This window comes from Nyctibius grandis, chromosome 4 (assembly GCF_013368605.1).
Source record: "Nyctibius grandis isolate bNycGra1 chromosome 4, bNycGra1.pri, whole genome shotgun sequence".
NCBI lineage: Eukaryota > Metazoa > Chordata > Aves > Nyctibiiformes > Nyctibiidae > Nyctibius > Nyctibius grandis.
Window position 1 is genome coordinate 57506339 of NC_090661.1, and position 72089 is coordinate 57578427.

Genomic DNA, 72089 nt, shown 5'->3' on the forward strand with positions numbered 1-72089 from the left:
CCGTGCCGGGAGCCGCCGGAGCTGGAACTGGTTCCGCTGCCGGTCCCGCTGCCGCGGCCGCGCCCGCCGCTGCTGCTGGGGGAGGTGGCGCCCGCGCCGCGCCCCCGCGCCCCGCCCGCCCCCGGCAGCAGCAGCAGCGGCAGCGGCAGCCTCAGCACCTCCGCCAGCTCCGCCGGCAGCTCCAGCGGCAGCACCATGGACCTCTCCTTCATGGCCGCGCAGGTGGGGCACGGCACGGGACGGGTCGGGTCGGGTTTGGTCGGGTCGCCCCGGGGCGGCGGCGAGGCGCGCATCCCCCCTTCTCGTTTTCCCCTCGTTTTCTCCCCTCTCCAAAGTTGCGGCAGCGCGGCTTGGGGAGGGGGGGGAAGAGAAAAAGGAAAAAATAAGGGAAAAAAGGAGGAAAAAAGAGCAGCAAGGACTGGGGGCGCTGCGTGAGGAGCAGCCGCCGGGCGCCGGTCGGGGCGCGGCACCTGTTAGCGGCGGGGCCCCGGCGCGGCCGCTGCCGCTCTGCCCGCTCTGTCCGGCTGTCCGGCGCTCTGGTGCGGTTACACCGCCCTCGGGCTGGGCAGGGGGGAGGCAGCACCTCTCCTGCCTTCGAAGGCAGGCTCTGAATAGAACCTGAGATCTGATTTTTCGGTTCTTTTCCACCCTTCCGTACTACATGTGTATGTGCATCTGTGTTTTTGTAAGTTGTTTTCTTTGCACACAGAATCTAGCTTGGCGTATCTAGAAATATTCTTCTATTTGCATGAACAAATTGTTTAAATTGCAGCTAAGTTCTGGATTTCAGCTCGAGATCATGGGTACTGGTGTTCAATGTATTGATGCTTATATACCAAGTAGTATGTAATGGCTATAAGCCACCTAAAGCCAAAAATCGTCTTGGCGAACACGGTGAATTAGGTTTTTAAACAAACAGTGCTATGCTTCAGAAAAGGTCATACACATTGAACAACCATTTCATATTTTTCCAGGATGATTTCTTGTACTCGTGCGGATTCCCAACTGTATGTACGTAATTGAGTTTTTTCAGAAGTGATTTGTATCCAAGTTTGAGCTTTTGCCAAAAAACGTCACCTACTATTAGAGGCCAGGGAGGCCTTTCCACACTGTTGCTATCTGCGCACTGACTTCAGCTGGAGGTGGCTGGTGGAAACCAAATCCAATCCTTGCTGCATTGTTCTGTTTCATTAATGCGATGGCTATTTTGTCTTGTTCCCTTCCTAAAGTGTACTTCTGAGAGGGTGTCAGGCTCTGCCTTTCTGAAGATAGCAGTGGGCTTTCCAGGAATCTCTTCCATTTGGAGGTATTTCTAAGAATAATATTTTTTTAAGGAAAACCACAATGAGGAGGAGGAAAGCATCATTTCTACCTCTTTGAGTTCTTCCTGGGAACAGGAGTATTCAAAGGAAATTTTGTATGTGTCAAATCATTTTCCTGTGGTCCTTCTCAGCACAATCAGTGAGCATCCTGTGTCTGTCTTTTGTTCCCTAAGCACTGAGTCGGAGTGGGATGCTCCTGCTGCACAGCAGCAGAGGCACAGCACGGCAGCAGGTTTTACCAGTAATCAGAGTGATCTGTGCCAAAGCTGGGACTAGCGCCGCTCTTTCCTTTTCTACGCTCTCCCTTATTCTTGCTCTCCCATATTCCATGTATCTTCTACCCTAATTCTGTGCATTCGAGGAGTCACGAAGCTGTGTGCTTTAGTCCTCTCAGAAAAGTTCCCTGTATAAATATGTCTTATACTTACTAAGGTAACTGATGCAACAATATGCAGTGAATTATGTGTGTTTCTTCCTGATCTTCTGGAGTAGGTATATTATCTTCCTTTGTCACAAGAAGTGACAAAGAGTAATTTTTTTTCGTTGTTACTTTGGTGAATTTGGGGAATCTGCCTTTCCTTTTTAATGAAGAAAAATATGTTAAACCCCCGCAGCAGGGAAGGCTATCTGTGAAGCAAGGTTCACCCTCCCTGACATGGGTACAGACCTTCTGTCCCTGAGGCAGAAGAGGTAGAAGCCTTTGTCGTGTTTCCCCCATCCTTCTCGGACACCATCCAGCAGCACGGGGATGGGGACGAGCTGCAAGAAGACTGAGGTGCGGTTACATACAACCATTCCTGGGGCCCAATATACCTCAGGAAGAAAGAATGGAATACCTTGGAGCTGTCTCTGCCACAAAGCCCTTTGGGTGGTGAGGGGAAGGGGGGAGGCAGTCAGGGCTCCCGTGTGTCTCTCCCAGCGGGGGCATGGGGCTCACCGGGTCTGCACAGCACCTGTTTCACTGGGCATGTGGGGGAGTCCTCCAAGGGGTATTTGTGTAATTAACCTTTTATGAGCAGCAGAAGAGGATTTCTTGGGCTCCTCTTCTGCTGAAGGAAATGAATCCAGTTGTTAGGTCACTGTGTACAGTGGATGCTACACTCACCTCTGTTATGCTCCTGTCACAGGCCTCTTGTAACTTTCTTTCTGAACTGGGTGACTCTTTCATTCCTGTCACCACAGTGGCATTTAACCCCTAGAGTGTCACTCCTCTAATTTTAGATATTGTTTTTCTTCATCTTTCTTTTCCCTGCTGTATCTTTTCATCTTTTTTTGAATCATCTCTGTGGCATCTCTGGTGATGTGATCCATTGAGATGACCTTATGGGATATGTGAGAACTGAAAAGGATTATTGACCTGCACTCCCTGCTCCTAACCGCTTTTAAGGGTGCTCTGCGGTCACTCTTATTAACATCCCTGTGACATACTTTAGGGCTTGCATTTTACCTGATGAATGCCAGATGCATGAATACTTTATACCAAAATAGGTAATGCCTAAAATGAGATGCTTAATGGCATAAAAGCAATGGTTACCTCTCAATTTATTTTAAAGTCTACAGGATATTATAGACTACTTATGTTCCTGTAAGTGGCTTTTGTATATTATTCTTATCGCACCTTTGCACTGCTCATCGTGGGCCCAGGTAGGTGCTGCTAGATGTCCTGTGAGACACCATAAATGATCTGGACCTTAGAGCCCTTCTGATGTACGTACAGAGACAGAAGATATGTGGAAGTTAGGTTAACACTTTCAGCCTCAGTGATACTATAGTGTGTTCTAGAAGCTTAAAAGTCTGGCCTTCTCTAAAGTGCGGAGGGTGAAAGTGTAAGGCCAGGTAATGCAATAGTTAACAGTGTCTTTCAGGTGAAGATTTGGTGCATTTGTTAAAAAGTTTGGTGGTTCAGAGTCTGCAAATCTGGATAACTCTACTGGTATGTTTACCTCTTCAGACACCCGAATACAAGGAAACCTGTTTTCTAGAAACTCTGGTTATACAGAGCTATATGAATAACGCACAGCTTTCATCTTCAGCACCTCCCCTCCCTTTTTAAGATGCCTGTGAGACAGTTTGTGCCTTGGAGGCCCTGAAACTATTTCATGTGCCAGCAGAAAGATAAATGAAATGCCCCCCCGCCCTGAATGATATATTTGGTGCTATAGAAAGGATACGTTTTGCTGATAAAAATTATTGTTGTGGAACAGGAGATTGTCAGGTAGTAATGCTAACAAATCTGTGCAGTGGAGATACAGCGCGAGGGTTTGGCTGCCCAGCTTAAGCAACCACATCTTAATATCTCAGCTGTAGTACATTTATTAGCTATGTCATGAAGAACAGCTTTTGACTGTAACAATTAAATCGATTGTTAAAATAAGCCTTTTTTCATTGGTTGTGCAGGCTTGGCTGTCCTCTGTTCTGTGGGTGCTCTAATTGATTTCGGTTAAGGTCAGTTGTGCTAATAAGCATGACTCACACCTGGTCAAAACCTATTAGCTAGCAGTTTTTTCATTTTAAATGCAGATTTTAATTAAAGTAATCCTGTACACCTCAAGATTCTATGGCCAAGGTGTTCAGCCACTGCTGAGCTGTATGACTGACTCATTTCTGTGTGTTGTTCAGTGATTTCAGATTGCCCTTGTAGTCTAGGTAACCTCAGAAATTGCCTCTTCTTATAGGTAGAGACTTTTGCTTCCAGCATAAAAGCCTGGTTTTGGGGGGTGCTGATGACTGGGTCCAGGCTAAGAGCACTCGGTGCTTTTCAGCAGGGGTCAGGGGTTTGCTGTCTGATGCCCAGTGAGGAGCTGTACCCCTCCCCACTTCTGACACGCTAAAATTTATATCTATTTAACAACCAGCTAAAGCATTTCTGATGGAAAAAACTATAACAATGAAAATTGCATCTGGGTTAATTGGAACAGGGTTGAAACATGTATTCAACTTGAAAAAATAGAGGTGCATACTGGGGAAAAACTGGGAAACTAGAGAATTAAAAAATGATGTCATGGTCTTCAGTATAATACAAATTGATATGTTCTGAACAGCACCTGCAGTCATAAGGCCAGTTCAAGATTTATGTTTGCAATTTAACTTTTCCTTAAGTGACTTCTGTAATTTTTGTTTCATGTTGAACAGAGCTGCTGCATTTCCAGAAATCCTAGGCACAGTATCCTTTAATTCTTTTTAATGAGATTTCTGGATGCTAGAGGATGCACAATTAGCATCCACTGTACTCTGCGTCTGTTTTCCTACTTTTTCTTTATGTATTCTCATCTCAGGGGTCAAGAGGGATTCAAAGCCTTTATTAGCTGTGCGCTCTTTCTACAGCAAAGTAATCTGAAGGCATTAAAAACAAGAGGGTTTAGATGTGCGATTTTGGTAGTTTATTCCCACCAGCTCAAAACAGAATGCAGGCTACTTGCTCAGCATGAGCTTGACTGTGTGCACCATATATGTGCTGAGAAAGCTGAATTCATTGACTACCTTGAGAGAGACAGACCTCTCGGTCATGTTTGTACTGGGAGTATCTATGCGTGACAGTGCTGAATGGGGTGGTCATTTGGAAGCTTTGACATTGCTGGTGTAAGCTTAGGACTGATTTATTCTACTTTTTTCTTTAAAAAGTGATTGCCAAAAGATAAGCTCTAAGCCAAACCTCATGGAGAATCAGGATTTAAAGATGCATGAACCTCTCCTTGTCAAAAGCTGCCTTGATTTTAATCTGGGACCTAAGACAAAACGTCTTTGATCCATAGCATCAAACATTAATAATGTTAGCTAGAAGGATGTAGACATTCTCTTACATGACCAGTTCAGTGCTCACTTATGTACAGCATAATAGGGCACTGACCATTACTCTCTCAGCTCTGCTTTCTTCCAAAGGTTAAAGTAATTTACTCTGGCATCCTTTGATTCCTTCAGAATGTCTTGACCTATAATAAATAGAATCAAAGCATCAGGAAGCTGAAAGAGCAGATCTGAGTTTAACTAAGGATGTCCCAGATGCTCAAAGTTCAAGCTTGAGTCCTGATGCTTTGCTGTGGTAGGGCACAGCCACAGGGATCAGCTGTGTAATCCAGATGTTGCAGAAATCCTGTTCTGTGTGCCGAAATCAGTGGTGTCCTCATCCAGGATGTTGCCAGCAGTTGGGGTGAGAATCATTTTCTGGAGAAGTCTTTCTGCTAGCTGCTTGGCTCAACTGCATTAGATTTTTATTAGTGAGGGGAACACGAGGAATCTTTGCACTGTTCCTGTAACTGCAGTAGCACAGAAGACTGCATTTCCAGCTCTTGTATAGCAGATATTTCTGTGCCAATAAAGCTTTTGAAAATTCTGCGGAGATTTGGGTGTATTGGTTTTAAAAAATGTTGATACTGCACTTTGTAGAAGGCTGTTGTTCCAGGATTGTGCTTGTAATTGCTGTCAAAGATGCTAAAAGGAGTGATTCCAGTCCAGCAAAACACTTGAGTGCTTTCTGCACTTGAAGCATGTGTATATTGTTCCAGTAACATCAGCAGAACTGTCCACTTGCTTAAAATGAAATATCTCAAAGCCTGGCACAGATAGTGTGAGAATGCTTTGCAATTCATAGGAAAACCTCTTAGAAGAGCAAGAGGAAACCTACTGTTGGTCATATTATTAATCCAGGGAAGGCTGAGAATATGTGTTTTGGAGTGGTTGAATTTCCATCAATTAATAGCAGGACAAACTTCTCATAGGAGCTGCTAAATCTTAGAAGAGGAGGATGTGGTAGGAGGGGGTTGGCAGGGAAGGGAGATAATGCACATGTTTGTACAGTCTAGTTATGTGCACCCTTGCACAGGGAGGGTTAGAAGATGCTGGAAATAATTTCTATGTGTTTCATGTGCTGATTAACTGTGAGACTAATTCTGTGAAGTGCTTTTTTTTTTAAATCAATTACATGATTTTCAGCAGATATACGCTAAAGAGTTCACAAAGGGGGCAGATCTCATGTATTTCCATCTTTGTAGAATGTGGAAAAAAGGTTTGTAAGATGACTGCAAATGGACACATTCACATGCATTAGAATGATAAAGCTGGAACCTTTCACAACACAGTTGATGGCAGCAACAGCTGGGGTCCTGTTGTACGCAGAAAACAGCTACAGATGGCAGGTAAGAGGAATGAAAACTGAAGCAGCACTACATTCACGCCAAACATCTTGCTTGTTTACGTGCCTGGTATTTCTTTAGCAGTAAGAGCCCAACCCTATTGTATACTGAGCAGTAATGCTCTCTGCAGACTTGATGAGAACTGAGTTTCTGGGTAGCCCAATGGTATTGGGTCCTCAGAATCCATAGGACAGAAAATGTAGACTGGTTATAGCTATTTTTTTTTGTAAGCTTTTTTTTTTTGGCTAATCTAGGCTGTATTTCTCAATTCATTGATGAGCTGCAAACATTGAGGGGGGGACTGTTTTAAATTTTGTTGGGAATGGGATGGATGCTGGCCATTAGGAAGCCAGTTTCACCATTTAACTGTTCCTAACCTTATTCCCATACCAGCCAAAAGCCAAAAAACTCCAAATGATTGGAGTTGCATGGGATTTAGTAAAGCAGCGTGATGCTTTGGTGACCATTGGTACACTATAAGATTAAATCATTGATCAAAGAAAACATTAGAGCATTCAAATGAAGTGCAGTGATGTGGAAAGCAGAGTTAGAACAGCTACTCAAGTAAATTCAGCGTTGACCAGCTCTGTTAGCTTGCTAGGTCTGTCTACTAGGACTCACTTTCCTTGAAGATATTTTCTGTCATGAATTGCATTGTCTGTCTAAGCCAGTAAAGTCCTCTGTCTGTTGTTTTGGCAGGCTTCTTGGTTTGATAAGTGTAGTGTCCTAAACAGGATTAGTGTTAACCCCTTTCACTGTTCACAGGGGTGATGATTTTTAAAGGTGTCTTTTAAAATAGTGATGGCTCTCTGTTGTTTTAAGCACTTTTTTTCAGTGGATACATGCTCAAGTGTGAAAGGAAAGTCCTTGATAATTGGTTGTAAGCTAATGATAGTCATGTCACGCATCGGTGGCTTGATCTACTTCTTGAGCTGGTGGATACATCAGGAGTTGCTCCATTTCCATGGAGTAGCAGCAGGATAAATGCAGTGGAAGCCTTTGGCAAACATGATCCTGACATTGCATATGCAAGGTGTTAGCACTTGGGTAAAAATGGGTCAGAATGCAGTGTGTGAACTCCTTGCTGTCTATTTTGAAGGTGCTGAGTGTCCAGGGTGTGCTCTCCTGTCCCCTCTGGTGCTGCCGTGAGCAATACCTGTCCCTACGTTGAGCACTGAATAGGAGAAAACCCCCCAGCCAGCTGTGACGCCAAGGCCAGGAGCACTGAACACTTACTGAATGTCCGTTCTGCAGCTTTGGAAGGATTACAAGGAGCAGAGGCAACACAGAGTGGAAGATCTCCCCCTTTAAATAGGACCACGCAGCGTGTACAAGGCAGCCAGAACTGATGCTGTTAGCGGTTGTCGCTGCCCACCCTTTCTCTCACTGGCTCGCACACCCACACGATGCTTTCAGATCTGTCTCACAGCACTGGCTGTTTGAAATGACACATACTCTTAGGCTGAATCTTTAGTCTTTCTATTCTGAAAGCTGAATTCCATACTCCTCGTAGCTGCCAGAACCAAAACCTGCCAAGTAGCAGCTAATTAGAAAACCAATGTTACAGTCGCTTCAGAAAAGCTCGATGCCTCTTTGCAGTAGGCTGTGGGATACAGGGTCAATCCTTTGTGTTTTGCAAAGAGATTATCTCCAGTTTGGAAATGTTTTTAAAAAATTTTTTTTTAAAAAAAAGCTTTTCACCTCAGCTGGTTCTGTTTGTTGTAATTTTGCTTGTAAGCCTTTCAAATGTTAGGAAAGGGAGAACAGTCTAGGAATGAGACATGCATGGCTAAAACAAAACCAGACTTCCATCAACTTCCACTGTGGCTTTTTTTTTCTGCCAAAACAACTGCATGAGCATTTGAAAAATGTGGGAAGATGTGCTGAGCCTTGAGATGTGCTGGCTTCTGGGACTGACAAAAGCTGCCAGCCCCACAGAGTTGCTGCATGGAAGTAGAAAGGACAGCCATGTCTCTTTGGCTGATGTATAGTGGTGTCGAGGTGTATATTCAGAGAGAAAAAGTAACAGCCCAACTGATGAGGAAGTAAACATGTTAAAATGTAAAGTTTTAAAGAATTTCTGAGAGTGCAGCTGAACCCAAGGACTTGGAGCAGCTGATCACACTTAAATTCTTTCAGCCCCCAATTAAGTGTAAGCTTAAAGTGTGTGAGTAATCCTCTGAACTACACCCATGTTTAAATGAAGTATAAAAATAAGTGCCTTGATAATCTTCAGTAAGTGGCAAATAATTTTGAGGTATTGTAATAGCTTTTCTTTAAAAAGTGAGCTCCACTTGAAATAAATTAGGTTGCTCCTTTCCTCTCTCTGTCTTCCCCTCCTTGTGAGTTTTTCTGGACTCTTCTCAGGGATTTTCTCCCACCTTTGTCTTGGAAGAAGAACATTTTATACATGCATGCAACTCAGGTCTGCTGTCTTTTTTGGATATCTTCTTTCTGTGTCTCTCATATCCTTCATCTTTACCTTTTGTAAGTTATTTCAGACGCTACAGCTGCACCAGCTCAAGTCCAAACCCCAGAAAGATTTAAGCTTAGATCTGGAAGATGGGAGACAAAGAGTAAATATTTCTTCTGCTCAGGAACAGGAGATGAAAGTGGAACAGAGCAGCAGACTAAAGGGCTACAGTCACTGAAGGTGTAAGTGTAGTAAGAAGAGTGAGTAGTGATAGATGCAGAATCTAAACCCCCAGGAATAGAAATATCACCCCTTCTGCACTGTTTCATGTTTTGGTCACTCTCCAGCTGGAGCAGAGCAGCTTACAACCTCAACTTGGAAAGTTCTGAATTATCTTCTCTAGAGACTGAGCCTGGCAGTCACTTGGGAAGAAGATATTGAAAATGCATTCACAAATACTCCTCTCTTTGTCTGTCCTGTGATACCTTTCCCTCCACAGATCTGGAGGAAAATATGGTTATTAACATTAAGGCATGGCAAATGGTTGTTCTGTAATAGGGTCCGGGCTGTGAAATGGTTCATTCTCCATTGGCCTCTGAGCCATCTGATTGAGCATGCTGTGAAACTGTGCAGATGGGCAAGGCAGTGAAATCCTGCACTGATTTGTTGTCAGGGTGGCAGATGTTTTATTCTCCTGGTGCATTCTCTGGCATTTCTCACAGACATGAAACAGAAGCAGAAGAAATTGAATTGCTGTGCTCTCTCTCCCTTATTCTCTGAGGTAGTTTTGCAACTCATTTCTCCTGTAATCTTATGAAGTGTGAGAAGAGGTTTGCACCTCCTGACTTCTCTTACAACTGTGCTTTACACATTCACAGGTAACCTTCTTTACCTAGCCAGAGGTAATTTTCAGCAGAGGTGGTTTCCATGGTTCATCTCTTGCTTATCGCTTTAGTGTACTTAATACCCTTAATAGTGCTTTAAAGATGAATATTTGGATGACTAAATAAACAGTCCTTCCTCTGAAACATTTGTTTCCCGACCTCTGGTCTGCACAGTACATGGCCAGCAGAAGACGAGAGCATGGAGAAGGCAGAAGACAACATGCTGATGTAAGCTGCTGTCTAGGCTGCCATGATAGCAAGACTCGCCGTTTCTCAAAGCCTTTGGTACCAGCATATGCCACAGGGAATGCTGAAGAAATGAAGGGAAATGGGAGACAGCTCGCAAAGGTGGTTTTGGCCAAACTCTCATGTCTTCCTTGAGCACGCAGCATGGTATGATTTGAACTGGCGTAGAGAATGCTGGCCAGCTCCCGGGAGCCAGCTCATTATTTCTAAAACTGTTGGCTTCGGAAATGGCAAAGCCAACAGTTGCTAAAAATCTTAAATTCAGTTCTAGATGAGAATAAATGGAATTAGGAGAGTCTCTTCTAAAATGAAAGTTGGTCTTGTCTTGCCACCTGATCTTTGCCATTAGAAAACTAATCAGTTTTACACTGTAAGTTTAGCTTTGCCTAAGCAAGAGTATAATTTCATTGGTACAAACAGGCTCAATAATTTTTTAGTGTTAGCTTTTTTATTTAAAAAAGAAATTATTCCAAACCTTGTGTAGCACATAGGCTAAGAAGGTAATTCAGCTGGACTCCACCACATCCATATCTTTTTTTTACAGAAATATATAACATTTAGGGTATGAGTGCATTTTCATACTTACTCTAGAGATCTCTGGAACCCTACAATATATAAGTAGTGGTCGGGCATATACTGTCCATTTTAGTGAGACATGACTGAGACCTTGCATTCAAACATTTTGATCATCTGGTTCCTGCAGGACCATGGCATGACCAGGGAGGACAAGGACTGTAAGTGCAAGCTGCTGCGCATCCGGGCTGAGCCAGCATGGGCATGCACGCTTGGGGTGGCAACCAAAGACAGCACGGCTGTGTCTGTCGCCTATGAGTGGCTCCAGGCTACTGCTGTATTTTAGGGTTGTTGTCCAACGGCTACATACATCAGTGACTTACCGCTTACTTGGTTCAACTTCTAATGTCATCTTCATTCTCATAAACTTAAAAATTTCTTCTGAAGAACGTAAAATTTCACCTGCAAATAAAGGATACAGGGAAGTAGGCAGGACTTCCCTGTGATGCCACAGAGGAGGTAAGGGTCTTAGGGAGAACTGATTCCCAATTTGGTGATTCCTCAGTGGCGAAGCTTAAACTGGCTGTGGGTGGCAGAGACAAAGCAGCAAATCCTTCCTATGTCACGTGTGTGCAGTCAGGTGGCCCAGCAGGTTATGCTCAGAGCATCCCTCGAGTTCCTCTGGATATTGATGAAGTAACAGCTTTAAGCTTACAGCCTTGCCTCTTGGTACTGGATTCATGACTAGCAAGCTCTGAGTTTTGTTTTTTTTTTTTTTAACTACGGTGTCATTTCTTTCAAAATTAATCTAGGAGGTGATCTTACTGAAGTTTGGGAAATTGGGACTGTCAGACTCTGCACCATTTTGGTAAAGCTTGACCAGCTGGCAGGACAGGGTGTGCTCTTCCCCCAAAATAAGCACCGTCTCTCCGAGTGCTGATTTTGACAGAAATGCCAGCATCAGTTTAAGAGTAATACAGCTCATGTATAACTCTTTACCTGAGGATCATTACTATGCTCCTGTCAGTCGTAGTAGCCATCCTGTTCACCACCTGTCTGGCAGGAGGAGCAGAGCGGTGACAACAGAGGAGATCCTGCATCCGTCACACCTGTTTACATCTTCTCAGCCACTGATGTGAGAATAAACGAACATGGTATTCATGCTGTTGCATGGTTAGCAATCTATTTTTAAAACCAGTCACTAGAAAAATGCCAAGTAAAATAGCTCTGTCAGCATTTTCTGTGTGGTTTGCAACCTGTTGCTTGACCTGAGGGTTTCCCTCTGCTTCTGTTAATTTAATATAGGAGTTAAGGTAAAGGCCACACCCTTACCCAGTGAAAGCCCATGTTTCTCTTCTGAGTGAAGTTGTACCAAGATGGGATGTGGCTCTCCAAATGCAGAAACGTACTGTTTGTTGTCCACTGCTGCCATTTTATTCCCTGATTTTTATTGCTCCCTCTGCAGCGATGAGTAACTATCTCACATGTAGGCCAGTGATATTTACTGTAAGAAAGGCTGAGTGAATTCATAGTTGAGTGAGTATTTAAAGAAACAACAATTAGAGATTGCTTTTCTGTTTTGTTTGAAAACACTGAGGGTGAAAAAAAATGAAAATACAAACATTTTCCCTTTGATAGCCGAGAAACAAATGCTCGAGCTCATATCTTCCAGCATTGCATCCCCAGAAATGTGGGCATGAAAATGGTTGTATTTAGTCCCTAAATCTTTATTAAAGTCAAACAGCGGCTGACAGTAGACCATTTGTAAACAAAGCAATAAGTTGGGAAAGTTGACAGAATTAAAATTTGTGGTCTGTTTTGGGGGCTGAAGGGGGACAATCCTAGATAAACAGAAGGAGGGCGAGCCCCTGATAACCCACGCGGACACGGTATTTGGGGACATGGATGTTGTGCTCTGGCTTTCCTTCTGTCTCTGCTTTCCTCCTCAGAGCTGCAGAGGGGACCACACAGAACAAGCATCTCGTGGCAGGAGCTGTATTTTTGGCTTGAGATGAGAGCAATCACCCCTTGAGCACAGCAGATTGGTTACACGGTCTGATCATTGGTAATCGCCCCTTAGCAGCTGGCTCTTGGAGATGTACTCCAGTACGGTGGCTGCTACAAAGGGGTTTTGTTACCAGGCTGACCTGCAGTCAGTGTTCCTAACCAGCACCTACTGGTTAGGATCTCAGCTATCGGTATGTTTCAAAGTACGCAGAAAACAGCATGTGTGTGCTTATAAACTCAGCCCATGGTGAGTGCTAGTACATGGATGGTGTTTTCAGGGATCTGACCTTAGAGCTGCGGTGAAACACCTTACAGTTCTTTGTTTCCTCTCATTTCGGGAGGCTTCATCCCTGCTGCTGCTGCTTTTCCTTAACACGCTGATGCAGCCTTGCACCTCATTTCTGAGTGTTAGCAGCAAGTGGCATTGCTCGAGTGTCTCTGCCACCATTTGGCCCCTCCTTTGCCATGGCTCTGCGTGATAGTACTGTTCCTTTCCTGCCCACCTCCTCAGCTAGTACCAAATAAGTTGGCGCTTGTCTCTTAGAACTGCTAAGGGATGTATTTATTCAGTAATTTAAAAGTATCATCCTACATAGGATCCTGTACGTGGATGTAGTACCTCCTGATGTCGTTCCCACTGGTTCATCAGTATCAGAGCTCTGCATTTCCCTGGAAGAACCAAACTGTAGTTTCCAAAATGTATCAGTCTGCATGTTTGGGCTTTTTTTTTCTCCCACTTACATTTTTCCTCTTGTTTTTCTAAATAATCATAAAGCAGACTCGCTTTTGTGAGTTCAGGGATTGCTGGAATCAGTGCTTCAAGCAGCACAACTCCTATTCATCTTTCAAATGTGCTACCATTTTTGCTATAGGAGCATTTATTTCATACGCAATCTGGGCTACATTTATTTTTGTATGTCCAAATTCATCTGTGGACTGTGGACTGTGCTGCCCAAACCCAGCACTGGATATATGTTGTGGGAACCATCAGCAAATCCCTGACTCCTCCAGAACTGAGTTTTTGGGGGTTTTGGGTTTTTTTTTTAATCTATTTCACAGAAGCAACTAGATAGAAGTTCTAGAATCTGTTCTTGGTAAATGTTACAAATTTGCAAAGAGACAGTTTGATGGGAACAATTGCTGTTAAAAGGCAGGAGGCAAAACAGCGGTAAGGGCATATGCGTATTCACATCATGTAAACCTGATGCCTACCAGTGGGAGCCCACACACGCTTTCCTCCCTGCCCGGGAAAGCCCCACAATGACAGGATGCCACCTGCCCTTATTGCTGCTAAAGGATAGGGTTAGCCCTGGCTGTCTCACCAGTGTGCAGGAGCAGACTCCCCTGGTTCATGTGTTCCTGGTAGAGTGGTGGCCCCTGAGCGCTGAGGAGCATGTGGGGAAGGAGGCATGGGTGGAGGGTAGCACTGCTCTTCTGCTCTCCATCTGCCACTGTCCACCAGGACGGCTGCCCTCGTCTGCCAGAGCGGAAGAAGGACCTTTATCTGAAGAGCAAAAGGGGAGCACAGGAGAAAGGGTGTTTGCAATACAGTCGCTCCCACTTCTTGTTCAAGGGACTCCTCAGGTCCACATCTCTGTGCGTGCGTACTGAGCGCTCGGTGCTGCGGGCAGCTGTAAAGCATCAACGGGAACAAACACCCGCCTTGCCTGCGTGGTGTGCGTACGTCCAAGGGAGAACAATGCACGTCTTAAAACTGGCACGTGCTGAAGACATATAGTAGAGTTGAAAAAGAATACACAGGGATCACGCGCAGATGTAAATCCTCTTGCTATTGCTGTCTGCCAGGCGGTGTCGGGGATACTTTGTGGATAGCTGCTTCTGCTGCGGAGTAGGCAGTGTGGATGCAGTGCCCACAAACTGCTCAGCAGCAGTGGAGTCTGTAAGTAAAAGGCAAATTAGCCTGGTACAGACCTGTGGAAGGAAAGATACAAGCTGGGGAAATAACAAGTGACTGATGAGCGCTCTGCTCTTCAACTGGATGCAGAGCAAACTGGGAGTGTTATGAAGATTTGGAAACTTGAAATAATTAACCAAAGAAACAAGCTATTGTCTTTTTCTTAGACTCTGGCCTTTCCCTTATCTGTCTCAATTAGTTTCCTGCTTTCAAATGAGGACCATTTATATCATAAATAAACCCTCGTGCCAGCCATCTCATTCATCATTCTGTATTTCCTTTCAAAATCTCATCTCCTAATTCCAGCTGGCCTACAATGACCTCTTCCATTATCCACCTTTTAGATTTCAGGGATGCCTTTTCCCATATATCGCCTCAGCCTTGTATGTAGTTTCTCAGATACAGTAAAGCCACTTTATTGTTTTTTCCCAGAATACATTCTGAAAACCATCCTTTTTTTTAAAGTCGGCAAAATGCTGGGCAGTGGCTGGACTGCTGTTGCCTGTAGCCTTGTAGTTGTTGTATCTCATTGCCGTCTTTGCCCGTCTCCCATTCCTTTACTCTTAGGTTTCGATCAAGACCTTTTTATTTATTTTCATAGTTTCTGTGGTATCCTTATATTTAATTAGAATTATTAGTCTCTAGAGTCAGAGTAATAAAATGAAACATTTTCACATCACAGGTATTGGAATATTCAGCCCACTGAACACCACTTTGAAGGAATTTTATCTTTTTCTCCACATTTGAGGAGAAAACTAGTGTAACTATATTCCCATACATGCATCCATATAAGTTTGAAAGCTGTTGGCCTGCCAGTGATCCTCCCAAAATGTGTTCCGTAGTCATTGGCTGTTTATTGTCCTGCTACTGCGTGTCAGGTAGCTGTACCCTTTTCTTCTAAACAATGACTTGGGTTACACAGGAGCCTAGTACCATCCTGGGTGCATCTTATCTTAGCCAGCCCTCTTCAATGTCCTTCAAATTAGAGGTAAAGCCAAATAAATAAAGAACAATCTATAAAAAAAAGGAGATTAATTAGTTTAAATAACTATGTGGGATACCCAGAGAACAACTCTGAAAGCTTCTAACAGCAGTGGTAAATCCTGTTAGTCCTTCAGTTCTAACGTTCTCACCTCAGCAGCAATGCGAAGGAGCTCTCCAGTCAGTGAAGCTGACAGAAAAGAGTAATTGCTTTGGGGATATCCCTCTTTGTGCAAACTTTCTTTCACTGAAGCAGTCTTGAGTTCAAATGCTTCTTCGTTCAATTGTCAGGCAGCTCTCATGAGCACCCAAGTCAGCCCCACTGAGTAGGGAAGGGTGGTGTGTTTTGCATCTGTTCTCAACTGTCTGCCAGTATCTACCTTCTCTTCTGCCAGTGCGGCACTTTTTGTAACTGAGAAAAAAAACAATCTCGTGCTATTGGCATGTGCATCTGTTTTCAGATTGGGATTTCAGAAGTGTGCATTTAGGGACAGGTTTTATGCATCGGTTTGTTACAAAGACTCCTTTCATGTTTTTAGTTGTTGTTTAGATTTTTCACAGTGTCACTGAAATGACAGTTGTCTTCATACATGTATGTCAAGGTGGCATAAAGATTTTTTTTCCCCTTTTCATGCCATCTCTAAACAAACGATAATTGTTTGTAGCTTTTCTGCACCTCCTCACTCCACTCCATCTTTTAAATCAAGCCCTGTGAGCAGCAGGTTCAAGTTAACCAGTGGGAGTTTGCAGTTGGCTAGGTGAAAGCTGAGGCTGTCTGGCATGTTTTCAACAAATGTACCGGTTCTGAGGACAGGAATTGCATGTCTGTGCTAGCTCCGTGTCTTTGGAGAGGGTAGAAAAACCTCATGTGTGGGATATGAACGAGGGTGTCTAAAAAGAGGTAGCTATTGCCTTGAACTGAAGTCAGCACTTCTGTGTTACATGTCAGATATGCTTGGAGTGGTTTGGGTCCGGTTAGCGTTGGTCTGGTTTAGATCAATTTCTTTTCACTTTCAGTATCTTTATGGCAAAAAGAGGCAGACGTAATTAATCTGAAATCATGATATAAAATAGCAGTTAATTTTTTATTAAAAATACATTTAATCTTGCTGGTAGCTTCTTTTCCTTCATACCTTTTTTTCACTTGACAGAACAAGATGGCCAGCAGATGTAAAGGATATCACCTGGAAGAAACTTTCTTAAATGTGCCTCTCATGCTTATTCATTTCTGAGCTGTGAAGATTAGTGCATCAGTGTTGCATAATTCAAGCATTTACATTTATACTATGATACAATGCAGCATCATTAAGGTCATAGACCTCCTGCTTTGACATGACAAGTATCCTTTCCTTATCTTATTCAGCACTTTGTGTAAAAATGTTTGATTTTTCACTGGGAAATGTTGTTAATAACAACTGAAGCATTTATCTTAGCAACATCACGTCTCTAAATCAACAAAAGATAACAGTAACCTTTGAGAAAGTAGAGTACATCAATATCCCTATAATTCACTCCACCAATGTAAAAATTTTTGTGTGCAAAATATCTTGTTTGCATTTCTGCAAAGGAAAGGAACATGTCGTAATCTAAATTATGGGCTTTAATGAAGGCCTAAAATGAAAATAATACGGATCAGATAATATTTTAAGGCTGTCAACTTATGTGATATTAGGTATGTCTGCTGGTCTTCACCGCTTGATCATAAGGCTGTTTGCTCTGGCACAAGTCTTTTGGGGAACGGCCGTTTTCTTCTTCCTTTAGCTTAAGCCCAAGAGAAGACAATGGTGCAAAGAACTGACATGAGGCAACCTTTTGCAATAAGGACCTTTCTCCTGCCGTAGCCCATACATGGTGTTTTCTGAAGAGAAGAATGAGCACACCCTTGTATTTTAGCTTCTTGGTGAAAAGTGTTCAATACCAGCTTTTGGCTGATCTGCAAGAAAAAAATCTATAGGATTTATTCTTCTAATGGAAGTAGGAGAACAGCTTGCTGGGTTTTGAGTTTGTTCAGTGTTTTGAAGCCACTGTTTCATTAGGACTGGTGAAACAAGCTATAGACAAGAATGATTAAAAATTAACATCAGAATATCACTAGTCCATTATGGATCAAGACAGCTTTGGAGCTAGAGGTGAGCTGAACACTGGTAATCCTTCAGAGATTCATCAGCTGATCATGTGGTGGGCACTGAACAAGTGCAGAAAACCCTGAAGAGCTTACAGTCAAAGCAGACAAAATACAGCAAGAAGGAACTTAACATATGACTCAGAGGGAAGGATTAAGGTCCATAAAGAAAATTAGTTCCACTTTTCCTTTTTTTCCTGCTTCATTGTGCAAATAATCAGATTTGTAACACAGATCTTGTTGTGACACAAATCCTGAATGGCTGGTTTTGCTGCTGTTCTCTGCATGTGAGCAGATTCTTGCTCAAAGCCCGTCTTGTTTGGAGCCTTCATAGGCCAAGATCAATTGGCAGCTGGGGCTTGGTTCCAAGTAATAGATAAAGATTTTCTTGACACAAGATGTACTGTACTTTTCATTGAAAGGTGCCAGTTCATTCTGAAGGCAGACGTGACCCAATGATATTTCCTCAGTAATGAGTGCTGTACTCTAATACTTTCTAGAAACTTTTCTTCTCCCTTTTTTTCTTTTTCTCCGTCAGGTCAGCAAGACTTGGATGAATTGTTAATGTTCCTTCTGTTTTTTTTTTCTTATGGTACAACTGTAAGGAGCTTGAAACAGAAAGGATGGGTATTGATCAGATTTACAGGTAGGGGTATCTATGGTCAAGGGGTGCTGGTGGTATTTTTGAAGCAGAACCTCAGCTTTTCTGTAGCTCCTCAAACGGCGAGCACTTTCCCTTTGTGGAAACGCAAGTGGTGCCTGCACAGTGGGACTGTGGAGGGAAATGGGTCCTAATGGAAGGAGAGAAGTGGAAGCTAACTCTTCTGCTATGGCTTGGGCAAGCTAGTGAACAGTCCTGTCTCTGAGGCTAGCATGCAAACATCAGGCTCTACTTTCACCTTGGAGATGGTGGCACTGGTTTTGTCCTATCAGTGCTGGGGGTAATTTAGTGCCTTGTGGGAAGGAAAATGCTGCTGTGGGCACAGCTGGGATACACAGCCTGGGATCTCTACTTGGAATTTGAAGAACATGTAACATCAGTGGCGACCCTTATGTGTATGTATTAGTCCCTTTTTTCACATTGAGGCTCTGTCTGCCCCCAGAAGTGAGGGTGAGGGGCAGAAGGTTTTATTTCTGTTTCCTCTTCCTTCCCTCCTTAAGCTGTAAGAACAAGAAGCTGCTCTTCATAAAACTGGATGAAACAAGGTCCATGACAGCAGTGCTGCATAATGCCAGACTCGAGCTCCATTTTGATGTGTTCTGATCTGAGCTGGGAAGACCCAAGCTTGAGAAACATGACCTTGGACTAAGGAATGAGTATTCATTTCCCATCTCATTCTTTCTAGACCTTGCAGCACAAAGTTAAAGCTAACCAAGGCCCATTGTAAAATCGTATGGGGCTCATATCTGAAGTAATGAGAAAGACTCTCTTAAATTTCTTGGGAGGAGGTTTACTCTGGGCCAGTGTGCAGTACATGGGGCATATATGACTTCCCAACAGATTGCCTTCCTCTGCACATATTTGTGATGTACCTCTTCCTTCTGTCCCCCTGCCTATCTGTGTCTGTCTTCTCATACTGCTACCTCCTGTTATCCTTTCAGCGGTATGAGATGATCCAGAAACCCAGACCAGATAGTGAAGAGGAGGAGCACACTGTGGCTTCCCAAGCCACAGTCAGGAGCACTGTTTCTTTTACATGCAGAAGCTGTAACATGCACCAGCATGGTCTGAAGATTGTTCCTCATCCTGAAACTGTGTGGCATAGTCTGGTTCTCTGATGTCCATTACAGTATCTGAATATCCCTGTTGGACGAAGCAGGGTGTTGGATTTTGTGAATATTCTTTAGCTGTGTCTTGTCAGTTTTGCCTGCAAGCATATAAACCCTGCAGCCCTCTGAAATCAGTGACATGACTGTGTATGACAGTCATTAGTGGGTGAAACAGAAACCTGTCTGTGAACATCTGTTTTGAGGGAGCCAAATATAATTAGCGTTTAACCATGCTGCATTTGCTCTTTTATTTACTGGGACCCATTCCTCCTTCTTAGGGATCGCAGTCACATTTCTTGCGGTCCTTCTGAGTTTGACTTACTGCTTTTTGTCATTGTGTGTGTGTGTTTCTGGTAAGTGCATTTTGTATCACAAGCTGGGTCAAACAGGTTTGTTCAGAGGTTCACAGGATAATGAAACTCTACCTTCTTAAATGTCTTCAAGATTTCCCCAAGAGGCATCCTTTCTGGTTTCAGGTTGTTCTGAATGGGCAGACTCTACACTGCTGTGTTTTCTAACATAAATGAGGTGAAAACATGACAGGTGTGATTTTCCGTTTATACATGCCCCAATCTGATATTATATTATTGCAGTAAATGTAAGTATAAAATAACGCGAAGAGGAGAGCTGGGTTCACTGAATCCACTGGTTTGGTTTTCTCATGCATGTAGCAGGCATGGATATGCCATGCATAGGTAAAGGGTATCTGAGAGCGGTTGGTTGCTTACACTGTATTAGCTCTTGGTATAAAGAACCATTGGTGATTGCAATTACTAGTTACAGTCATAAATTAAATACACTGTAGTCAAAGTGCCCAGGCAAGACTGGGACCTCACTGTGGCAGGCTCTGTGTAAACTAAAAACTAAGCAAAACCACAGTGGAGCTCAACCATTCTGCCAAAAACCCCTGAATTTTTATGAAGAAGTGAGAACAACAACAACAACAAAAAAAAGACATAAAAGAAGCACAGAGGAATGTAAGTTTCTGAAGGTACTGACTCGGGCAATAGCAAGGATGCAAATAAGAGTTTCTTGATGAGCGCCAGCCTTCTTGCCCATAACGCCCAGTATGTCTCAAACTATTCTTTTCCAGTTGGGTGGCTGTCTATGGTCTTTAGTATTTGTGCTTTGAAGCCAGTAGAGATTTTCCACTGGCTTCTACAAGCCCTCTAGATTGCACTGTAATGGAACGTGGTTTGGAATTGGCCTGAAACCATGTCGTACTCATCTCTTAAATCTGGTTTGTTTGTTTCACTGACTTAACTTGAATTCATACCAGCAATCTGGAAATAAAAGGTTCAAGGGAGATTTGAAAGTTTCCCACAGAAGCCAAGCCTGGAAGATTTTTTAAATATTTTGTAATTTCCCACTTCTCTAGGTCACTTGTTCCCAAACTGAGCTGGAGCTTATTCTTATGAGGCTGATGGTGAATCTCTAAGCTGGGCATCACTGTACTGCATCAATGTCCTCTTGCATCAATGTACTACATTTTATCAGTTATATTTCCATGATTCTGTTTGGGCAACAGGATGGATTAAATGTGTGTTTATTCTGTAATCGATTCTATGTACTTGACAATAAATAATGTCTTTCCTTAGCTTAGAGGAACTTAGAGTAATGGTAAACCACAGATGAAAGGAATTATGTTCTCCCTTAAGGATGTAATGCAGAGATCGATTTTGTACAGTCTCTCTAGTCAGGGAGTGCATTGTGATAATATGGCATGGTTTCCAATTTGTTTTCAAGGGAGAACTGGGTCAGGTATTGAATGTTCTAGGAGGAAAGCACTCAGAGCAGCGTCCGTGCTTTTACAGAGTGCAAAGATCTTAGGCCTTGGAGAAACTTTGCATAAAAGGTTGTCTTGAGTTCAGGCCTACCAATAGATATATAGAAAACATTGTTTTATTTGGGAATGTTTTAAACTTTCTAACTTGACCTCATTTTAACTTGGGTGAACACGGTCATCTGTTTATTATGGTCATTTATTTGTTATCTGATGTTGCTTTTATCCCTTGGACTATGCTTTCAGCATACAATCACGCATATTACAAAAGGACTCATGATTTGCTGGGCACTTTCAAAATGACAAAATGCAGAATTGCTTTAAAGAAATGAGAATTTATTTTGAAAAATCCTTCCCTTTTTCTTTGCCATTCCTTGTGGTATTAATTTATTGATTCAGTTATCTGTAAGATGGGTCTGTACAGATAATTTTAGATGTATGTGTGTCTGCTACTTTTTTACTGTAACTCTAAAGCCTTTAATGTAATAATGAGAGTAGGAAATAAGTTCTTATCAGCACCTAACAAGGTAAAAGTTTCTTGTATAAACGTGCAAATGAGCCGTGTGTGCACTCCCTCAAGATTAAGTACTTACATTGCATACTTAGATATTGCCAAAGGAGAACGATAGGCGTCTTCCCAAGGGAGATCTTGATGTCTAGTTTAAATACTAAATTTGCCTCCTTTTGACTGGGTAGTGAGTTTGAGAACGTTTTTAAGGAGACTGCTTCTGAGAGTGCAAACCAGATGGAGTGAACCTCTCTTTGTGTTTTTTTGCTGATGGCTTTAATTTTTTTCTTGGGGCAACTGTTGCAATCATTTTTCTTTGTGACTATTTTCCTGAGCTCTCAGTACTTTGTTGTGTTATCGATTTATTCATGCAAGACATAGAATGGTGGTGTAGGATGCATGTCTCTTGGAGATATTTTTGCAATGGAGATCTTCAATCCAGCATTTCAAAATATAGGAGATTAAAGATGAGAGGGATGCTTGCATTGTTAAAAGTACTAGATATTTGCTCTGCTGTTACTGAAAGACTCCCATGCTGCTTATTAATAATGCTGTGTTGGATTTTTGACAAGTGATGCTCAGCTTGAAAAAGGCTTAAGCTGCAATTCTGAAGACTTCAGCGTGGCTGGGGTAAGTCCCTCTGTGGGTGGATGGATAGCTGTCAGGCTGCTGGGGTGAGAGAGAACCCTCTTTCTCCCCAGGAAGCAACAACGTCCAGAATGTTTTAGGGTTAGCTCCGATCAAATTTTCTTTGCCTGTTACCTTCCTTTAAGAGGTCTTCCTTATTAGGCCATCCATCACAGTTCAAAGGCTGTACTAAATGGTGCAAGGATATCCCAAACCTCCATTTTTAACTGAGCTGCACCTGTATCAGAACCAGTGGCTCCTCGGTGAGAATCTTTGTGATCTCTCCAATTTTTACATCCTTCATAATTTAGATCAGTGAGTTCATTATCTGAGTATATAAGCCTTGGACTGAAGAACCCAGACAGCTCTTCAGTTGTGTTGGGAACTGCACTGCCATGCATGTGCTAAGGTCTCCCGTAGCTGAGAGTGTTACGCTTCTCCCAGGCATTGTTTTGCAACTCTTTTTGTAGGACTTGTACTAAGGGCTTAAAAACCCACAGTTTTGGATTTTGATGCAGTCCTCTTACCTAATATTTTAGCTTACTTTTGCGTTCCAGTAGTTGAAGTTTATTCTCAATCTTAGATTGCTTTTTATCAGGTGGATTGTTTTAAAATTGCATCTGTAGGTGCAAGATACCACCACAAAATTGTGCATGTGGTCATGTATGTGCATGTGCAAGTGAGCATCACTCTAAGGTTATGTGGGTCTACTTGTCTTCCTTCAGTCTGAACCTTGTCTCTTAAACAGCCAAGGTCTCCCTTAGCTGTTTTGTTGCTTTGACCATCTGAAGTTCAGAGGGCTCTGAACTTCGGGTTTGCAGAAGAGTCTGTGTATTTACTTTGGCTGGCACGCTGTGGTGAAACCCTGCTTGACCTGGAGCCCAGCCCATTTTCTGATTACTTTTCAACACCCTTTACATGAAAGACTTCAACTGGTATGCTGTTCTGGTGGTGGTGATTTCTTCTGTACCTGAACTGTGTCAGACTCAGGGACAGCTGTCAAGCTCAGGGATAGTAACATTTCTCTCCTGTTTATGTACTTTCAAAACATCACTGCAAACACCCTAAGATCCTAAGACACCAGGGGAGTGCGAACTTGCATCTTCTATAAGGCATGGGAGGCCACCAAATTGTTCCTTCCCTCTGAACTGTTCCAGCTCTCCAGGCCAGTAGTGATTCCATAGTTCAGATTCCACTAAATAAAATGGGGGGAAAATGCAAATACAATACATTTTGACTTTATTTTCTTTGTTCCCTGCTCAGCCTTCTGTAACACAAGAATAACTGAACAAGCTTTTACAGAAATCACTTCTGGGTAGGAAAAAATTCATTCCTGAGGAAAACTGTTACATATTCATGTCTTTAATTATCCTATGCTGCCTCACCAACTGCAAGAGTTCAAAACACAAATACCAAATTGCAAATAGAAGTGTAATAAATTATACATTGATTTGTGCCTGTCCTGCGCATATGTCAGCCACTGAGGAGTGCTATTTTGCCTGCAAATATATAGACACGCTTATCCAGAAAGAAAGAATCAATATATAATTTATTATAGTTTTCTGTAATGTGCTTGGAACTGTTTGAACAATCTTAAACATAAGCACACAAACACAGATGGCTTGACTGCTCTGTTTTTGTTTGGCATGATAAAGATGTCATCAGCTGCTGTCTAGTTCAGCTGCGCTTAATCATCCCTTGATGGTCTTAGGACATGAGCAACATCTAGGTTGTGAGAATCTGGGTTTGTCAGAACTTATGGAATATTTGGCTCTGATGATGGCTGTTCTCACACTTTGATGAAGGTTGCTACCCCCACAAAAGAGCCAGTGAAATGTCCCATATGGGTGCTCCTCTTTTACTTCAAAGCAAAGTGATCCAGACTTATTATAAGCCATTTGTGAAATGTGTTCATGCTATGCCTGCTGACTTTGCACCAAAGTGGATGAGAAACACATTACTCCTCTTCCTCTGGCTCTGCTGTGGGATTAGTAAATCCTGGAAGACGGTTGAAATAGTTGCCTGATGGCACTGTGTTTTTAAGCACTCAAGATTTACACGTCATCGAGCTTTTAGTCCCTTCATGATATTCAACAAATAGTTATGTTGGAAGAAACTTTTCTCAGCACAGTGAATACTACTTTTCAAATACTAGAAATTAGGAAATACTCAACATTTTTTCACCTTCTAATTTTTATTCTCTTGTGTATTGTGTGGTTAGCTCACTCATGAGACAAAAATGCAGGAGAATAGGATTAATTTTTCAGCAAATTCTGTGTTTTCTTCTTCAGTTATAAACCACTGCTGAAGCATTACAGAATAAGTTGAGGGGAATGTGCAGTCTATAGGTTGTTCAAGTCATAAGTTGAGCCTGATATGCCTGATGGGATCAAGACGTATGGCAATCTGCCAGATGTTGGTGTTCTATCAAGTGAAGTGTATGCAGTGAGGATAACATTTGGCAGTCTTCCTTTCTTCCTAGAAGCTGCTCTGTATGCTCTACTTGACCTTCATGCTGGCCGCTACACTTAGTCTCCAGACATGAAGAGGGCTAACACTGTGTCAGCTTTTTCTCCTTTTTTTTTTGTCCAGCTCAACTGAAACACATTGTTTTTGTTGACTCTCAGGCTTGTTGTGTGTCTTGGACTAGGTTTCAAGTAAGCAAGCAAAAATGTTTTTCAAAGTAGCCTTAACTAAGATGTGAAAGATATGTCTCAAATATTCTGTCAGCATACCTCAGCCATCCCCGCTTTTTTGTTTTTGAAAATGTAATGCAACATGAGAATGAAAGGGAAAGAAAAAAATAAATAGGAAAAAAAAGTTGGACGAAAATGATGTATAGCCAAAATAAAATTGCATATGTCATTACCAGTTTTCTCTCTTCTCTGTTTTTTCAGGGAGTCTGATACCATATGTAAACTTAAGGAAAATAATCATTATGGAATAAGTTGAGACTATTAAATTGTTTTAATTTTCCTTCTGAGTCTTTCTATTGGATGCCTGCAAGTATTTTCCCTGGGAGAATTAATCTCTGGAAGTCATCATAGAATATTTTTTTCCCAGTGGGTTTGTATTATGATGGGGGGACTGACCTAACTCTTATGTTACCATATTTGAAGATAGGTTCCAGGTGGCTATCTCAAAGGTGCTGAAAATGAGACATTTATATCATATCATTAGGTACAGCAGAGCTGCAATGGTAGCAATTACTTATCCCAATAGGCAAATGTATCCCAATTTGTCTTTGTAGTACAACCATCACTGTGTAAAATACATCAGATGTATAGTTTGAAAGCTTTTGAGTCTGCATAGAATACTAAGTAATTTCTCTGATGAAATAGAACTAAGCTATATTATGCCTGTTAGTGTGGTTTAGTTAAACCTCAGCCAATTAATTTTTCATGGGCTGTGTAGCAGCGATTGGAGCTAGCATGCAAGGTTTTTTTATTTCTACTGGGTTTTGCTTTGAACAGTGGTCAGCATATGCAACATAGAGGAATTTGTATGTAATTATTTTTTCTCTAGAAGAATAAGATGATGTCCAAAATGTTGCATCCTTCTAGGTCTAGCCCCTAACACCTGCTCCTTGAAATTATTTCAGTGTTTGTGAGAAGCATCTCGGTTACTGAATACTGAAGGATACAGTGATTTACAAAGTCACTGCTTTTGCCCATGCCTGAAGTCTAGTGATTTAAAGAATTTTTCATCTGGAACTAGTTCTAGTTTTGAAATTGTGTCATTGCTTCCGTTACTGTGAATGGCTGCCAATTCCCATCCTTTCTCCCCCGCAACAGCCTAAGCATCTTGTTAGACGAAGGGAGAGGGAGCAGAAGGAAAAACAAAAGAATATGGAGGTCAGCCCCTTTCTCTGATACCAAGATAGCTTAGCCACAACAGTAAATTAATAATGAGCCATCAACATTTTGTCAGAGATGAACATGGCTGCAGAGATCACGGTGGAGGGAGGGCTTGTGCAGCCCTTTTTCACTTTGAGAAATGGGATTAGGCTTTGTTCATTTTTTTCCTATAAACCCACTCTTGAGCTCTGCTCTGTGGTTTTCCACTTACACCTCAGCATTTGACTTTTCTGTTTATGGTGGGAATGCCTTTTCCTCTTGCAGGTACGAAGTGTCATTACAACCAGGTTGTGTTACTCTTCTTTTCCTCTTTATCCTCTGGCGCATGGAGAGCCACTTACTCTGTGTGTGAGAAAGACTGAAACTTCTACTGGTACCATGTACCTGTGTGCTTGCTTCCAGTGATGTCACCTTGTGTCTTTAGAGCAAAGCTGTCCCTTGAGACATTAAAACATTATGCCCTAGGCAGTGTTCCTTTCTTTTCCCCCACATTGTTCTTTTTTTTTTTTTTTTTTTTTTTTTGTAATAGAGGAACTTGACACCAGAAAGGAATTTCCAGCCAGGTAAATCCAGTAGTTTGGCTTTGAAGTTACCAGTGCCAAAAATATCAGAATGTTGTGCAAGAAACCCTCCAATAGGTGGGATGATCAGCACCACTTTCTTCTCACATATGATTAAAGAGTTTAAACTCAGAAGCTTAGCATTTGAAGCCCTTCCAGAATCATGTTCAATATTAAACTGATACAGCTCTGCAGGTTGCTCTTATCTCTAAAGGTATTCCTGTTCTCTCTGAGTTTCCCAGTATGACTACACATGGTGTGAAAAGGTCCTATGTTTTGCAGTTTGGAAACTGTAAACAGATTTTAATAGCTCTTACTTGTCATAACACCAGTGGTTAGTTTTATAGCCTCGTACTGATTTTTTCCATATTGATAAATACTCACCTTTCTGGTTGTATTTTTTCTTATATGTGCATGTCCTCCTGGAAGCATGAAAGTTATAACTGTGTGTAAATGGATCCAGGCATCTTCTGCTTCCCCAGCATGGTGTCCACAATAGGATGCTAGCCTCAGTTGTGTTAGTTATGTGGAAGGTCAGCTAGTGCTGCTGCTTGAATGGTTGTTCCTGGCACATCCAGATAGTTTAAAGCACGTCTGCTTGATTGCCCTGTGTGCTTTTATGGTGTTCACCACCCCCTCCAATTTAGAGTATACAGATTCACAATTTAAATGATATGTGACTTAGATTTACATCTTCTTCGTACAGGTTGTTTGCATTTCTGCTCAACACTGACAAAGCCTGCTCTTTTCCTTGACACAGCATTGCTGGCGTTGGCTGGAAAGAGACGAGGAATTCTTGGGAGCAGGAATAGGAAGAGAAAATCCTCCTCTGCTTCCATTTGAGAGTTGTCAGCAATAAAAAGGCTTTTGTTTGTTCTAAGTCTTCCACACTTGGAAGATGAAATCCCACAGCAGTTGATTGAGAATAATAGTTTAAAAGCAGTAGGGTTCTTTGAAATAATAAAAGCTATTTCAAGGAAGCACTAGGCAGATGTTAATTGTGGTAATGGAATCACAGCATGTGTATCATTAGGGTATCTTGGATGCTACCTATGCAGAATATGAAAGTGAAAAAATCAGGGTGAAAACACTTAAGCCTTCATGCCAGTTATTTACACTGTTTCTTGCAGCTGATTCAGCAGAATAGCTTTCCACATAGAGGTGCTCCAGCCTGCACAAGGCATGGGCTCATATAAGGCACTTGAGAGGTAGCTGTGCTTAGGGACAAAGATCTAGCTGAGCTTGGTTCCCTATGGGAATACCTTAGTTAAGGGAAAACAGTTTCTACAGCCAAGAGCAAACTCAGAATTGAAGTGTCTACTGCAGCATCTTGGAACATCTTGGAACATCTTTGGATGTTCCTTCCTGAATATCTAGACACCTATTGGTCAAGGCTCTTAGTGTCGTTCGACAGCAAGGATGAAACTCACACCTCTGGCATTTGAGATACTGATGATAAGGGACGACTCTGAACAGTGATCTCATCCAAAAGGACAAAGACATTATATCTAGCCTAGCGCAAATTGGGAAGGCAGTGGAGGAAGTAATGCACAGGTCCTAGGAATATCACGAATTGGAAGAAAAGCAGAGATTGATAGAATTGAGAGGTTTTAACAAGATTAAAAATAACAGGTGAAATCCTGATGCTTCCAAATTAGAGTGAAAATTTTCCTTTGCCACTGCTAGGGTGAGCATTTTGACAACCGTATTTTGAAAATAAGCAGCTGTTTTTCCTAAGCTTGTCAGCCTGACACTGTGATTTCAGGGTGAAGCAGGGATCTGTATTAATTAAAATGAGAATTTGAAGTTAACTGCATAAAGCATTTGCATGGATCCTCCCCCTTCAGAATTAGACCTGTTTAATTAAATTAAAGAGGATTGCCTTAGGTGCCCTTTAATTTTGGTTGTGTGAAGGTTTAATGCATTTAAACTAATCCACTTGCACTGAACCTGGAATAAGTGTCCTGATTGTCACTGTGTACCCAGTCTTCGCATTGTAAGTAGTAGGGTGATATTCTGGCAAATGGCGGACAGAATAGCTTGGTTCTCTGGATATTACTGGTAAATAGTAACCAGGATGTCTTCATTTAACTAATAGTGCATGCTTTAGTTGAGGACAATATATATATGCATGTTTCTGTGAGACACAAGAGAATTAGTGTAAGCAGAATATTGGTCATGTGGGGTGTCTCTTCAGTGCAAAATGCTTATTTAAAAAGAGCTTAAGAATGAAAATGTGGTTATGATGCTTTTGCGAACCTGTTTATTGCTGCCATCTCTAGCAACTGCGTTAGATTGATTTGTGATTGAAGCTAGAAGGTTTTCAGACAAAAATATGCACTGCAGTGATCACACGCTGCCAGGGCAGAAGGAAATAATTTCACTTCATGTATTCAGAATATGCCATCATGTGAAAATATGCTATCTAAAATTTAACCAAAAAGAAACACTGAAAAATTACATATTCTGAAGTAACAACAAGGATTTTACAGAACACCACCTGAGCTGGGGTGACATTTCACCTCTCAGTGTGCCATTCCCAGAGCGGTGTGGTGAGGCCAGGGCCAAGATACAGCACATCTGTTAAAGCCGCTGCTGAGGTTTCCTAATTTCTGGAAAATGGCTACTAGAAGATTCAGCTATACTTTCAAATCTCTATGCCATGCCTGGGTTCCCAATAAGGTAGCAGGAACTAAGTGTGACACTTCTCTAGCTGACTATGAAAAAATGACAGACACCTGATTCTCCAAGAAACAAAGCAATGTTATTGCTAAGTGATGGATTTTATGTGATGCTACTTAAGAAAGCTATCATTTTTAGACTGTCAGTGACTGGTACCTGACGTGTTGTTTTTCCTTCATGTGAATCATTTTGGTTATAAAATAGGATTTTTCTGCTAACTGGAAAGTGTATCACTTAACTGTTCAAGCGCCTTGTTCTCCTCCTCATGACCCTAAAGCATCCTTTTGGATGTCAATAGGAGGCATTCAGCACAGTGGGTGTTCTCATTACCACTTGAAATTTTGCTCTTTGGTTTTCCACCTGTTGCTATTTAATGATTTGAATTCTTTCCTCGCTAGTCCCAGAAGCCATTGAGCAAGCAACGTACTATTAGCGCTACTTAATATCGACATAGTCACTAGGAAAAGAGTTTAATTTCCAAACAGTGCCACAGCACTCCCCCCTCGCCATCTGCTCCTGCTGTGTCCCTCACTGTCGCGTTCCCCAGTTAACCCTTTGCTCTGGCCTCCTTGCCCAGTGGTCTTGAGGAGGGTGGCACAGGCTCTGCACAGTTTTGCCTGAACTATAAAAACCCTCTGAGGCTAAAACAGACTGCAGGTCACTGTAATGGCAGTGACATGGATGAAGTTTTTGACTGATATAATTTGGTACATATTTGCTTTGTAGAGGCATGGACAGACAAACAGAGCAAGCACAGAAAGCACTACAGGCTTTCTATCCTTAGCTTACCGTTTTTCACAGGCACTTCACAACTCCCATTAGTGTCGGATCTGATATCTCACACCCTTTAATGTAATATCTCAAATAAGACTACAGAGGGAAGATACTGTAGCTTTTGGGAGAACAAAGACATCAAGACTGAGGATGAGATTCATCTCACTGAAGTTAATCTACCAAAAAGATGGATTGCCAGTTGATACTAATAAACCATGCTTCCCTCTCTCCAGTGGAGAGGCGGACATGTCTCCCAAGGATGATTTACGTGACTCTAATCACTGGGCAACCCTTACTGTTAAGTGGCAGTAAGAGGCCAGACTAAGAAAGATGCTCAGCTTTAGATGAGCTCAGGTGGAGGCTGGCCAAATTCATGGCAGCAAAATTCTTTGCGAGTTATTAAATCCATAGCAATAGCATCTGACTTACTGAAAACAGTTGGAGGCTTTGAGTTGTTAAGGGGTAGTATCAGACATGCTCGTCCTGTTGTGCTCTTACTCTTTCCTAAGCATCTATTTATGGCCACTGCTGGAGCTAACACACAAGGGAGATAGACTTTCTGTCTGACACCGTATGGCCATTCCTGTGCTCTTATCTGAGGCCATTTTAGCAGTGAGAAGAAAGGGGACATGCATTTAGTAAGAGATGATTTCTGCAAATGGGAAATTGGCAGTAAGGTTTATTTCCAGATCTGCAGTGAAGTGCTACTGACCTACAAACAGAAAAACTGGAAGTCAATTTTACAGAAAGAGCCTGTGCCAGGTGCTGAATGTCAGTGCTTTATATCAGGTCACCGCAAGCCTTTTGGAGGTTCAGATGAGCTGTTTCACCATGTGTTCCCCTCAGATGGTGCAGACAGCTTGTATGAGCCTTAGACGGTACGAGGAGATTCAGATCTGACATCATGTGCAGTGTGGTGTGTAGCAGTGCTGCTACATGAATGCTCCCTGCCGCTGTGACAGCACCAGGTGGACTAAAGGGTGGAAGCTTGTCTCTTCAAATAACTCACTGAGGGCACAGAACGTATGGCCCAAAAACCAGGTATCACGCACCAAAACAGGGATCGTGACCTCCCACCGTCTTGGGCACACACATATGTGTACCTCTGTATTTTGGATGGTTGTCCCAGTTCAAAGATTTTGCAGAACTGGCCATCCTAAACGCTGATAGCCTTAAAATGGTTTGCTAAGGAGGCAAGCACCTCAGACTGAGCATTTTGCTGCCAGTATGATAAAAGTATGCCCATCATTTACTGTGAAGATCTTTAACGAGTGTCTCTATAGCTGTTAAATGGCAGCATCCCTGCATAAATACACTTATGTTTGAAGTCAGAATTGCCTTTTATGGCAATCTACATAACAAGACATCCCAATTAAATTGAGCAATGTTTTCCTTATCGAATCCCAAGACAAAAAAGGCTAGTGGAATTGGATTCAAAATATCAAGCTGGACTTGTTGTGAAATGGAAGCTTTTGCTCTCTTTAAAACACACTCTGCATTGAAACTAGCAGCAAAGATCTTTGATGCAGGGAGAATGTATCAACTTGACTTTTGCAATTTCACTGTTTGGTGTTCTTGCAAACTGCTTTTGTCTAATCATATTTGATCTCAAAGATAATTTTATTTAATGTGGATTAGGTAGTATGACATATCCATTGTGGTCCGTCATCATTCTCTGTTTCATTTTGAATGTGACATGATATTTTCTAGTACAGATGAAATCTGTTCAGCAGTCAGCTTTGAAAGAGAGTCCATCTTTTCTAGCTCTGTAAAATGTTATGGATAGCAAGCAAAAAAAAGTTGCTTTATTCTCAAACTTCTCAAATTCTTCACTCTAGTTTGTAGATTACTGTGGAGAGGAGAGGTGGTTTATCCTCAAATCCTGTCCTGTTTAGCAGCCTCCATAGCAGAGCTGCACACAGCCAGGAGGGTTGCAGTTTGGTACCAAAGGGAGAGGTTACTCAGAGAGTCAAAATGTGATGTGGGAGCTGAAGAACAGGGTTTTAAAAGAGATTGATTTTTCAGTCCAGTGAGTATTGGGCTCGGTAATTTAGAGCTGATGGTATAGCAGCCTTCTGTGATGTGGCTGAACAAAGACAAGGCTGGTTGCTCTGTTATTCATAGGCTGTGGTGACTTCAACAGTACTGTTGAAGTTATAATAGTACTACTACTAGTGTAACAGCAGGAAGGATTTTTATTTTCTTGTTACAGAGCCAGAGGGTTTCAGCTGTAGAAGAAAGCCCTGTTGAGAAAGGTGAAGAATAATAATGCCAAAATCCCAAAAGCACTTACAAGTAGGGTGTAAAACAGGAGATTTTAATTGCTTCTAAAGGTTGGAAGGTGACAGCAGCAGCATGGAAACCACTGTGGGAGAGGAAAGGTTGGTTGGTGTTGCAGAAAGGGTGTTTCTTAAGGAGAACGTTCCCAGACATTTTTCAGCTTTCCTTAAAGCAATGGAGTTGTACCAGATCTGAAAGGAGAGTGTAGGTAGGATGCACTGATGTCTAGGTTTTACTCATTGCTCAAGATCCAACCACTCATCAGCACAAGGATACAATTTTCCCCTTCTGATCAGGCTGGCAGAGACATTTGGTCATATGGCTCTGCGTTTTTTTTCCCCAGTAAAGCCATGGGTTTTGTTTACCTACCTACTACAATCCTCCAGGAGTTTTAGTTACTGAGTACTGCAGAGGCTTGGGGCCTTACGATACCCACACTGTTCATGCTCTTCCTGCAGTACGTGACAGTTGCAGTTCCTGAGGCTGCTGAGCAGATCTTGGGCTTTTTACAGGATATTCAGAAGTGTGTGTCCTGAGCACATAGGTATATGAAGTAGATGTTCTGCAGCTTTTTCTGAAACAGGGTCCTCTGCTCGCATGAGACTGTGGAGCCTGCATTTGTTGAGCCAGGGGACACACTTCCAGATCTGTGTTCCCAAACATACAAGGGATAAGGATGGAAGAAAAACGCTTTTGCGTGAACTTTTTTTAGTAGTAGATGGTCTAAGTACAATTGGAATCTGTATAGGACAAGGTTAAATGATTCCTTTTTTCTTTAACTTTTCCATATACTTGTATTGAATAACTACTGTCTTACTGAGAACTTATCCTGGTACTGCTGGGAAATCCACTAAGAGCACCAAAGAAAGTTTGTCTTTCCCAGTAGGAAAAGTCTGGGGTGAGAGAAGTGTTGGAAATCTGCCACTTCATTAGTATGGAGCCTTTCAAAATCTAATTTGAAGTTTTCCATTGTATAGATTTATAAATCCTGAATCATTACAATGGTGTGTTTTGCAAGTAAGTCAGTGCACTGAGTACATTCCACCTGGTTTACAATAAACTTTTGCAATTCATATGTTTTTGCATGATCTCTATGTAAAGCAAGGGTTCACTTCCAAGTGATACATAAAAGGAGAACAAATTCTCTGCATCACATCCTCACTGTGCCTGCTTGATGCCTTATGGTGGTATGATACCATTGCTGGTAGTCACAAAACAATCATGTTCCTGTAAACTTACATTTTAATATGTGAGTGATTTGTGGATAGCTGTATCTCTTCTTTCTGAACGCATATAATTACTTGGGTTGACTTGAAGCCTACATGCTAGCTCTTCTGTATATTCCATGTAATACACATAGGTTTTCTGCAACAATATTGATTCTAACAGAAATGGAAGAAATAGAGTAAAGTATGTGTCTGTGGTATTCCTGGCAGGTTAACACCACGTAGGTGAAACCTCAGTAATTTTGCAGGTTTGCTAGTGGTTACTCTTTTGTGGTGACTTTGAGACAAAGCAAATACAGATACTGACCTTCAATCTGATTTTGCCATTATCTTTCTTCACAGCTTCCTGTTATGGGAGGAGCCTTTATGGACTCACCCAACGAGGACTTTAGTACAGAGTACTCCTTGTTTAACTCATCAGCCAATGTCCATGCAGCTTCTTCCATGCAGAATCCACCAGAAGAGTCATCCCGTTCTTCAAATGATGCCATATTGTTATGGATTGCAATAATAGCAACAATTGGAAATATAGTGGTTGTGGGAGTGGTGTATGCCTTCACCTTCTAGGACGACTGTCACTCCAAACACTGGAAGAGAGGATAACTGCAACAGTATTTGTCATGTGTGTGTATGTATGTATGTGTGTGTATATATATACATGTATATCTATATAAATACATACAGGTAGGGACTTTGTTGATTAAGTGCAAGGTAATCATCTTGAATCTTGATGGCAGAAGGTTTGGATGCAATTGCAAATTGTGTGAAGGTGAGAGCTTTAATTGAGAACAGAGCCAATACCAGGTTTGTATAGAAATGTAATAAAAGAGAGACCAACACGGGTATAGTAAATACAAAGACAAAGTGAGATTTATAGAGAAAGTGCTTATTTTCTCCTGTTTGGATTTTTCTAGCAGCTCTTCTGCATTTTGTCAGCTTTTTTGTGAATTTTTTTACTGTGGTATAAAGTTGTATGAAATTGTTCTACATCGTGTTTGCTGGGCATCTTAGTTTTCCGGATGGACTAAATGGTCAGCACTGGCTCAGTTCCGACGAAGTACAAGTTCATTGTGTGTGAATCTTGAGCACGTGCATACACCAGGCTGTGTTCTAAATCACGAGTCTTAAAGCTATGATGGGCAGATGCGTGCTCTCTAACACTTGTCTTCCAGTATCAATTACTGGAGCTGATAATCTGTGAATTGATGCTAAACCTGTTTGCAGGAGGAGGCACAGCTATTGCAAGGTGTGGCTGGTCTGCAGACCCTCTGTGCTCCAGAGGAGGAAGTGTTAAACAGAGCAGCAGCACAAGCTCCCATTTCTGTCTAGAGGTACTGGATTGCAGTGACGACAGTGGTTTGTAGCTGTGTCCTTTCCAGGAAACAAAGGCCAAATACCATGCTTTTCAGCTCATTTCACTGTAATCCAGATTTCCCACAGCAGCCATGTACTTTCATAAGCTTACTGGTGTATCAAAAGAATGTGAGGAAACTGTGATGCCTAATTAACAGTGAATGATGTCTATGGGAAGAGTAGAATTGAAAGAAAGATTGGACACTTCTGTGCTCGTGAAGGAGGGAGTGCAAGAGTCAGGTATGTCCTGGGGTAGAAACAGCACAAAAAATGGTAGTAAGTGACAGGTATGCAAGTGTTTATACTTCAGTATTAATATGTCTCTGGGTTCTGATGAGGCTCCTGGAAGTTATTTTTGTATAGCCTGCTGTAGGTAACAGCTCCGATTGTCATTTGGATTTGTTCTGTTGAGGGGCAACATTTTCACTGCATTGTTCCCATGAGCAGTTCCTTTTCAAGAGCTGTATCTTTTCAAAACAAGCTGTAGCCTTCCTTGTTTCCAAGATTATAAAATCTTGAGGGAAGAAAAAAAAAATCATCTCTGTTGGAGATCTCCCTCTCCCCCCTTAAAAAATAAACACAAATATATAAAATGTGTGCACTTTGAAAGTAACAGACAAATTCTCTGTGTTTTTTTATGTTTGCATGTACTGTATAGGTTTCCTGTTTCATACAGCTACTACCCGAATTCCAGAAAGCCTTGTCTTCAGGCATAGAGACTATTTTTGACACTTGCCTGCCACTGAGCTAGAGGCTGGACTAAAAGCTGCTGAATGTACACAGAGGTTTGGATTTTCTTCTTTGCTCTTTAAACCCATTTTCCTGCAGGGCAGCTGCACAGTTACTTGAATCAAAGCAGCATGCCCCATATCAGTATTTATAACCACTCAGTAGTCACTGTGTGTATTATTTTTCCCTCTCTATGAACTGGCCTTTACAGTTGGGAAAGATGCAAACAGAGCTAGCAGGTGGGAGAAAAGAAACTAAGTTATTTTTGAGGATGAGAAAAACAATGACAACTCACCTGAGGAACTGAGCTTCTGTGTGTGTAGTTATTTCCCTGTTTGGAGGCAGGATTTTGTGAAGATGGTTGAGGTCAGATGAGTTCTGCGCTGGGAAAAAGTTTGAGAAGCCCAGTTCTCAAAGATCAGCAGGACAGAAAGCAAATTCTGTCTAATAAAATAGCTGTAGTCTTAAGAATGATACCATAAATGATGATTTTCAGTAGCTATTTGTTCCTTCATAGGCAGAGGATAATCATAAACATGGGAGGTGCATAAATTGTGTACCTTTCCTGTTCTTACACTCCTCCTTACTCTCACGGAGCAGAAAGCAAGCTGTTAAGAGAAGTTGGAAGGCTGCAGAGAAGTCTCCAATGCAGAATTGAGCAGGACAAGGTCTGGTGTACGAACATGTAGGACCCATGGAAATATTGCTTTGTGTAATGTACTGTTCCCAACCATTTTCTGATATTCTGCTGCCTTTGTAATTGTATCAATTACTCATGGACTTTTCTTCAGTGTTTCTGTAGGCTCTCTAATTATGCTAGATCTTGCAACCACTGCTTTGCATGAAGACCAAAACATTTCCACCATGATTAAAACCAGTTTGACGCCATGATACTTGCCCAATGGGATTATTCTACTGCTTAATGAATTTGCCAGCGGAGTGCTTTGTTAAAATTTCCTAGAATATTAATCTAAGTGCAATTAGCAATGTTTGTGTTTCTACTGGACTAAATTCTTCACACATGAAGAGCTTTAGAGTGGGAACAGCAAAGAACTACCACTCTGCTAATGAAACCGAGTAACACTTTTGTATTGCTTTTCCCAAAGAAAGTGCCCTACTTTCATGTGAAATTGATAGTAATAGCAGGAGTGTTGGAAAACAATGAGTTCTGCTTCCCTCATCCAGATCATCATCATCATACATATTTTCATCGTTAGAGGCTGAGTTGTCAAGAAAGCCCAGACAGAATTTTAATTAAAGTAATTGGTTTGACAGGGTGACATGGCAAACGGGTGCAGGCAGCAAGTGCAGACATTTCCTGTCTCATAGTCACACTAACTGTGCAGCTTTTCTGTTGGAAAAAAAATAGTTTTAGGGTGAAGGTACAAGGATACTGCATGCTAGAGGCTGTACAGAATGGTGTTAGGTGTATTAAAGATCCCTAAATCGCAGTGGGCACAGCTGGTTCAAACTCTGATCTCCTTTGATAGTGATAACATGCACAGCATGTTTCTGGATGTTGTGTTCTGGCTTCATCCTCTACAACCACTTGCATCTTCTGGGGGGTTAGGGAAGTATTAAATTCAACTGTTGAAAAAGGGGACTCACCCATCATTAAGTTCAGAGAAGCCACAGAGGGGAGTAGAGAAGTGGATGAACGATGGATGTTTCATAGGTATGGTCCTTTGAAATCTGTTACTGCTTCTTTATGTGGGTATGTTACACCCTGAACTGTCAATGCAGCTTGACTTAGAGCACTGTAGCTTCTCCTTTCCTTGGAGCCGGGCAGTCACTCACTGAGGGGTGATGAGGAAGCCCAAACACATTCCCCGGAGCCATTCTCTGAAGCTCTTCTGTGAAAGCAGAAGAGGGCTCTGTGCTTTGCTGAGCACTTTGTATATCAGCATGAGAGTAGGATGTCACTTATAGATCTGTGCTTTAATTAAAAGCATCTAGCACAGATAGATAAGTTACAAGTTCCTGATTGGAATTTGCTCTGTAGTAGACAAAGCAAAACACTTTCTATATGTGGTGTTAGACCCCTAGCTATGTAGTAAACATCATTGTACAAACACAAGAAGCAGTACTGTATGTGCTCTGCAAAGTTATTAATGAGCTGTGGGAAGCAGGCAGACAAACTGGATGCCCTGATGTGTCTCTTCTAGCTGTGGCCTCTAGGGATCGATAGCGACATATCAAATGATTGAACTGCCTCTTAAGAATTTTTTTGTTCTAAGCAGCCAGCAGCTGGACACGGCAGCTCTGCGGCCACCACAGCAGACAGACTAAAGGCTGAATAGTTTTGGAGTTGGGAGCAAAGGCACATTAAATAGGAGAACTGAGTGGGGAAACCCACACATCTACTCGTGTGTATTTTTATCTGCAGGGCTAGAAATCTGTGCTTGTCCACAGCATTAACATCCTCCTAAAATAAAACAAGGGAGGAGGATGTATTGCACTGTGTCAACACACGTGCAAAACTGAACAGATTTTGAAACTGGTGCAACAACAGTAGCAGAGAGACCCATCTGCTACAAATAATGTATTTAGCCATTTGAGCAGGCAAGTGAGCTGATAGATTCCTTAGAAATAGTGAGATCCCTTCTTCAAAATCCTTGTTTGCAATGGCACCTGAAGGCAGTCAGCATCCCACCAAACTGCTGAGCAACCTCTAATAACAAGTTCCAAATCAACAGTGATTAGAAGCAGCCAGCCATTATAGTCTTATCCTGTACATCCATTTGAAGATAAAGGGAAAATGTGCCTTTGTGTCTGGGACCAAACAAAAACAGGAGTCCTTAGTCTATAGGTCGTGATGTATTTTGCTTATTATTAGAAGCTTGCTTTTTGCTATTCTCAAACAATTCCAGTTGTTAATATCCTCTTCACATTTCTCTGCAAGCTGCTGAGAGTTATTAATTTCACGTAGCTCTGTTCATTTATCTGATGTAATTTTACTGGGCTTCCTGTGGCTAATCACAGGGCAGAATCTGGAAAATTATTCTTTTAAAGGATTATTTCCATTATTGAGAGAAATAGGCCAAAAATCAGAATCCCAGATCAAAATGCTTCTGTGCTTTCAGAGCATACAGAGCTCTGGAGAATTGGATTTCATCTGGTTAATATGCAGAAAGGAAAAAGGCAGTCAGGTCCCTGGTGATAATGTCAGACATCAGGGTTCTGACAGGCAGAGCCGAGCACTTCATTAACTCCTGCTCTGCCCTCCTGAGCCCTCCTGGTGTCCTGGATGCACAGCCTGAGCTGAGTTTAAGTGAACTAACCATCAGGTACAGCATGTACCTCCTCATCTTACAGCTTGCTAGTCCTCGGGGAAACAAGTGCATTTATTCCATTTGCAGAAGAAGAGCCAGAGATCAGTATTCTGCTAGGTATATTGTTATTGGTACATTGGTCTGCATCCCATAAGGTAAAGACAGGGCTCTTTTAACATGTAGTTGGCCCTTTGCCCCTAATCTGGGAACATCCTAAAGAAATCAAAGCAGCCTGAGGCCTTGAAGTCTCCTACTGCCCTTGATCTGACATTAACTTTTTGTGTTTTCTCATACAACCCCTCTTTGCCTTTTACATTGTGTTTCCAACTTGAAACAGTGAAAATGAAGGCATCACTATGCGATTCTCTGGATGTGTAGGGAACTCCTAACAGCTAGGGACCAAATGTCCCATTTTAGTTTTTGGCCCTTCAGGCACGAAGGAGGAGGAAAGTGTCCAATTGTCTCCCCAGGAGACTCCAGGGAAATGCATGCCTTTGCAGAACAAAATGCGTGGCAATTTTATCTCATTCTGGCCTGTACCTGAGTATTTACATCAAGATAACATGACCAGACCTACTTTTCTAATAACCTGTTTTGGGAATTACAGCAACACAGCCAGGAACTGAAAAAGAAAACAACCCTGATAACATAAACCTGTCACATGTGTAATCATCTTAATGTCATGCCTCTGAGGGCAGGTTTGCCTGAGTGTCACAGGCAGATTGATCTGTTGTTGGTACCAACTCAAATGCCTTTTTGTGTGAGCACAAATGGTGTCTTCATCTTTTCGGGAAGTCTTGGGAGCATTGTACCACCCATTCTATATTTCCTATGCAGGCTGCTAGTGAAGATATTTTTCAGTTGTAGACAATACTCGAAAAACTGCACATGTTGGTAGAATACATGGAAGATTTACCTTCCAAAGCTCTGCTTAGGCTCCCTGCAAAAGCAAAAACAGCTAGGTTTCTTAAGCATGGAATGTTAATGAGTCAAGTATCATCTGTACAGTAGCATCATCTCATTTTAATCTGCAGCTTTATGCCAGTAGGTCTCAAAGGGAATCTTCCTGTTACCTAGACTTTAAAAAGGTTGAGAACAGAGCCAAGTCACTTCTCAAGAACGTCTCAAAAGTCACTACCCAATCCTTTAGGCTGCATGATTCCTCAGTCCTCCCCAAAGTACCCTGATGTGAACTCACATCCATCCCTTTAAACACCTTGTCACCACCATGTGTCTCTATGTCTTCATTTTATTTCTCCTCTTGTCTTCTGTCTTCTTTTCATTCCCTGATATCAGAGCATACAAACATTTGGAAGCCAGCAATGTTCTTCAGCCCTTCTTAACCACATCCTTGACTGACCTTCACTGACAGTAAGGTCAATGATAAGGAAGAACTTATCACAGTAAATGCAAACATCAGTGATACAAGGTCTCTTCATGTAGGAAGACTTTAATCATTATCTGCTTTAGCAAACTGCAAAGTGTTTCCCCCAAGCAGAAAAGTAAGATGTGGCCATGAAGCTTGGTGATAGTATTGTCAGTATCTATACAATCCAAAGCTCCTTTTAGAAATTCAGATTTTATAAATATACTTCACTGTTCTGCAGTCAGCATTCACTGATCTTACTTCAACCCAAAGTCCCTTGTTATTCTTACCAAATCAGAATCCGTGGTAATGCACTTTGGGTAGGGCAAGGGGAGTGGAAGTGCCATACACAGGAGACTTGAAAAGCTCCATGTGATTTATTGTAGGGTCAAGGCCATTAAGCACTAGCCTAATTCAGTGAAGAAAAACAACCAGAATGTGCCACACCATGGATATTTCAAATCTAGTCACACCTGTAGTTCTCAAACACGTGGCCAAGCTGCTATAACCAGATTGCACATTTCTAAATGTTGTGAACAAAGGACAGTGTGTTCCTTGGCCAGAACCAAGATTGCTGAACATCCTCCCTCAGGAGTCCCTGCGTGTTCTGGTATTGTTTTGGGAGCTTCCCGAGCTGCAGTCATGAAGGCGATGTCGCTTTTCCGGTGGCATTCGGTCCCACAAAGGAGCAAATAAGATAGAACTGTTTACAGATCTGGGCCTAAAACTCTTTCAACTACTGCCTTCATAAGGATGGTCGAAGTTCCTGAGCCTGCGAGCTGCTCCTTGCAGAGGGACCTTTGCCTCCGCCTGGAGTCAACTGGATTCTACGACACCTGGAGTCAACACTTCTACACTGCTGATGTCTGCTTCAGGGGATCAACTTGCAGGACTAGCTCTGGGTTGCTGGGGTTTTATTTTAAATATATCTAAAGATGTCTGTAATTTCCTAATCGAAAGAAAGCAAGCAGAACGCTGTATTTTTTTAAATGAGAAGGTAATAAAAAACAAGTCTGAATATTTTGATAGCTATGCTGGAAGAGTATATAATGTAGCAAAGAGTTGCACTACTTTTTTCTATTGTCTGAGCACCTAACCTGAGAAATATTTGTTCCTTCACTAACAAAGACTTTTTTCAGTTCTGAAGTTATGAAGTTTGGAAGGAGTGGAGTGCAAAGCCTCAATGAAATTTTAAACTAATGTAGGTAAATCCAGTAGCTATCTTTGTGAGGTAACCTATAACATTTATTTTTTAGTTATCACATCTCAAATATTGCCTAATTGTTGGGGTTTTTTTCCAAAATAAACTAAATAGTGACACTTCTGAAAGCATCTGTGCTTCACACAAAATCACAGTCATGGAAGTTACATCCTTCAGCTCATGTAAAACAGTTTTACAGGAGCCCTTTAGTATGCACTGTTATTTTTCCTAATAATCCTTGACAATTTGATTCTCTTGTGCTTTTTCTCTGCTACCCTGTTTTGTACACTAATAGGTTTGCAGGGCTTCTCTGTATTGTTTTTGTAATATATGGATTGGTTTAAAGAAAAACCTTTACTCTTGTAATCATGGTTCTTGAAATGTGGCTCTCTATCTGTAAAGAGAAAAACAACTTTAAAAATTACCTCTGTTTTCTCTAAGTTTACTGTAATTAGCAAGTTTAGTTAACAGAAGTGTATTATTTTAAGCTCCTGTTATATTCTTTTCCAGTTATTGACTGCTTCCACTATGTGTGTACTTAGTACTGGTTCGTTCTTTTACTATGGTGAAAAATTACAAGTTTTGTTAATATCAGATGGAAGTTGTGTTTTTGGATAAAGTTCTTCAAATTGATGGCAGTGTGTGATTTTTCATTTTATTCTCAGCTTACTTGAGAGTATTTAGAAGTCTGGAAATGCAGTTATTTAATTATTACTTCCAGTGACACACTGACACTAATAATTTGTTGCAATTTACAAATCTGCATGGTTTGTCAGCCTTTGGAAACCATCTTTATTGCATATATGGCACAAACAAAACTCCATGGCTATTTCTACAGAAATGGATTCACCTGCTCTCAAAGTTCAAGAAGTGCCTCAACACATCTTGGAGCCAAAAAAAAAGGTGATGTGTCAACTTCTTCGAATGTAAGCTCAGAACCCCTTATACCATGAACCCTTGTGTCATTGCTCTCTCCCAGTTCTCTCTCCAGGTTAGCATGACCATCCTGTCCGTGTAGATGTTTTTGTGACTGTGGCCTCAAACTCCTGTCCCAGAGCAGCCATTCCAAGGGCTTTTGGGGACTCAAGGGGGGACATCAGACCTCATTGTAGGATGTTCAGTAAGCTTCATAAAAGTAAATAGTGGCAAAAGGATGAAAGGAAAACATTTGGCTTTCCTAATGCAATACAGCATGTAGATTATCACATGCCTTGTGATTCTCCAGAAGGGATCCAATGAGGCAAGTGTGTTCAGATCTACTGAAGGAATGACAAAAGGATATGAGAAGTGACCTCTCATGTACAATTTTAAATAAAAATTTGATTTACTTTTGAATAAAGCAAACTCAGAACATCACAAAGATGCATACGCCAATCCTGATTGATAGCAAGTCTGACAAAAATTAATTAAAAAAAAAGATTAAAAATCAAAGACATGTTTTCTTCTAGCCCCAATCTTTATCTATCTAGCAACACAACATATTCCAGAGTTTCCCCATCAGAATGTAAGGCAGTGCAATTGCTACACTACAGCAATATCTAATTATAATTCACTTTTCCATTGCAGCTATGGAATCATACATATCTCAATTCTGTTAATTTCTAAATTCTGCACAATAATTAGAAATGAGAATAATTTAGATATGGAAGAGAATGTTATGTTGAACAGTCAAGGAGGAAGAATATCGGTCATTTAAAGATTTAGCTATATGTGTTCAGACTAATAAAACCAAATGAAATGGTTGGCACTATTTTCTTGCACAGTATTATCTACATAAACAAATTGGATGCTAATGTCTACTATGTAAGTTGTTTTGTAGTGAGATTAAAAAAAGAACATTAGTCTTTTAGCCCAAGAGACTCTGTCCACTATAGCATTTCAACTGACATATTTTGCTTTGTCTAATGCTATGTTACAGTTTTCTTTGGGATAAAGAATAAATAATTCAAATATTTTGGATGACTGAGTGCCTTCACTATTGTTAACTGCAGCATGCACGTGTCATTGTCCTGGTTTGGACTAAACCAGAACCGATTTTCCTTTCAGAGATTTTTCCTTTCAGCTGAGTTTCTTCTAAGTAACTGCACTTTCTGAAACTAACTGCATGTTTTGGCAGACGTGTCTGCTTCTAGGACTGATAACGCTCGTTATTACTGAGGGTACCAGTAGGGATGTTATGCAGAAAGGCTCTTGCTTGTACTTATTCCTAGAGAAACCAAGGTCACTGCTAAATTCCTCACTGCTTATGAGTGAAGAGCTGCAGGAGGGTCGCACCTCCAGGGAGGAGCGGACAGGACAGGTGACCCAAAATTGACCAACAAGCTATTCCATCCCATACCTGTCATTCTCAGTATTAAAGCTGAGGGATCACGAGGTCTCGCTCTCTTTCTGCTATGGCCAGTGTCCGAATAGGACTCTCTCTGTTTTCCTGCTGGCCCCCGATCCCAATCCGAGCATCCCTGAATCCAGCTCTCGACATCGCTGGGCCCAGCCTGGGCCCTTCCCAGAGCCTGCCCTGCAGTGCCAGTGGTGACGTGACCGACATCGGGGGAGCTCAGTCTTGGTTTTGTATATATTTAATTATTTCCATTATTATAGTTGTACTCTTTTTCATTGTTACAGTTTATTAAAAACTGTTTTAACTTTCCAACCTGTAAGCTCTCTCCTCTCCCTTTTCTCTTTTCCTTCCCCTTCTGGGGGCGGGGAGGGGGGGTTAATAGAGAGCATCTGTCATCGGTTTAATAGCCGGACCAGCTTTAAACAGTGGACAGTCAGACTGGGCTTGGTGAAAATACCTCTATAAACTGCTATCCATTTCATTGCCTGCTGTGATAAAAGAAACATTGGAATCAAACAGGAGCTTGCCTTTTGCTTTGCATTCTTGTGAGGTGCCGCAGCGTTTCCGAAAGGCCTCGGGCTGAGAGCACGGCACCATGAAATAGCCAGCTCACATGCGGTGCAGGTTTCTGGCACTGCGACTCTTTCTCCACCACGGCATTGCAACGCGGGCCAGCCAGCTCGCCTGTCCTCCTCCCGCGCCTGCCAGCAGGAGCCCATTAATGCTGCTTCCTGTACAGGTTTTATTTTGAGCTAATTCATGCTGTTTCTTTTAAAGGCATTATTTTCAGCTAAACAAATCACCCACAAAGTTTATAAAGATGCACCTTATAATGCTGAATACATGAGATAACCAACTCCCATTTTTCCTTTACATATTCAGATAATCTTTGCCCATTAGAGGCAAGAAGGATGCTCTTTTTATGAAGATTTTTTCTTGTCATTTCTGTTCTGAATTACAAAGGTTTTATGCCTGCAGATCTTATTTTGGTACAGAAACAAGGTTTGCTGGTCTGTGAATTTCCCTAGTGACTCCTTAAAGGATAAAGTGATTTATTACTCCCTGGGCCTCCAGTGTAGCAAACAATTTTAAACAGAGAATTTTATTTTCTCAGCAGCTCAGCTCTTCTTCCAAGCACCTGCACGATATTTTTTTTTTAATCTTTTACTCTTTCATTTCTTATTCTGTGCTAATACCCAAATTTTTCTGACCTCTGGCAATATTTATTACTTGAAAAGACTTTGGGTAAGTATTCGTCAAAATCCTTTGTGATAATAGCTGATGCAAAGAAAGGACTTACAAAGTACTTATTTCCTTCACCTTCTGGTAAATCCAAGTACCCATTAATTCCTTTGAAAGCTTCATGAGTTTGTTTTTTTTAATAGTTTATATGACCACACCAGTTTCTCTTAGCCATACTGGTTTCTGTTGTTTGTGCAACCTTCCGTAGTAGTTTCTGTTTAGCCTTTACTGACTTGATTTTGTTTCAGGTGGGTCCCATCTTCTGAAGTACATCTTCACTGGAGTCTCCTAAAGTCAAATTCAAACTTTAACCGTGTAAGAGTTTTCCTTACCTTCCTGTTTCCTTTGTAGTTCAAGGATATTTAGGATCTAATTCTTAAAGTTGTTGTCCCAGTTGCCTCACTTCCGGTTGTAGGATAGCCTAGATGGAACCTTAATTTTTCCATCTTCCAATCGCAATCTAGAATTCCTATTCTTCAGGCAGTTTGGGGGAAAAAAATCTATTCTATGTGTGAACAGAGAAACGTAAAATCCACAATATTTTGTCCTGTTTCAGAATGGTTTTGTTTAGCTTCAATTTTATGTATAAGATGTTAAGAGACCTTCGAGATGAGCATTTTTAGTACAGTACAATTCAACAGCATAATTATAAACAGCTTTGGACTCTCATATTCTAAAACTTGCAATGTAATCTTGTCACTGAAGCCATTTTTAAGTATCTCAATGTGGAGAGCATACTGTGTCAAAATTGCCAAACTTTTTTTTTTTATAATCCAGGATCTCTTTTGTGATAAAAACAGTTCATCAGATATGTTTTAACGTGTTCAAGTGCTGGGGTTAAGAATGCTTTCCCCAGTGAGGCTGATTTAAATTAGACAAGAGCCACCCTTAATTTATAGCTTGACAACAATCCCCTGCTTTGTTCAGTGCTTATGTATTTACCATGCATTAATTCATGTTAAGTGAGGAAGAGCTGTCTCAGAAACCAGATGTGTCAAGAACAAGCGACTTAGGGGTCTAAAAAGCTCTTCTTCAAACCAACTGATTACATGAACAGCATAGGAAAACATCATGAGTGCTAAAGAAAATCACAGCAGGGCTACTGTGGTGAGAAAGTCCTGCACTTCCCACAGGTTTAAGTGCAGCATGGGGCTGGGAACAAGAGTGCTGCACCAGCTCCCACACGGGGCTGCTCGAGGGCTTGCCAGGACAGAGACTGGGCTGCATCCCTTCAAAGTGGAGCATACACAGCTGACTTGGGAAATTACCACAGGGTAGCTACTGGTTGTAGGTTACCACATCTTCTCTGTGCTGATAAACCCTATGACTCCCTACAGGGACATACGAAGTGCCTCCCTCAAATCTGTGTAGTAAAGACTTCATTGTAACAACACATCCATTTTAACAGGAAAGAAGCATGGGAAAAGAATAAATGTTAAATCAAGTGGTGAAAAACAAAACAAAGCCAAAACCAATAGAACAAATATGGCATAGAAGTGAAGATAACGTCTCTTTTAAACCACTTGAATATTTCCTCTTATGGCATAATACAAGCCAGGGAAAATGCCACCACATCAGATTAGTAGAACCAGAGTACAGGAGCGTTCCACAACTGGAAATAAAAAAAAACCCTAACACTGTTTTTTTTTTCCTGCACTACAGGTGTCAATTGGCTATTCCATGCACATCCCACAGACAAAATTGTAGCACAACAGCAATATTAAAAAAAACCACAACCCCAAACCAACACAAAAAACCCCAAACAGTTCCAGAATGCAGAAAGGCAAGTGTTGCCTGGGGGCTTTAGTCTGACTGACGTCTTGAAGGAGAGATTGTGTTTTTTTGTAGCCTGCTGGAACGGCAGCTCTGCTGAGTCTCTAGAAGCTATTCTGTGACTGGCATTTCAATGGCAAGAGCGACTTTGGCATGACCCATTAGTTATACTGTGAACACAGTCAATGGACTTCACTCTGCATTCCTCATGTACCTCCCATTTAATATTGCAAGTTTTTCACAACACTGACTGCAAGATAGGACTTTATTTTCATAACCAGCTTAGTATCTTGTCAGTGCAGGCATTTGCCTTCTGCCACTTTATTTAGCATACCTACAATCATGTTAATTTATTCCTAATGCATTCAGCTCACACCCGTGTTAAGATTCCACTGAAGAGCTGCCAGAACTTATATCTCAAGTCTCCACTTTGCTGTGAAGAGTGTACAAATTGCATTCAAAAGTCTTCTCCCTGTCTTGTGTTTGCCTTTATTTTCAGTTCAAGCACAGGAATCCATAAACTTCAGCCTATAATTTCTCTGTATGAGGATCCATGTGTCCAAGTCCCATCTGAAAGCCCTTCTGGCCAAGCCTTGTTTCCATTGCCTGGTAGAGATATGTAAAGAGTGCTTCTGGGCTGAGAAACATGTTATACCTGGAAAAGTCCTGGTCCTCACCTGTCCGGATTGGGGACCTCACTAGAGTACATGAATTTACTTTTTAGCTTGCATGCCGGGGCACTGTTTGTTTAGGAATAGTCTGGTATATGCCCTAGTCTTGCTTGACTACTTGGTCAGGAAATCATCGCATCCATCTTCACCTAAAACAGCAGAAGCACTCAAGGCTGACCAGTGATACAACCTAAGGACTGATTATTACTTTACTACCTTGGAGTTTTTGCAGGTGAGAGTTTTGATAGCATAGATCCTGAGATTCAGCTAATGATAGGACCCATGTGGTTAACAGCTCAGGTTAAACGAGAAATGTAGTAATTTCTGCATCAGGTCTTGATGCCAAAGTGAGTGAGCTGAAGAGTTCTATGCACCATACGCAGTCTTACTGGTTACTACAGTGTCATTTTGAGATTACTCCTCTCCTGATCAACTTGAAAAAGAATAATCGCTTGGCTCTAGATATTTGAAGTTGATACACTTTTTCATGCAAAAAGAAGTCTCACCCTCTCTGCCTATTTCTGGCTTTGAGTCTGACTTCAACTCAGGGAAGTTATTTAGAAGTTAATATCCAGTCCACTTATTACTGTAGGAAAAATTGTCTAGGAGAAGCCATGAAAACCTTTGAGTTACTTCAGATGCATATTCATCAGTTGGAAATCTGCCTAGTATTTACTGGAAAATTTGAAACAACTGCAGTGACTATGTGAATAAACTGTGGCTGCAAAGCTGCATATTGGTGCTTTTTGTCTTACCCTTCTTAAAATATCTAATTGGTGATTGGAGGAGCAGTGTAAGATTCAACTTCTCTACACCCAGCTGAGTGTCCTAACTGCTAAGACATTTATATTTGCTGTCTCTCATCGAGTTAATATTTAGTTAGTACCTGAACACTAAAATGGGAGTATAGCAGATAATATTCTACAGCTCTACAGTGAGTGCAGCCTTCACCCTCAAAAACATGAGTTCACCTTCCCACATGCAGAAGAGGAACCTGAGCTGCTTTCCTCCACATTTAGGTAAGTGCTCTGACCAGTGAACACTGGACGTTGTGTGGGAGGAGAAGGAAGAAGAAAGAATGTAATATCTTAGCCTTTCATCGCTAATTAATTCTAGTGGTGCACAGAACCTCACGGATGAAATTTGTGGTTCATAGCGCATGGGCTGCCTGCTTGTGACCATCAGAAGAGCTATCTTCTGGGTAATGTCCCAAAGCAGACCTTACGAAGCCACAGATGCTTGGGTAGTTCCCAAGTTATACAGCTTCTGAGAGAGATTTGAGAGGGTTTGGGTGTTTGGGGTTTTTTTTTCTGTTTGTTTGCTTATTTGTTTGTTTGGTCAGGTTTTTTAAGATGGAAACCCTGATGACATAACTTGGAAGCTTAACCTTTTTATGGAACTATTCCTAAATCATTTGGAAGCCTGAGTCTTATCTATTGAATGTTTTATACACTTGAAATTCATTAAAAATCAGTACAACTACAGGATTAGTTTACTTTCTGTCACTGTCACTTATGTTTTTTTCCAGCAAGCTATATTGTTTATAACTGTTGGCGTGCGTTACCTTTTCAGGTTGGAAGCCTTTCTAATAATCAGATTCAAGACAATATGTTTGTGGAGTAACAGATTTTAGTGTCTGTTGCATAAGCCATAGGGTTTGTTTGATTTAATTGGTTTACTGCAATCTGTGAGGCTGTCAAGGGATGGCATCATGATTTCTTTGAGTGGAATTGCAAGGAAGTGGAGATTTCTGAAATGAGTCTGTTCAAAAAATCTTGTTCTAATGAGAACTGAAGTAATTCTTCTGACTTCTTAGATTGTCATTTACAAAATGTCATTCCATGTAAACCTTGCAATGTCTGCATCACTTCAGCTCCTTTAAGTCTTAGAAACAACATTTAGCTTGGATTTGAGGCATTGATACATATTAAGAACTACTGTTCTTCCCTATGAAATGAGAGGCAAAAGCCTTATTTGCTTGCATGGAAAAACAGCCTCTAAGCCTCTATTGCTTAAGTTTCCAGATGTGAGGATCTTCATGTTCCTTTATTCCCTTGACCTACAAAGTTACCTCAACACATTACAATACCTAGGAATTATTTTTATTCTATAGTGATTTGCTTCCCTTCCTTTTCTCTCCTACTTACCTTAAAAATTTTGTCAATGCACACACTACAAGTGCCTTCCACTCTTCAGAGTATTTGACATTGGAAAAGTACATAGGTTTCCTGGACAGCTGCAAAGTTGAGACACAGGATTGAAGTATTATTCCTTATGAAAAACATCTGAGATTGCACAATATAAAATCTAAAGTGATATTTTTCCTGTCTTGTTTGGGAGACCAGTAGCTTTGATATAATCATAACCAAAGTATTTCCCTTCTTTTCCATCAGTAATGAATACTGTTTAATGTAATGTTATAGCCTTGAGACAGCATTAGAGCTCTCTACTGGAATGCTACATTATCTACTATAAACTAATCATTATATCATACCACAGTTACAGTGAATGATGAGTCTTTTTCTTTATAGGTTATAAAAACAGAATTATTTATATCCCATCTGTTCATTGGTATAGGAGGAATTCACAGAAGGCGCTCCCCGTTTCCCCTTACTGCTTGATTTATCCTAAGTCACACAGGATACAGTCATGTTAGTTATGTAGAGATGAATCACAAACTTAAAATAGATATTGATACAAAAACATAGCCCATTTCTTCTCCTAGATATATTTTTCAACACAGTGTATCTTTGAAAAAATAGTCCTCCTCAATAAATGGAATTCAATTACGGAAAGGATTTGTAAAATGTAAGCATTGAGAAAGCACTGTTTGGAAAAAAAAGATCAAGTTAAATAATCAGTGTCTTTTGGCTTTGGAATCCTTTTAAGAATTTAAATATTGTTGAAGGTCTATACCACAACCTTGAAACTTTCCTCTCTTGTGTACTTTGGAAACACATACAAAAGTTATTTTCAATGGCTTCCTATGTATTTTGCTGAGAATCTTTGGAAGCAAAGACATTAGAATTTCATTTCCATTACTCTTTTCCACACACATTTCAAATGACTTTGCCTAGTGCAATACTGGCTTCAGTACGGTCCTTTTTGATTTAGACCACTAACAGTAAGCTCAAAGTCAGACCCTTTGTTTCACATACAGCCCAGAAAATTCCCAGTAGGATGACTGTGAAGTGCAAGACTGGGAGGAAAAGAAGGCAACAGTTTCAAGTCTCCCAACTTATCATTCTTTATCAAGCCCAAAAGCCAGGGGAATTTGAAAATTCTCCTTTATAGCGTTACCATGATACCTGTCAATATTTCCATTTTCAGATTGACTCAACTTTCCCTTTTTGAACCAGCATATTAAAAGAGTGAATCTGTTCCTCAGGTCCTGCTAGTACTTTTCCTCCTTTGCTATGAGATCCTGCGTCCCTGAAGGCAAGGAGGGGAAAGTTCTCTGCAAAAGGATATGAGAACTGCTGCTCCGCTGACATATAAAATGCCTATTGTCCTTCAATGGCTCTGGATTTTTAAAAGTAACCCAACCCAAGATCAGTAGACCTTGAAAGAAATTTGCTGATTTTATGTTTCCTGACGCCACTGTTTGACACTGCTTTCCCAGTTTTCCATGAGTGATATCCTGTCTCACTAAGGCATGCATTAGCAATAAAATATTTCCTCTTTCTGGTGTTTCACATCAAAAGAAGTAGCACCTTAGTGGACATCCAATCTCTGACCAATTTTTTTTTCTTTCTTTTTTAATTTGTCTCTCTAAACTACACGAAGTACCTCTTCTGTGTTGCTACTACATATGTTTTTGGGGTTTTTTTTCTTTTGTCGGCTTCTTACATGATGCTTGTTTTTAATTTTCATCCCTTTGTACCTGTGGGCTTTCATTCTACAGTTTGGTAGTCACCATTCAGGAAATCTCAGAACCTCAAGTTAATGAGTGGGAGCTCTTATCTTAAATCTTCACTTGGTGAATCATAGAATCATTTTGGTTGGAAAGGACCTTTAAGATCACCGAATCCAACCATTAACCTAACACTACCAAGTCCACCACTAAACCATATCCCTAAGCATGACATCTACTCATCTTATAAATACCTCCAGGGATGGTGACTCCACCACTTCCCTGGGCAGCCTGTTCCACTGCTTGATAACCCTTTTAGTGAAGAAATTTTTCCTGATATCCAATCTAAATCTCCCCCAGTGCAACTTGAGGCCGTTTCATCTTGTCCTATCACTTGTTACCTGGCAGAAGAGACTAACACCCACCTTGCTACAACCTCCTTTCAGGTAGTTGTAGAGAGTGATAAGGTCTCCCCTGAGCCTCCTTTTCTCCAAGTTAAACAACCCCGGTTCCCTCAGCCACTCCTCATAAGGCTTGTGTCTCATATACTGGACATTTTAGGTGTTGATAGACACTTTTTTTCCCATCTTTTTTGTTGTGTTTTTTTTTTAAACCTACAACAACAAAACCCCTTTAAAATCAGGACATACACAAGATTCAACCAAACTTGCACAAAAACCCAACAGCATTTCTCTTATCTCAAGGATATATCTACATGGTGTAATGCAGCATTAGACCAGGAACCTGAAGACACTTTCCTATCTACACAGCAGTAAATTCACATTAGCACAGTGTTCTCCTGGGGCCAGCATATCCCTTTCTCAGGAAGCTCCCTTGCCCAGGAAGGGAGTTCCCCTCACTTGGCTGTACCAAAAATAACTTGCCCATGCATACATCAGTCACCTTGGTACAAGGCACTGCTCTGCCCAAAATACATCCTTGTGTTGTCAAGCACTGACAAATAGTGTTGCTGTGCACAGCCAGAACTGACCCCAACCTGACGTGTATCTAGAATGTGTACACCCCTTGTGGGGCTTAATTTCTTGTACCACACCTAAAGGATCTATTCCCTGTCCCCGAGGCAGCTGTGAACACCACTCTCTCTTCATGTGCCTGCAGGTGGAAAAGCTGACATCCTTGACCTTTTTTTCCATTACAGCCTACTATTTGGAGCTCTCTTTGAGGAGCTGAGAGACCAGGCTGAACCTCTGCAGAGTCTACAGTGCCTGTAGCCACCAGACACAGGCACACCTTATCCCAGAACCGTCTCTCTTGGATCTAGAAAATCAGTAAAGTTGTTGCATTACAAGAATGTCTATGATGTGTTTAAGAAAAGACTGGACATGGCACTTAGTGCCATGGTCTAGTTGACAGGGTGGTGTAGGGGCAGCGGTTGGACTCGATGATCCCTGAGGTCTCTTCCAACCTGGTTGATTCTGTGATTCTGTGTGATCTGAGGCTTAATTACACATGTAGGCTGAAGCTTGCTTGACCATCAGTGAAGAGGTGGGACATCACTCTGAAGCTGTTATCTGTCAACTTTTAGAGTGGTATACTGGCAAAATAACACTAATTTGAAGTTTAATGGAGCTGCACTGCTCATCTTACTAAAAGTGAGTGAGATTATTTAGAAATACCAAATAAGATTTTAAGCAATCCAGTATTAGTAGAAGGTTCTAATTGTTTTACTTGAGCCACAGAATTTGCCCTCTCCCAAGTATTTAAGTCATGAACAGAGTAGTTACTTAATAATTTTCAAGGTACTTGAATGTGTCCAGAGGAGGGCAACAAAGCTGGTGGAAGGGCTGGAAGGAATGTCCTATGAGGAACAGCTAAGGACTTTGGGCTTGTCTAGTTTGGAGAAAATGAGGCTTGGGGGCGACCTCATTGCTCTCTACAACTTCCTGAGAAGGGGAAGTGGAGAGTGAGGTGCTGAGCTCTTCTCCCTGGTATCCAGTGATAGGACGTGTGAGAATGGTTCAGAGTTGCACCAGGGGAGGTTTAGACTGGACATTAGGAAGCATTTCTTTCCCAAGACGGTGGTCAAACACTGGAACAGGCTTCCTAGAGAGGTGGTCGATGCCCCAAGCCTGTCAGTGTTTAAGAGGCATTTGGACAATGCCCTTAATAACATGCTTTAACTTTTGGTCAGCCCGGAAGTGGTCAGGCAGTTGGACTAGATGATTGTTGTAGGTCCCTTCCAACTGAAACTGTCTATTTTGGTATTCTGAAAAGGGCAAGAAGACAGTATACTTTGGCATCTATTGTTTATTGGTTTGGTGGGATTTTTTTCATCTTTTAATTTATGTAAACACTAGCTTAAGAATTTCAAAAAGTCTGAGATTAAATATGTTGGATATATTAAAAAAAATAATTTCACACCCAGAGGAAGACTGCAATTTCCACCCTCAGTGAGAAACCTGAGATTTCTGTGTATTCCCAAGTGTGACAAAAGTGGAATGGGAGGCAACCTTCTTCAGATAGATGTTGACTGTAAGGAATATGACTAAGTGGAAACATCTTGGTAAATGATTGTGAAACAGGCAAAACAGCATTAGGGGAACAAAGCCACATGCTACAGTTCAGAATTAACTAAAAATAAACCATGTCCACAGCACAACAAATTATCAGCAAGACAGATGGCCAAGAAGAGGAAAACCATAATTGTTTCCTCTGGGGCTGGATTTCTGAAAGTAAACACTCAATCTAGTCCTGACTTTATAATGGAAAATAGAATTCAATAGCATGGAGGAAACCCTGGAGAATCATATGATGGCAATGCAGTATTTAAAACCCTGGTCATATGAGGGAAGGGACCAATGATGACAATTGTTGTTCTTTAAGTCATTGCTGAAAGCAGACTGAGAGGAAGTTTGGTCTGCCAGAGAGGCAACAGTCTGGGTGCTGGAGACCTTGGCCTCCACTGGCTCTCCTGTTTACTTGTGATCTCTGAAGCAGACATTGAATCCCCTTGTTTATACAGTACTTCCCAAGTGATACCTCTGTCTGGGAGGGAGAAGTGATCAAGGTTTTCATCACACTCTAAACCAGAAAAGAGCTGGCAAACACTTTTTCATATACCATTTCAGGAAGTTGACACAGTGATGTAACAAATAGCTCCAAGAGACCACTCTACTGTGATGGTAGATATCATGGCTATCAAAGAATATGGGACATCTGTCAGTTTCATTTTAAATGCAGATAACATTTAAAGAATTCTATAATTCATTAAAAGGATGCTGTTTGTTTTTTCACCAAATTTCCCAAAATGTCTCTGCTTAAGTTCCGCATGTCAACCTTTGACCAAGTTAAGTAAGGGTCTGTCCAAATTAAGAGAAAATTTTGTTAGCATAGATGAGATGATTATCCTGGGAAAGTCTCCAGCCCAAGCAATTTTGAGCATGCCTAATTGTATGGATGCAACTGCTCAAATGATTGGTTGGGTCCTCACCTAATTTGGAGAATTTTCTAGGCTTTCCCATGTAGAAATAAGTCCGTCTGTGAAAGTTGAGATGCAAACACATTTTCTTAGAAACAGAGTTTGGACATGTATAGATGCCTAATACTCTGATCCCAGAGCTAAAAAGCTTTCTATAAAATTCAAATGCATGCTGATACTTCTCCATTGTTTCCAGTGCAAGTTCGGATGCTAATAAAATCCATTTAGCTTTGCTGAACAATCATTTAGCTTCTTAATAAACTGCTTGCCAAAAGAAGGGATTTAGCCAGAGTACCAGTTGATTAAATTGGCCAAATATTGTCTCACATCTGGGGACAAATTCTGCAGGCTATAAATAGCTCACAAACAGCCACTTGCCACTGTATAACCTGGTCTTATCCTCTGTTCTAAACCTGGGCAAGGAAGAAGCAAAGGAGCTGGATACTTCAACTGTGTATCATCCAAAAGCTCTCCTCTAGCAGGGAAATTCTCAACCGAGCAAATCCAACTATTCTCCAGCATCATCCTCCTCTTCCCACATAACACAGAGATGAAAAACTACACAACAATATGACCCTATACCACAGCCACATTCAGAATCACATTATTTTAGCAACGGGAGAGTTATGTCCCATCAGCACTACCGGTTAGAGCAGCATGGTACAGCCACAGCACGTGCACCACAGCCAACTTCAGCCCCAAGATCCATTGCTGACAAGATGGAGCAACAGCCTGGATCAGAGAAGGGGTAAGTGGGGCAGAACTGCCCAGCCACACGGCCACCACCATATCAAACAACCAGGAGCAGAGGTACTGAACTACGCTGCAAAAAGGGGTGGGTCAACCCTTCTGGTGTATGAGATAAAATCCTCATAAGGATGGTCACTGAGTTTCAGGCACCCTTGACTCTCAATAGCATAAGTACATAATGAAAATGAAAAAGAAATTGCTAGCTGTTTAATTTCTCCATCAGAAATTATACTTAAAGGAATTTATGAAAAAGAATGTCACTTGCAGTAGTATTTACAGCTAAATATCTTACCCCAAATACTACAGGACAGGATGTCATTAGGTTAGCGCTGCCTTTTTCTCACATGTAAAGGATGACCTACAACTCATGTCCCTGCAGAGGTGAGGAAGAGACTATCCTCTCCCTGGTGTTTCACTGCCATGTCCAGACTGCTACTGCATAGCGTCACTGGCAGATGGTCACACTCCCGCATGTGCCCCATCACACTGACAAGCATATCACCCCACCTGCTTTAGGTCTCATCCCTGTGGCTGCCAGAGAGTGGTAAACACTCCCCTCCTACTACAACACCTCTTTTTCCACAGGAAGTGCCCTGGGGCCATGTCAGAATTTGGGGAGATGGGAGGTGGGGTCACTTCTTCCCTCTGCTCCCTGTGTGGTGCGACTTACAACCAAATACTAATATTTCCTGTCAGCACAGAGAGCTCTGGACTGCATCATGCTAAAAGAAACCTTGAGTGTTCATTTCAGTGATAAATAATGTTCAGAATACTTGGAAATAACAGCTGGTGAGATATTAAAACTCCTTAAAATGCAAGGCCACTTTGGGGGAAACAGGTTTTGTACACTTCCTTATAGTTACTGTAAACACCTCAAGGCTCCTCAGGTCCTGGATGAGGCGAAGGGAAGAGCATGCCTTTCTCACAAACTTACATTCCTTCGTTCATCATGCAAGGAAACACCCTTCCTGCCGAACTCTTTGCAGCAGTAGTTGGAATTTATCCCATGCTTTTAATCTGACCATAAACAATGGCATTGCATTTGTCTCTCTCATCTCTGAGTGTTGTTTATACTCAGTTGGCTGTAGAGAAGGCTGGCTAGTCCATCCGGATTTCTTGCCCTGCTGCTTTCCAGGCTAATTAATCTACTCTGTCCTGTTTACTGGTACTGCTATGCATCCCCAGAAACAGGGAGTTGTGGTGGTTCACAGCAGTTGGTTTGAATTCAGGGAGGAGAAAAAAAAAATTTAAAAAAATTCTACCTGCATGCCAGTACTTTCTAAAAAGTTATAAAACATCAGTGGCTGCCAAGAGGACTCAGCACCACTTTGCTGTGAATTCAGCAAGGCCAGCATAGCAGGAAAATGGACCCATGGCACAAACGATATGTAGGAAATTGGGGAGAGCTCAGATCACGTTTGGGCACTTCAGACCAGGTGTTCAAAGCTCACAGCAAATCCAACAAAAATATTTTCATCTAAATATTTGAAAGGCCTTCGCATCCAGCGAGCTAAACCATTGTAAAAACCTGGCCGCTTGTCTTGGAGCATTTGGCAGAAACACACAAGGGCCTTTTCTAATATGAATATCTGTATGAATATCTGCATATAAACAAATGCATGTGCCTGGAATTGCTGCAAACACAGAAATTATGATACTTCTGAGCTTTATTTTGAGCTTTGTAAATAGAAACAGAAGTCAGAGTGCAAATCGCTGTATTAGGCTAAAAACCTGGTCACACATGCCAGTGGCTACTGCAAGGCACACCTGCCTCTACTTACCTTTATAGCAAAGCTGTCCTGTGAAATGTTTTTCTTGGCTAGAAGCTGTGAGGAAATAGCTGTAGTCTTCTAAGCAAGAGGAAGCAGTAAAGTGGGCTAATTACCCTCCTAATTTCCTGGGACAAATTCCTAGGCAAAGAGTTCTCTGTCCACAGTTAGTGAGAATTGCCAGTTTTCTGGGTAATTTTTTATGTCAGAAACTAATCCTAGCACAGTTTAGGTATGCTCAAGGACTGACACAAAGAGTACTATAGGCTAATTCATCCCAACAGTCTCCCTAAAAGAGGCTGCCATGATACCTCCAGAGCATCTGGGTATATGTGCTGCACATTACAGGGATGATGTCAGGAATTAGTAGCCACTACTAATTCCAGAAATACCCTTTGGAAACTTACCTATAATATCCATCACTCTAGCACAACAGCACAGCATTTGAACTAGATTATTGTTGTCACAGGAACCTGCAAGATCATAGAATCATAGAATGGTTTGGGTTGGAAGGGACCTTAAAGATCATCTAGTTCCAATTTTCCCTGCCACGGGCAGGGACACCTTTCCTCTAGACCAGGTGGCTCAAGGCCCCATCTAACCTGGCCTTAAACACTGCCAGGGAGGGGGCATCCACAGCTTCTCTGGGCAACCTGTTCCAGTGTCTCACTACCCTCACAGTAAAGAATTTTTTCCTGATATCTAATCTAAATCTACCCTCCTTCAGTTTAAAACCATTACCCCTCGTCCTATCGCTACATGCCCTTGTAAAAAGTCCCTCTAGAGCTTTCCTCTAGGCCCTCTTCAGGTACCGGAAGGCTGCTATAAGGTCTCCCCAGAGCCTTCTCTTCTCCAGGCTGAAGAACCCCAACTTTCCCAGCCTGTCTTCATAGGAGAGGTGCTCCAGCCCTCTGATCATCTTCGTGGCCCTCCTCTGGACTCGCTCCAACAGCTCCATGTCCTTCTTATGTTGGGGGCCCCAGAGCTGAACACAGTACTCCAGGTGGGGTCTCATGAGCGCGGAGTAAAGGGGCAGAATCACCTCCCTCGACCTGCTGGCCATGCTTCTTTTCATGCAGCCCAGGATACGGTTGGCCTTCTGGGCTGCAAGCGCACATTGCTGGCTCATGTTGAGCTTCTCGTCAACCATCACCCCCAAGTCCTTCTCCTCAGGGCTGCTCTCAATCCATTTTCTGCCCAGACTGTATTTGTGCTTGGGTTTGCCCCGACCCACATGCAGGACCTTGCACTTGGCCTTGTTGAACTTTATGCGGTTCTCACAGGCCCACTTCTCAAGCCTGTCAAGGTCCCTCTGTATAGTGCTGCATCATACGCTGCATGGAGGTATGCGGTTTCCCACGCAGTGTCCATTGGGGAGACCAGATGCAAACCCCATGGTTTTCTGGACTATGCTCTATAGACCATGAACATCCAGTGGGAGCAAGCCTACCGACGTTGTGCCAGAGTCATCTCTGATTACACGAATTTACACTCTTTGTTCTATAGCATGAAGGCAAAAGGGGAAGCTTCAGATGGTGATTTGGTGGCCCACTGGGATACAATCTAGTTAGCACTCTGCTCTGGGGTCAACAATACATGACTTCATCACAAGTCCCTTATTTCTCTAGCGCCAATTATGTGTTAACTGTTCTGCAAACAACAGGGGAGAAAAAAATGGCCTTGGACCCATATGTACACAGCACATGAATTCTTGTTCTCATTTGAAATGGAAAATTTAAGCATGGATGTTTAGATATATGCTTCTCTAGCAGCTTCTTGCCTGCCGCTCAGTTTCACAAGAGCCTTTTATAATTTCAAACATGCTTAAGTCTTCTGGTTACTCAGGAATGCTTTCCATTACAACAGTCCTCAAGATCTGTCCCTCTGAATGTCTGCAGTAACCCTACATGGGCTGTGGTTCTTATCCCTCCTGTTCTTCTCCGGTACAGGCTTTTCTTCCCAGTCTCACTATAGGCATTGCAGAAATAGTCTTTCACTTTCCCAAATGCACCATAGTGCAGCACAGGACAAACAACCTGACCAGGGATCTCAAACTAAGCCCCTGAAGTGTGATTTCAAGGTGCTTTCCAGCCCAGGCAGACACCTTTCAATGTCAAAATGCTCAGCACAAAATATGCACATTATCTGACAACAGATAATAAAGGATAAACTTTAAGTGGGATTGGTTTAGATTTGTCCACACAGAAAATAAAATACTTAGCAAAATAAAAAATATTTCTGCTGTAAACATTGATTACAGGAATTGTAAATAAAAAGAAAAAACAACCCCCAAACCCTTTAAACAATTCTTCGAAATAATTTCAAGTTAAAACCATTTACATGGTTTGGGTATGATTATTCTCCCCCAGTGTGTACACTAGATACATTCATGGGGACAGATTTATTTGAAGCTATTTAGTAAGATTATACAGATACAAAGTCCAGTTTAGTAAATCCTAAAACTGCTGAAGATAGAAAGAATTATCCACACATTTACTGTTCTTGTTTTTTCTCCAAGTTAACAACATCAGCCGTGGCTCTGGACAGAATAAAGGTCTAGACGGAATTTTAATTTGAATCTGTACACCACTTCTCATGCTCCTGAGTGCATCTTGGGCTCCCGCTGCTCCTCAGCGTTCACCGCTACGCCAGCTCCATGGGCATGTAGCACCAGCCCTCGCTTCTCAGGAGACATCAGCAATGCAGTCAGGTGCACTTACTGCTTTTGGGTGTTGGCAAGACTAATTCCACAACAGTGTGGGAAAACCTGTCTGTACGTGGATCCAGTCTAACAGCTCAGTCAGATGGTTTTGTTAGAGACTGTCCTAATGAAGACAGGCTTATCTCTCAAGACAGACCCTTCTTTATTTCTTTCTAACAGGGCACTATTGTTAAACTCCGTACCATAGGTTCTTCTTACTCGGAATAATTGCAGCTTTTTTCTAACGTATACTGAGCTGGTCACTGATTGCCTCACTGGAGCATTCTGGTAGCCAGAGACTGTCAGCCGGGAGGTGCCCTGCCTCAAATTTTCTTTACTGCACGTAAGTTCCCTGGGTCTAGCCTGAGAGGGCACACCATATGGAGCAGATCCCACAGGTTTTCTGGGGATTTTTGCCAAATCCACCAGGGTAGCTGAACTGCCTATCCTTCCCTCACAGACACAGAGTAGCTTGCATTGGGGGATATCAAAGTATTTTAAAAAACTCAATGGCCAAGAACCATCTCCAGTTTTTAACAGCATGGGAGAGGAGTGAGCAACTTTCAATTGCAGAATATCAGATCTGCCCTTATGACCAGCCATATCTGATGTAAAACAAGATTAAGCTGCAACTAAATCTTTTTTCACTCCAACAACCCTGGGGAAAAGTATTCTGCTTGGATGGAAATGCAAAGGGTAAGAGTACAGATCAGTAAAACAAACTAGGGAAATAAGGGAGCAGGGAGAAAACAACTCTTGGAAAGGGGAATGGAAAGAAACTGCACAGACTTTTCAGCATTTTAGCTACTTTATCTTCTCTCCCAGGAGGGGCAACATTTAGGTTCAGGTGCTAAAAGTTGGGAGCACAGTTTCACTGGCTATCTCATTTCATTGCGGTGGGAGACAGATAAGATTGATGGAGAACATCTTTCAGCTAACGGCAACACTGAGGCGATGCTCTGAACTTACACGTCACATTAAGAGGCCTGCAGTTAGTTAGAGGAACATAAGCCTTCATCCTTTCAATCAAGAACTCTTGCATCTTCAAAAGGAGATAGGACATATACATATGACAGAGCCTGTTAGAGACACTCTTTGTGCACTTAGCATAGAATAAATGTACACCTCAACTTACTGGGCAAACAAACACAAAGATGTAGGAAAGCAAAATAATAATGTTAAAAAGCACAAAAGTTAGATCAGAAATCCTGATTTTGGGGGAAGGCTTAGCGGAAGGAAAGACATTTATTTTCTGATCATTCTTACTAAGACAAGAACAGTGCTTGGGAGAGGTGATTTCTGCGATCAGCAAAGACACAAGTAGAGATGCAGCTATAGTGGTAAAATTGCTTTTGCTACAAGAATTTAATTTATTCAGACAAAATGGTATCACGAAAAAAATCAGTCTAACATTCTGATCTTTTTCTTCTATGAAGCAATTCCAGAGTAAGAGGAATTGCTAGCACAGAGGAACCAGCCAGTCTTTTTTTAGTAGGCACCCAGTTGTAGATGTGACATAGATTTCCCTTTAGCTGCAAAGCATTTACAGTTTGCTCTTAATCAGGTTTTCCTTCAAAGAAAGAAATGAGTAAATAACAGACAAAAGGTCATGAACTCAAACCAATGGTGCAAATCTAAAAGCAAAATAATTTGTACTTTGCTGAACTTCCAGCTCTGGAGTTTAATGTATGATTCACACTACTGCTGAGTGCAGCCATGACACTGACACAGACCAGAGCCAGATATGTCTTAAGCATTAGCACAGATAATTACAAATACATTCAGCCTATGGCTACACAGAAAGCACTATTTGGAGGAGCAGAAATAGTTCTCTAGCAACTGTGACAAATAAAGCTTTACTTTAATTTTTCACTTTTAAGATCATTTACTGTCTATTCGCAAGGACATTTTTCTCATTCTGAGGATTAGACGCTTATTGGTCAAATCCCAAAGGACAGAGAACCATTGCCTTGGCTAGTCCTATGCTGAAGTTTGACTCAGTGTTGCAAGCTTTACAAGCAGGCTCTGAAGGGAGTCTGGAGTTTGCACCTCAAAACCAGTCCTTAATTTTGCATTCTATAGTGACAAAAAGCCCTACGTGTGTCCAGCCCAAGTGCACCAGATTTAAATACAAATAGCAGACAGGAAAACAACTCCTTTCAGAGTTGTAACAGCCTCAGGTATTAGTGCAGCGCATTTATCTGATACTGAAGTTTCTGAAAAATGCTACTTTAAGCTAAAGGATAAACTGAAAACAGGAGGTCAAAAACTAGTTAGACTATGCAGAGACAATTGCCTTGTCCTCAGGCTCAGCTCTAGCACGTCAAAAAGTATTATCAATTTTGAAGCTCTTTTACATGTTTCTAATGGAAACAGTGAAAGATTAGTGATTTCATAGCTGTCATTCACATGTAGCATGATAAATTATTTCAATAGGATTCTGTGTCAGTCGTTTGCTTAGGTACATGCAAATTGATTTTATTTGAAGGTAAATTATACCCTGGAAACCAATTCTTCTCATTGCTCATGAGGGTGGATATGAAGAGAAAATTCATTCACAAGTGATCTTTAGAAGAAGCGTCAGTACCTACCCTTCTTAGGACAGGCATTACAAGGGGATGGTGTGGCATGTTATCTTCAGCATTGCTTTTGAAGCAAACTGCTGCACAATTCAAGTGGCAGCACATGCCAGTGATTCACCTTGTAACAAAGCAGGGAAGTGTTTGAGTGCCTGCCCCAGACAGGTTCACAGCAAGACACCTCTCTGCTCCTGTAGGCTCTGCAGTTGCTCTCTATTAAAAATATTTACTGGGACCCTTCATGAACAAAACGGATACAGGTCTGCACCAAAAAAGACAGCTCAGGTGCAGCACACTATTGCTCGGCCCTCAGTGACACAGCAAAAACGTAATCTCAGAAGGAGAAATTACTTTTAATAGAAAGCAACTGAAACATGTCACAGTCACAGACTAAACACCAAGGATATAATAAAATACCACACCCATTACAAAGTTCTTCACAGATAACCTACAATGAAAAAAATAAATTAACACTATACAGCAAGCCAAAATGATCAAGTCGACTTATAAAACATTCATCTCTGTATGAGAAATATTCTCTTCCAGGATAATCTTCCATTTTTGCTTCTCACTTTTGCACACCTACCTTCTTCCTTGTCCCCTTTGCTACCTGGTTTTGCTTGCACACTTGGACTGCGTGAAATCACTCTACTTTTAGACACTGACCTTGCAGACAGGGAAATGCAAATTCAGCTGCAGCTGTAAACCTGCCCCAGCATTTCAGTGGGACTGTTCACGTGATGGATGCTGAACACATGCTGTGGAAGGGGTAGTGCTTCAAAGGAGATGGAAGCTTATATCTGCCTGTTGCATGGGGGATACTCCTATTACACTGTAAATCCTGCCAACTACACCATTATTGCTGAGCACTATCAGCAATGCATGACATAGCACTATTTCAATCATAGAGATTTTTTTGAAGTATTAGATTATCTAATGTCTTACCTTTACCATATAGAAGATACATAAGGAACATACAGAGCACTGAGGAAAGCTGTACACACAATTTGCTACCAATTACAGATAACGTACATTGTCTAGGGTCAAATGTCAGAAAACTGAAAGACATTGGCAAGTCTTGCATATTCCTTCTAGAACATACCAACGTTCCAGAGAATCTAACTTTTCCCTATAGCTGTACTGTATTTACCTGAAAATAGTCCCCCAAAGTACTTGTTTAGGATTAATACTTATAGAGGAAGTCACAAGTAAGACTGAAATAATCTCACCAAACTCTGAGGATGTATCTAAACAAGATAGTGTGACCAGTTCTCCATGGCTGGTGCCAAGGTTTGACCTACATTAGCACAGATTAAACCAAGCACCACAAATCAAATTCTTGGAATATGGAATTTCTGTTATTACAGTGCTGAATTTACGGAAAACACAATGAAGCAACATATACAATGAATGATTTTAGAAGCTAATGAAGTTACAAGTACTGGAAATACACATAATGGCTAAAGAATGTTTCTGTTTCAACTCTTGCTGATATGAGCAACCATGCCCTGCAGAAGAACTCCCCAGTGCAAGGCACAAAATAATCTTTAGCACTAAATCTGACAATAAAGAATTTCATAAACATTCTTCTTGTTCACATGGAAGATTGTTGCCTGAAAAATCTCTGTCATAAAACCTGCATGTTTGAAAGTTAATACTGAACCTGTGGAAATAATGAGTCAGTGAATAACTATTCTATGGGATTTATTTTAACAGGAAGAGTTGGAAGGAGAAAGCCACAGTTAGATTTGTAGTTAGCATAAGTCACAAGGGCTGCACCAGTCTGGAAGAGACTGTTCTTGTCTAGACTTCATCTTGTCTTCATCATCTGTTTACGCTATACAAAAACCTGACACTGAGTGTAAAAAAAAAAAATCCATTTCATACTCATTAACATGTATGGGTTGAGATAATTTTTCCTCACCATAAGCACTGAAACAGTATCTGGGCAAAATTCTTTGGCAACATCAAAAAAACAAAGACAGAAAACCTAGCCAAAGACAGGCTGAAGACAGGATCCATTTTAATTTAAACAAGCAAGGAAATAAAACGTTTGGAGAAAAAAGAGGAAAAAAAAAGATCTTTGCCCCTGGAAATAGTGGGCACAGCTAACGAGACTCAAGTTTTAACTGTTCATAACTTTGACTTCTCAGATGTAACTATTTCAACTATTTTCTGAGTTTATAAATTACACACAAGTAGGTGTGAATGCTTTGGCATTGAAGTGACTGATTCAGATCAGATAGAACATGTAGACAGAAAGTTTCAATTGATAGGTTGAGATTATCACATATTCAAATTATTAAAGCCCATCTTAAATAATAGAACTGCTAAAAAAAACAAATGAATAAAAACGTCAAATGCCAGCTACCCTGAGGCAACATAATTTTAAATAATTAGTTCAAAATATTTTTGTTTGAAATTTTAAAAATTCAAAACAATTTTTAACGTAAGTAGTAGTTGAAAACAAGATGTTTTAGCATTTTGGAAAATTTCTTTTCTATTTTTCCTCTTTTTTAAAAGCAGTACGTTCTTCAAAGATCAGATTCTGATTTGGTTTTATTTCCTGTAATTTTGGTTTGCCTCTAGAAATTTCATGGGGAGCACAACAGCTGGAGTGAAATACTCTAAGCCTTCTTGTGGTAAAACCAGGAGATCAACAGATAACAGCAAGTGACCATTTTAATCTTAAATAATAAAGAACTCTTCACAGACCAGTAAAGATACAAGTTGCTGTAATTCACAGCCATTATTCTCAAACTGGGAGATATTCTCAAGTGTCATAAGGATCCTTGAGAATGTTTTCCAACACAATTTACTTGAGGAAAGTGTGCACGTATGTTTATGTGCGTGGGTGGAGGAAAAAAGTAGTCATTTAACTTCTTTTTATTTACTTTTTTTCTCAATTCCCAAATCTGGAAAAACATAATAAAAAAGCTTTTTTACTTTTCTTGGGATAGCCTCGTTGAACTACAGTGCTTGAACATTACCAACACCCCTTTCCCCCTCCTGCCCATTTTTTTTTTTAATTTTACTTTTAAGTTTGACATTACTGTCAAAATATACTCTCATGGTCAACAGCTCAAAAAACCCCAAAGGAATTTCGATAGATCAGAACTACTGTGATGGAAGAGAAACAATTATGAATTAAATGTACAGTGACACTGTATGTGCTAAGAAAGCAGTTCATGTTTACTATCTTTAAACAAATAAAGTAAAAAGTATCAATATCCTCTTCTAAAATGTTCTTGTTTGTTCGTCATAAATGGCTCAAAACTGAGGAAGCTGCATGAACTATTCATTGCTCAGGCTCTTTCTTGAAAGGTACTCCAACTCGTTGATCCTCTTAAGACTTCTCTCCCCTAGAAAGGACTTTCTAGAAGCGTTTTTAAATGACAAAACCTCATCCCAGATAAAACCTGCTGGTGTTCTGAATTCCAAAAATCGAAATGAAGACTTTATTATTAAATATGGATGCACATCCACTCAGCTGGAGATGCTCTCTGGTGTCCTGGGGCAGGGCCACATGTTACGGACACCCCGAAGCACTTTGACACCAGGACATAGCCAAAGGGTAGGAAAGCGGGAGATGGCCCAGAAATCTGTGTGTAGCAGAGAAACTGAGCTACATGTCAGTGCAGTTACAGAAGTGGGGGCTGGGGACAGGGACAGATGGGGACCACTGTTACTATGTCACTTGTAGAAAATAAAGGAACAACATTTCCTTGCGCAGTTTCATTTGCTGCACCCTCAAGCTCCACATAGATCTTGTTTTGAGATAAACTCTTAAGTGAAAATAAATCTCTTTCTTTTTTTTTTCCCCATATTTTGTCTGTTTTACAAACTCAAGGAACTTGAGGATACTTTTAATACCACCAGTAATAAAACTGCGCCTTCCTTTCCACGCCCACTGTTTCAGTTGTGCAATCACTCTTTGGGGTATCCCACTGAGGGCCTTCCCATCACGTTTTGGAACCAATCATCCACCTTCATCCCCAGGGACACTTTCAGCCCAGTCAACCATAGTATGACTATTAAGATTTCAAGAATAAGTGATTAATTTCTTGTCCTTGCAATCCACCAACCCAAATTAGGCAAGTTACAACAAAGGTGAATCCAAACAAAGGTGTGCAGCTCTTCCCACCCGGAAAGAATTCAACTTTGAAACTGAAATCTGTCCTGTCCTTGGCAAACAACATTGCACAGGTGTCACATGTGGTGCACACATCTGGTTTGGGGGATTTTTCCACACAGTACACTGAAGATGGTTAATCTGGCTATAAGCTTCCACTAAGAGGAAGCAGGCACAGTCTCTGCTGTGCCTTTCTGCCTATGGTCTCCACCAGAGTTCTGCTGCTACCAAAATTTCTCAAGGAGATAATTTTTTAAATTAATTTAATTAATTTAATTAAGGAGTTGTAATTAAAAAAATGGCCAGACTGTTCTAGTTGGATACAGGAGAAACTCTTTGCCCAAAGGAGCTCTTCTAGGGTGGTTTCAAGGACTGACACACCTGCTAAAATGGCAGACACTCAACATGCCTGCACAGGCTTTCAGTCTTTCAACAGTTATAATTTAATAACACACACTGGTTTTGGTTTAGAAAAATTATTTGGAAGGAGAGAGTGGAGTAGAGAGCAAAGATGGGGTTTATGTCATCTTAGTAAAAGTGAAAAAAAACCCATGTCATTAAAATCAGCTGACTGTTTGGTTTAGCTTTTAACTTCAGAAATACTTTGAACACATATTTACAGATGGAGAAATGGGCAGATTTTTCATGTACTTCAGTTGTAACGTATTCCTTTAACCATTCACTTTTTGCAACAAAAGCTACAACATGACTCTTTCATTTAATATGAAAACAGAATGAATAAGGCACATGAAGTCATAAAGCAAATGCAGTCTGGCCTTTACTAAAAAAGAAAAAAAAAACCCACCAGTAATCCTTAGCTTCCTCACGAGTCATGCAGATGTCTTTGTCTCTTGCTCTCATCTCACTTAGAGCAGAAAAGCCAGCACCCACCACACTGAACACAGCACTGCTGCACCAAAACAGCTGGAAGCTGATTTTCCAGGGTTGAATTTGCACACGGAAGCACAGTTCTCAGCTCTCCTGAGCATCCCAAAAGTAGAATCCTGAAATCCAGGTCACATTTCATAAAGAGGTAGACACCCGTTATCCCCATGTTTGTTAGAAATCAGAACTCTTATACATGACTAAAACTCACAATATTTTCTGTTCTCTGGGTTCTGTGAGAAAATACAAACAGATCAATTAGGAAGGAAACATCTTTGGAATTTTAAAGTTTCAGGAATAAAATCTTTTCTCTTTACTTTTTGTTTCCCTTCTTAAATTGGAACTAAATGTCATATTGAGGTTATTGGAGCACAGAGGAGATACACAAAATGAGAGGAGGCTGGCATTCGATCTCACTGACCTTCGGATCATAAGCAGGCAGGACAACTCCCACCTCCTTACAGTCATCATTTCCCTTCTCCATGTTACTGCTCGGGTAGACCATGAGCCATTAACAGCTGCTCTTCTCCAGCAGCCCGTCACCATACCCAGTGCTCTGCTTCACAAGTGTTTGAACTTCACATATATTATGAGGTTAAAATTATTTGAGATGAACAGCAAACAAACCCCTGTTTTTCTCCTGCACACCAACACACACTCTCTCTTGCTCTCTCCCCGCACATACCTTTCATGGCTGTTAACCATAAATATTTAATATTCACAGGGTGCTACAGAAAAATCTTTTCATGAGGTTGTTACCCATCACTTAAATGCCATTATAGCTTCATTCTGAAAAATAAACTTCATAAATGTACTGCAGCCAGCCATTATATATTTAGAGCTGTGCATTTTCTCAACAAATATCTTTAGTGAGCTTTCACCACCAAACAGATCTGCTTATCAAAAGTGATGGTTCTCTGCGTAGGTTATATTTCCTGTATAGTATTATTTAAAGAACAGGGATGGCTATAGACCTTCCATTACTCACTGAAGAAGCAACAGTGACTTAAAAGCAAAGATACGAAACCTTAATGGAAAATACCCCCAAGTTGTAGTATGCCAGTGGGTTTGAAGGCTTCAGCACTTTCCTTATCACAGTCACAAAGACTTGCCTCAGCCTGCAGCACAGCAGGGAACTGGGAGTTCACAATTAGTACCCTGACAACCGGACTGGTTTCCCTCCTCCTAAAACGTCTCAGGACAGTGTACACATCAGCAAAGGTACAAACAGGACACTCACAGGCAGGATTTTTAAGTACTCGGACTTTCTTTGACCTGTTACGTTCTCCCTTCCACATCTTGCCAGCCACTAGAGCAGAGGGCAAGATCCTGATCAGCGCAGGGACCACACAAGAGTCTCTTGTGTTCAAGGTTGTGGAAGGCATTTATACGTGTGCCTAGGTTCAGAAAGACAGAAGCATCCTTCATGTGCTTTATACTGCTTTCAAACATCTTAATTACTACAGTTTTTATTGTCAGTTCTCATAATTGCATACTGGCAGAAAAGGCAGGGAATCAGGGAGGTCCTGTGAGAGGAATCATGCATCATTTTTTGAAATGACAAATTTTAAACATTTCTAGTCTTCCTTCTCTGTGCCCTTGCTGAAAGACATCCCCTCCTTGTCCCCCAGCTACAGACAACCTTGAGCTATTTAAGTTGTCAAAACAGGAGAAATGCCTACAGAGGAAACAGTGCATCAGGAGAAGGGTATGGGAGAAGAGACAAAAGGCAAGAAGATCAGGAGCTAGGAAGGATGGAGTTACAGCACCAGAGGTGTCACAGGAGATAGGATGAGGAAGGGAGCTGATGACACAAAACTGGGAGGAGTGGCTGACAGACCAGAAGGCTGTGCTGCCATTCAGAGAGACCTAGACAGGCTGGAGAGTTGGGCGGGGAGAAATTTAATGAAATATAACAAGGGCAAGTGTAGAGTCCTGCATCTGGGCAAGAACAACCCCATGTATATGTTGGGGACAGACCTGTTGGAGAGCAGCGTAGGGGAAAGGGACCTGGGGGTCCTAGTGGACAGCAGGATGACCATGAGCCAGCAGTGTGCCCTTGTGGCCAAGAAGGCCAATGGCATCCTGGGGTGTATTAGAAAGGGTGTGGTCAGCAGGTCAAGAGAGGTTCTCCTCCCCCTCTACTCTGCCCTGGTGAGGCCGCATCTGGAATAGTGTGTCCAGTTCTGGGCCCCTCAGTTCAAGAAGGACAGGGAACTGCTAGAGAGAGTCCAGCGCAGAGCCACGAAGATGATTAAGGGAGTGGAACATCTCCCTTATGAGGAGAGGCTGAGGGAGCTGGGTCTCTTTAGCTTAGAGAAGAGGAGACTGAGGGGTGACCTCATTAATGTTTATAAATATGTAAAGGGCAAGTGTCATGAGGATGGAGCCAGGCTCTTCTCAGTGACATCCCTTGACAGGACAAGGGGCAATGGGTGCAAGCTGGAACACAGGAGGTTCCACTTAAATATGAGGAAAAACTTCTTTACGGTGAGGGTGACCGAACACTGGAACAGGCTGCCCAGAGAGGTTGTGGAGTCTCCTTCTCTGGAGACATTGAAAACCCACCTGGATGCGTTCCTGTGTGATATGATCTAGGTGATCCTGCTCTGGCAGGGGGATTGGACTAGATGATCTTTCGAGGTCCCTTCCAATCCCTAACATTCTGTGATTCTGTGATTCTGTGATTAGGCACAGACGCTATGGCTCTATCTATGATATTGTTTATGCTAATCTCATACTGTCGTGTGACACCTGGCCCAGCGTGATGTTCCTTTCCCTGGGGACAGCATGGATAAAGCAGAACATCACATCTGTGGTGGGCAGAACATCACATCTGTGGTGGTCTCAGTTGCCAGTGAGGAACAAGTATGGGAGCATGGTGTCCTTCAGGCTAAGGACCTGGATCTGAGGAGAGTGCTGAGGGCAGGAGGACCTTGATAATAAATTCTGTCATACTCAGACCTTTCAGTGAAGTTTTTCAGGATAAGTCTTATTTTTCTGTCCATACTCCTGATAAGCAGATGCATGGAGGCACAGGGTGCTAATGGAGGTGAAGGAAAAGACAGAATCACAGAATCACAGAATCACAGAATGTTAGGGATTGGAAGGGACCTCGAAAGATCATCTAGTCCAATCCCCCTGCCGGGGCAGGATTGCCTACACCATATCACACAGGAACGCGTCCAGGCGGGTTTTGAATGTCTCCAGAGAAGGAGACTCCACAACCTCTCTGGGCAGCCTGTTCCAGTGTTCAGTCACCCTCACCGTAAAGAAGTTTTTCCTCATATTTAAGTGGAACCTCCTGTGTTCCAGCTTGCACCCATTGCCCCTTGTCCTGTCAAGGGATGTCACTGAGAAGAGCCTGGCTCCATCCTCATGACACTTGCCCTTTACATATTTATAAACATTGATGAGGTCACCCCTCAGTCTCCTCTTCTCCAAGCTAAAGAGACCCAGCTCCCTCAGCCTCTCCTCATAAGGGAGATGTTCCGCTCCCTTAATCATCTTCGTGGCTCTGCGCTGGACTCTCTCTAGCAGTTCCCTGTCCTTCTTGAACTGAGGGGCAAGACGACTCCTTGCAGTCTTTCAAAGCCCTGGAGTCCTTTTCACCAAGCAAAGTATCCTTGTTTGTAGTACTATTATATGAAGTAGTGTTATTGTAACCGTGCATTGATCTCAATATCCATGTGCTGATTTCAATCTCTCGAGGGGAAGCAGAGGACAGTTTCATAGTAAAATTCAGAATTTCAATTTAATTTCCTGAATTTATTTCCCCATTAAGACAGAGATAATTTTTTATGTACTGCTTTTAAAATGTACTTGCAAATATAGAAGAGATACTAGATAGAGTTAAGCTTTTTTCCAGAGCATTCTACATGCACTTTCAGTGATGATTTACTATGGTCATCTGTTATTAAAATAATAACTTATGCTTAACCTTTAAATTTCATTAGCATGGAACAGTTTGTTACTGGCATATGTCATCACAGTTCTTCCTCACTAAACAACATCTCTCTTCCTTTCCATATCTACTGATTAACTTCAATTATCTTTAGTGCTAATGAATCATCTTCCAAGCAAGATGGAACACTGCGGACAAACCTCTTAGAACAAATCACAAACTCAGTGGAATCATCAATGAATCCTCCATGTGGCTTCCCAACGCGGCCCTTTCTCTTTTGCTAGAAGTGGTTGACAAACTGTTATGCAAAAGCATCACTGCAGTGGGACTTTCCAAGAAAAATTTTGCCACAATTTTTGAGTGACAAAATGTTTTGAAGAGAATAATAGTCAGCAACTGTTCTGTCCCACATACACATACCCCCTATTTCTTACTCCCATTTAAAGTCTTTCCCATCTTTCTACAAGTTACTGCATGGCAAAGCTGCAAATATTTTTTCCAACTCCATTCCAATTTTTTCCAAAGATGGAGGA

The 72089-nt window shown here is 41.5% G+C and overlaps 1 protein-coding gene across 1 annotated transcript; it reads left to right on the forward strand.

Annotated features, from left to right (window-relative positions):
* Positions 1–6367: 6367 nt before the first annotated feature.
* Positions 6368–34166, forward strand: C4H14orf132 (chromosome 4 C14orf132 homolog). Its single transcript, XM_068397383.1, is given in 3 exon segments — positions 6368–6454; positions 33884–33925; positions 33927–34166. Coding segments are annotated over 3 exon segments (369 nt in total).
* The last annotated feature ends 37923 nt before the right edge of the window (positions 34167–72089 follow it).